Genomic DNA, 72,089 nt, shown 5'->3' with positions numbered 1-72,089 from the left:
GTCTCTTCAGAACATTCAAAAAACACTGAACATTCAAAAAGAACAAAAAAAAGAGAATATTCAAAAAACAAGGCTCTAAAACAACAGTACATGTCTTTATAATTGCTGAATATTTTCAAGTCAATTTTCTCTCTGAAACAAAAGGATTATGTGCCAGAAATAAACTGTGGTGGACTGAAGAATCGAGGCAATAAAGGTCCTCACAGTATATAAATTTTAGGTGATCTCCCACATGACTTAAATTTTTAGCTAGACATAATCTGATAACTTCTAAAAGAGAAATGTCCAGCAAAAAAGAAATATTTGAAGTCTGTGAATCGTTGGCCTTCCAGGCAGCCTCCACTTCCACTCAAAGTGACTTTGGGGCCTAATTTGCTTGTCCCAGTGATGATGTGGATTAGCAGGGATGAGCTCTTTGTTTATTCATTGAAAGCCTCAGTGAGTTCTTGACTTCAAATGCTGCTCTGAGATACTGTCATTAAATCAATGATTAACAAACAAATGGGTCAGCATTACTGGAATCACATTGAGCAGAAAGATGTAGTAATATAGAGAATTTGCTTTTTCTTAACGGCATGTACTTTATAATAAGAAATTATTTTGCTTTATAGTTAGGAAATAAAAGCCAGGCTCTAGAAAACAGTTAGCAACAAAGATGTTCAAAGGTATAGCACAACAAAGCATAGAAGCCATTTTGCCTGGGGGAAATTAAGCTCACAGTGGAATATGAGGAACAGGCCTACCATAGCATGCCTCCAGAGCTGTCATGCTGTGCCTATCATTATCTGAGCACTGCCATGAGACATATGCAGCTGCCTGGATATCTGTCCATCCTCTTCCCAAGATGGCTCACATATCACACATATTTGGATCAGTGTAATTGCCTTTCTCCCATTTGGTTGACCTACTTTGTTCAGTATTTGTTTTCCAAGGTGACATTTTAAAAGACTTGAAGAGATTGTTTATTGTTAAATTTTTCTTTGCCATTATTGCAATCTTTTTCATGCTAAAGAAATAGTACCTTATTATAAGAAGGCCGCTAAAGATTCCCTGAATGAGAAATGATTGGAAGTGAGGATCCAGTGTTACTGCTGCACTACAATTCCACTCTCATGCAGACAAAGGCAGACTTCAGACTCCCAGAGGAATCCCTCAACAAAGAAAGGAAGTCCAACTAAACAAGCACCTTCCCTGAATTAAGGATAACTCTGCCACATCTTCCACAGTTTTTTGTTTGGCACTTTAACCACCCAATTAGATGAATCCTTTCAAGTAGCAAGGTCTAATTCCACTGCCTCTGGGTTGCCTTTTATAACTTTCTTCTTCTTTTCCATCTTCCTGTTTCTTATACCATGTGCCTTTTGAAATATTTTAAGCATTTCAGGATAGAAACGGATGCTGCTGTGAGACCCAGGGTCTACTTGGCTGACCTACTTAGTACAATCACTGTTAGCAACTAAATGTTGTTCCCATTAAAAATTCAGCACTGAAGATTATCAAAGCAGATTTACTTCTTCTCCTATAGTAAATCCACATTTTCCTATAACATGCCTGGTATCTCACAGATGGTACACGTGCCGTTTCTAATGTATTTTAAAAGGGTTTTTTTTCTGTGAAAGCCTTAGGGTGCAATTAAATAAAACCAATACCACCAAGACTACTGTATGAAAGCAATGCATTAAGCACTTTGTATCCCAGAGCTGTTACGACATATGGATACTTCTTTTCCCATATTTGCCATAAATATAAGTGGTTTTGACAAGAGGTAAATGCTTGAGTCTGTCCTTTTTTTGACCTGAGCATCTCTTGTTGTACAGAATATTCTTGCTGTGCAGAAATAAAGATAACTAATAATGCACAGGAGAAAAGAGAAGTTCTAGAAACTGTTCTGTATACAACTCAGAGAGTAAAAATCTCTTGCAAAATTAAGGCTGAACTACCTATCCCAAAGTTATGAGCACTTCTTCTTGAACAAACTTATTTTTGCTCTTTTCTTCTGCTTTCTTCTTCTTGGGCTTGGGAGATTCTCAAGTCATCAACTCAATAAGTGTCCTGTAACTGTCAGTAATTTTATTTACCCAAAGGTGTTTTAAAGAGCAATTAGTTCTGCAAGAGGAAAAAAAAGTCCTTTCCATGTTCTTTTCAGCATCCCACTGATTTGACAGGCAAGGTATGAAAGGTACATATACTACCTAAAAGTTGCAGAATGAGAGAATATGATGAGATAGTAGTGAGAAAGGCTGGTGAAAACTAGTAGGGTTTGGAAACAGAAGCATTGTGCTCGGAACTCTTCTCAACAAATTTCTAGTCTAGTCTAATATTATCATCACATAAAAGTGGCATCTTCCTTATATTCTTTGACTGCTGGGACTATGCCACCAGAGTAAAAAATATAACGACCAGTTAAAATCCAAGACTTGGATTGACGTGGAACTGCTCAAGCTCTAGAAGTTACACTGTACCTGGACATCATTCCTCTGGCCCTATTCTCCATCAGTTAACATCGGTCTGCTCTGCACTGCCCATGGGAGACGCCTGAATATATGACTGTGACCTTCCTCACTCCACTTACCTGTAAACTCCAGGTAGAACAGGAATAGGAAAAAACTGGGATGGCCAAGGTTTTCTTTCAGATAGCTACAGAAAGCACAATAAACATAATTTACCCCTTCAGAGGGTAGGGTGAGAAAGACACTAAAAGACTACAGGGACTGAGTGTGTGTCCTACTATCCTCTCCCTGGTGGAGGCCTGATTTGAAGAGTGTTTGCCTTAGCGACTAGGATTAAGGATTTCTGAAATCCTTCACAATTTTTCTCCTGTGTAAAAGACAGACGAAGAACAGTATTGGGCAAAGCCTAACTAAAAATTAGAGTTGAATGCACAATGCCTATACAAGTGCTAAATTGATTCACTTCAGTTAGGAACAAAATGGTTCCAGCTCAATAGGCTGATTCACATTTAAAGCTGAAAGCCCGTGACTAGTCTAATTAAGCCCCAAATAAATACTTCTCCAGCTGACTTGGTTCACTTTAATGAAGTAGAGAAATGTCAGGTGTGAAAATTCTCCTGTCCTGCTTGTATGACTTTGGTGAAAAAAATAGTCTGGCCAGTTCCATCTGAGCCAATTGCATGAGCTAACATATTACCACTTCATAAGGACACAAAACAAGGGCTGACCTGAGTTTTTCTGAAGTTTTCTAGTAACTAATTTTTTGTTTTGAAAGTATGAAATGCACTATATAAATTCATCTTCACACAAAATTTTGTGAAAGAAAAGGAATCCTCTCTAATGCATTCAGCAAAAGAGCAAGTAATTTCACCCTTGAAATGTCTTCACTGGAAGGTAAGGCAGAGATCCTGCCTAGTATAAATCAGGGACTATGCCTTGTAGCTACTATAAGATCAGATGAGTTATTAGGGCCACATGGTAGAAACAGTGATTATGAAAGAGATGACTATGGTTTTACTAAGGAAATATGTCACTTCACATTATAACCTTCAAAGAAGCAAAGCTGCTCCCAGCCCCTCTTCCTCTGAATTCACCTGCTGTTTTTGTGGAGTAGTTCTGTGCTTTACACTTTGGATTTTCTGCTAGAGAAATAAATCTCCTGTATCGATTCCTCACATAAACCTATTTTCTTTGTGGGAAATTACTCTATTTGCAGAGGAAAAATGAGGATGATTTTTCCTTTCTTGCTTGCTTCTTTTTCTGTTCAATAGTTCATTAATTTTCAGGAAAGATCAAAAGCTTGCTCAGTGTTCTGAAAAAAAAACTGATGGGCACTGTCAAAACATCCATGAAATTACTTTTTTTTCACATGGGTATAAAAAGAGCTCATCATGCTAAATTATGAAGAAATATGAATCTGCCACTTACTCTAAGGTAAGTATCTTGCAATTGCCTGCTTTTAAAAGCTGAAGGACACAAGATGCTGCTCTATAGTTGAAATATTATGAACAACAGAACTGGCAGCAGAGCGTTCAAGACTTCTGACACAAAATAAATCAGTTCAGGTATGACTTCAGGAATTTTTGAATAACTGCATGAATAAACTTTTAAAGGAATGAGAAATGAAAGTTACCACATTCATTTTCTGGTTTAGTTATACATGGTTGAACTTCTTTAACTCTTTTTGATTGCCGTAATTCTAGAGAACACATCACATGAACTAGCCTTTGCTCTCAGGGACACTTTGTCCCTTTTTAGGTTGTCATGAAAGAAAGTCAAGAGGTGACTTAATCACACTATCTGGGTGTTATTCACCTCATCCAGTTTTAAATATTGCTAATGTATATGCTTAAAGAAAGCTGCTAAGGTGCTATTCATTTGTGTTGCTCTTCTGTGCCCTTCAGCTATGTGCTGGTGCCAGTAGACAGCTCTCCCTTTCCAGAGGACTAGCCACTACACAGACAGCCCCACAAAAAGCAGTAAAAGTAGGGTGTGGGCAGCTATCAAACCTCCCAGAGAGTCTTTGAGAGTAGGCAGGTAAATACTAATTTTCATCATCTGCTTCACAGCCACGGGTAACCCTGTGATCACTAAGATTCAGCTACCTGCTAACACTTTAAATAAAACTCTGTGGAGATGCTCTTAAACAGTGTATGTGTTGAAGGGGAAAATATTGTCTTTCATTACACTGAGTTATAAAGCAGCAGATAAACAGACTAGTTTTCAGATAAGTAAGAATTTTCTTCAGGCTTCATACACAAAAAGTCCATGCAAAACGTAAGAGAAAAAACTATAATTTGAATTTAATTATGTCCAGTTTGCATTCATATTTTAGCATAAGCATTTGACAGCTTCTGGGGTGGTAGGTGAGTGCTGAGGAGGCTGAGAAACAGGTATTGCCTTTACACATGTTAGCAGGAGAGCTGAGAAAATTCAGTCAAAGCAGTCTCAATGGTCCTAAAACATGGGTGTATGATGTAAAGTAGCCTCTGGTTACCACACTGTAGCTTGCTTTACATGTCAAACCCTGGTAGACACAGCTGCCAAGCTCAGCTCACATCACAGGTTCTGAACTCTTAGGGCACATTTCACACTGAGTTTGGGTTTTGAACTGTCAATAGCAAGTGCATGAAGGCTCCAGACCTCCAGACTAGGCTTCTCAACATCGAGTCACCAAACGCTGCACTTGCCTCCCAGCAAAGGCTGTGTACACACACAGAGAGTAAGAATGATAGGGGTTGCACCTTTAAGAACAGCAGTGTATTTAAAGAAATCAGATCACTCAGAATTGTGATCCATTTTCATTTGGCATTTCAATCAGACACGGATAATTTACTCCCCCAAATAAATAAGTACTTTCATGTATCTTACTCCAGAGCGTTTGAAGCATACAGTTCTATCAGTGAAATGTAGTAGTTATTTATTCTTAACTGGTATAACATAAATAGATAATGACTAGTGACCCACTTAAACATATGGGTGAAAACTAATCAAGAAATAATATTCAGCTCTAAAAAAGCAACACACATGAAACCATACTCCTGCTCTGATAAATCACTGGTAATTTAAAGTAAAATGTTCTATGACCCGTAAAGATGCTTGCGTACATATTTGTGTTTCATACACTATGAAAGATTTCCTTTCCACAACAATTTATATGGCAGGCAATTCAGTCTTCTCTGCTGACAACAATAGAAAATCATTCTGGAAATGCATCTAGCTGCATGGTGGTCTTTTGTTTATTTGGGAAAAAATGAATTTTACAAAGTTCACATATCACAAATTTAACCTTTGAAAATTAAAAGTGTCAAGATGAGAGCTACAATGGGGCACAGTGTCTGTGCTTCAATATATTACCATGTTTGCTTTCAAGGAGTCAAGGGAGTCCAGATAATTCTTAGAATTTAATCACTCAAGTTTTTAATCATAAATACACAACTCGACAGCAGAAAGCATTAAAAAGACAAACCATCTTCTGGGTAAGTGTTATGAAATAGTGGAAGAAAGCCACAATGTCCCTAATTGATACCGGAATGGAAAAGCTTTTAAGAAATGTAATTACCTCTGTACTGATACAAATCTGTCTTGTCATGACAGAATTTCTAAAACATGTTTTTCAAGGCTGTTTTTCTTTATAGAAAGACAGTTATGATCATTTGAAATGGTTTGCACAGAAAGCTAATAGCTTAGATTTAATACACTAAATCAAAGAAAAGTACTATAACCTTGGGATGTTTAATGAATATTTGCCATAACTGAGGTTATTGGTAAGCTAAAAATAGATATCATATATTTATGGCATATGTAGAGCTAATATTCCTGAGAAATAAACCACACCTATGCTTTTATGATTGATTTCTTTTCAAAGCTTTCAGATGAAGAAAAGGATTTTGACTTATGCTGTCCAGGAAGGGGATTGTAGCATCTTTTCAAAAGCCTTCATAGTCATGGACAGAATTTCATTAATGGAGTAAGGATCTTTTTATGGTTTGTTTGAATTTAGGAATTCCTGGAGGAAGCAATGTAAGGGAGTCAATAGGGCATACATAAGGCAAAGCAAACGTAGTATAAGAATGAAGAAAGCACTCAAGAAAATAGAATTTCAATGAAACTAAGGTCAAGATAACTGTCTCACTGTGTTACATGGTTTGGACAAGAAGAATTCATCACACCTGCCTAGAGACATATGGAATGCAGGTCCTCTGAGCTGAACTACTTAGTTATATGGAGAGCTAATTTAGCTATGTGGAGTAGCTGAACTACTTTTCTATGTGGAGACATGGGCACCTCTGAGGAATGTGTCTCATCCTAAGGTAAAAATGTAACTAGATCTGAGAAATCATGTCCTGAAAACTCCTGCTTTTTCTCCTCTGGCAATAAGAATGCCTGGTTTGGATGCAGCATCTCCACTTAGGCAAGACAAAACACACAGAAGCTGCTCAGCCTCAGAGCACTGATATGCAGGAGAGCTCTCCCCAGGCCAGGAGGGCAAGCTGCAGCACTTCTGATGGAGCATCTGCTATCAGGCTTTTGCAGTGCAGTGTTGAGATCCCACTTTGGTCCAGAAATAAATTATGCTCTTCACATATATCTGTCAGGTAAGAGAAAGGTCTACAAGTCCCAAAGATTTTGTCCAATTCTCTGTCTTTAAACAGTTAAAGCATAGCTGTAGGCTGTTAGCACAAGTGATGAGACTATCCTCTAGACTTCCACATGTGAGTTATCAACAATCCCTCTGATAGACAATGGAGAGAAATAAGCTTTTTAATTGCATACCTTATTTCTTTCTAAGATGACCTTCTGAAACAGGTCAGATTTGGCTCAGGAAATGGTTGTTATTCTCCTTTGACAACACTTGGAGTTTAGGGTAGTAGCTCAGATGTTTGTCTCTAGTCTGTAGACTTGATTGGATGAGATGGATGCCAAACCAAGCTTGAGAGAAAAAAATCACTAAAGTCAAAAAAGGAGAGGGCTCAGCTTTTATAAGGAGGATTTATAAGGGCTCAGATGCAGATATGTTAAAGAGACAATTTGAACCCTCTATTGTGAGAATCTCCTTGTTCTAATACATACATATTCCTCGAGATAAAATGTACAGAATGATGTGACTAGTTACTTCCACTGACCATTATGTGAATGTATACAAGGTTAAGAAAAATAAAAGTGAGTGTATCAACAAGAGCCTGAAATGGGCAATTACTGAAAAGGAGAATTTCTATGTAGCTGATTTATAGTACTGGTTGGAAAAAAAAGGAAGCTGTATCTCTAGTAATCCCCATAGCCAGTCCTCCAAAATAAGGTTTGGCTCAATATATCAGTTTTACAGCCTCTGCCATTACGAAGACACTGAACTTTATTAAAAACTCAATAAATGTACGCAGTAAATGCATGACTGGGAATTACTAGAAACTATTTAAAAAAACAGAAAAAAACCAACTTCAGATCTTGCTATCATGGCAGGCATTATACTATTTTAATATAACTTCCTTGTCTGAATGACCAGGGATGTGACTTCTTAAATCCAAAAATGTGGTTTAAGCCAATACAATTTTTCTAAAATCCTGTTTTAATTTTAGACTACACAAAATTCCAGCAAATATTTTCAGGGTGACAGAGAATCACAGAAGATATGGACAGACCTCACAAAGTGGCCTCCATTCCAGCCTCTTGGTTTTACAGAGGAAAATAAAAATCAAATACAGATGTAGCAAATCCAGTAAAAGTTGCAGAGTTCCTATTCCAGCACCTAGCTGAAGCCTGATGAAATGTGAAAGGTGAAGATACTTTGAGATGGACCACAGAGGAAAGAGACTAGCAATGTGAAGACAGAAATTTACAGCTTTTTTAAAATTATGCTGTATGTCAACAGAAGGCTATCTTATTAAGAACAAAAATTCTAACTTTGCCTTTCTCACATGAAGAAAGATAAATCTGATTTGGGAGGCATTTCTGCAGGTATGGTCTTAGTGACATTTAAAATCAATTACAAAGGTATGAATAAGACTAACACTACTACTGAAAAGGCCGAGAGAAACAAAATGGATTTTACTAAAACCTCACTTTTCTACCAATGTTTTGGTGGGTTAGCAGTAATACAATTCTCTGACATCACTGACATTATCTAGACCATGTTTGAGGATGTGACATTTCAGACCACGGATGTTTCTTCAAAGCAGAAAAAACACATCAGTTTGTTTAATGAATGCACTCAGGGGAATATGTCAAAACTTGTTTTGCTTTGGGGCCATGAACATAGCAATAATGAAGTGCAAAGTAGTCAGCTTGTTTACATTCTTGTTATGCATCTGAATAAGAACTGCTATTAAGAATGAAAAATTTTTCTTTTTCCACAGAGACAGAAAATTCAAGAACTTTTTTAGTCACTTAAGTATTTGTCACCTAAATTTTATTCAGCACACTTTACTTCTATTTAATTACAAATAGTCAGTTAAACTTCAATGCTGGATTTCTTTTTCAGCATGTAAATGGATAATATTATTTCAATATTTTTTATATAACCATAAGAATATTACAAGGTTTTCAGGGAATTACATTAACTAGACTTCTACACTTCTATATTTAGTAGCATAACCCTACTTGAAATTACTTTGGAATAATCATTGAGTGAATGGGAATCCTTCATATGGATTGTAAAGAAGTGTTTATAAAGTTGCAAAACTGTCATGCAGCAACTCACGAACATTAAATAAGTAATTATTTACTTAATTACTGATAATTGCACTTTTTTCCCCAAAAGCTAGTGAGATGCTTTGCACACTAGCCAAACCTTTTTGTGGCTGCAGTAATTTGGAATTGTTTTAGCAACAGCAAGAGGAAAGTGACTCTTCCTTTAATGCAAGAAAGGTACAAAGTCATTGCAGTGAAAATATTCCAAGGAGGCATACACAGTTTCTGGCATACCATTGAGAAAGAGCTTTGAAAACAGCCAGTCCATGCTCTGCTGTATCTCACACTTCAGCTGCCCCAGCTTCAGGCTGTTGTGCACAGGGAAAGTGAGGAAATAAGGGATTAAAACCACAACTCCTGATAGTTCTTACTTCACTTTTTTAAAGTAGCAAACATCTTGAGACAGCTAGTGAATGAGCTGGTGCCTCAACATAAAAATCAAATGGAGTCTTCTGCCAGTAGAAACAAATTCAGTAACTCTTCACCTCAGAAGTGCAAGTGGGAACATGGCAGTGGTTGAAACAGCAGTTCTTTCAGAAGAAAAAAATTAACTATTGCTTGAATTCTGTATCACAGCTCAAGGGAGAAGTTTTAGCAGAAAATGGCAAGATTCAGTCATCACCAGCATAAAATTATAAATCTTCTGCCACCAGTGCTGCTAACTGCCCTTCAGCTGTCAATGGGATGTGCTTGGGTAAGTAGGCAGGAGTCTCCAGATCACTAATGCCAGCAGATCAGCAGCTGCACAGTGCACAGACTATTCACTGTCACTGTATGCAGGACTTGCAGGATGCCTGAGCTCATTATTGTTCTTAATTGCTTGTTTTTCCCTCTGTCATCTCCTGTCTTCTACACTGTCTGGAAATTTTGTTTCCTAAAATGACAGGGAATTTTGCTTCCGAAAATATGGGAACTTTAAATGTTTTATTTTTTGTACAGAAACATAGGGGAAATTCCAAAAGCAAACTTGAAAAGTCCTTTCCTTCAAGGCCTCAAATACAGAGACACCCCTGTAGCCTTCTGAGAAATTTAGTTGAAAAAGGATTAATTTCAGTGATAATCAGTTCTAGAGCTGATCAGTCTCAGATCCAGGATCAAGTTCAACAATTCACGATGACATTCTCCTGGGTTAAGAATACTAAATATTTCAAACAAAATGCTAATTAGCCCTGTTACTTATCATAATGACCCTGAATTTAGAATTTGGTCACCAAAGACATGTTGCATTGTTTTTTTCTTCCTACTTATCCCTTGTACGTTTCTCTAATTGACATGTAACATAGATAGAATATAGATGTCCCCGGCTGATGTTGTCCTTCCATTAACCATGAGAAAATAATAATTCTGAGAAATAAAATTAAAAATGCAAATTTCAGGGAATTTCAGGGAACATTTCCTAGCAGATTGAAAATAATGTTTTTGCTATGGACTTGAGAACATTGCTATATACTGCTAGATCATATTTCATATTTGTTGAAAGAGACAAAGATCCACTGCAGAGCAATTGCAAAATTAAATTCCTTCTACAGTGTTTTTAGTCTGATAAAAAAGCCATTTTCTTTCTTGATAGGATTTGTCTGGGCCTACAGTTTATTACTGACTGCATAGATTGGTGCCTGTTTTCGGAAACTTTTGCAAAAATGTTTCTTTTGCTCAAAGTCTGTTACAAGCATAAAGTTTCTTGGATTTACTGTCCACTCAGTATCTAACTGAGGTGCAAAAAATACCATAGTAGCAACTTTTTGGTGGTAGGTCAGCCAATTTTATTTCTTTTACTGTAATGTTAGGAAATTTAGAGTATCTGGTGATCTCTAGCACCAGTAGAAACCACTCTTTAGCTTAACACTGTTAGATATAAAATATCTTGACTAGTTTCTGCTTGAATGGCAAATTGGATCACACCTTTTTCTTGGTTTTGCTAAGAAAGTTCTCTAGCACAGAAACTGCACCAAAACTCACAAATTAAATTACTGTATGAAGAGTTTTGAATAACCAAACGCTCACTTTAAAAAATTATTTATCTACTTTAAGGAAACACATTGATACGGAGGCTCATCTTTCATAAAATGTAAGCATGAATAAATAATATTGAATCATGAATAAATAATTTATTCTAAGTTAATTCCTGCATAGTTCCAAGGGATTCCATTACGTGAACCAGTTTTTAATTTCATTTCATGATACAACTAACTGTGACTTGCTTAGGTTAGATTTTATTTTGATAACCTATTTTGCAATAGCAGTTGACTCCATAATTCACCAAGTGATAGAGCAGCACTTGCTGCGCTGTATTTAAATTGCCATTTACATTACACTCTGGACTAGGAATGTATTCCTTCTTCACTGAGTATGCACATGCATTTGACATTTACCAAGTGTACATTAAGTGAATTATACTAATTAAAATACAGACTGATTCTTACGTGCCACCTTGTGGAAAAACAATGAAATTTTCTTACCCAGCAGCTGATGCTAAGGATTCTGAACTCTCAAAGAGCTGTTGGAAATGATAAAAATAGCTATTAGAAAGAAGAATAGAATATTGCTGCAGCAAGATATATGTACTGATAATTCATTTGTATAGCATATCTCAGCTACGACAAATAACTGAATCAAAAAAATAAGGCGGATTTCTGTGTGAGGCTTCCTACCATCATATTTTCACCATGGGTTTCTCTAAACATGGACAAAACACACTTCAGAGCTGACAGAGACAAAAGGTGTCATTCTTAACCAATTACCATGAAGCAAAATGGGTTAATTTTGTTAATGAGAGGTCGAATTCAAGCAAAAAGAGAGCTTTGAATATTTTAAAGCTATAATTGTGGTACCAGTGTTCTAGTGTCTTTCTGATATCTTCTACTATATTTCTATAGCACCTCTGCAATGGCTCAAACATAATTTGCTGGTAAAACATTGAACATCCATAGTTTAATATCCATGTTAAACAAAGCAAGCTCTCAGTACTAAATTTAGAAAATCCAGTTTCCACAAGAGAAATCAGAATTATTTCAGCAGACGTAAAATCTAACCTATTACATGTAAAATTTAAAGTGTTTCCAATTTTACTTTCTCCACAAATTTGCAGCACCTTTTCCAAGTCAAATGCATGACCTTCAAGCAGGTATCTGGAAAGGAGTATTCTGCAAAATAAAGAAAAATTGTCCTTAGATTAGTGCACAGAAATGGGAATAGATATACTTAACGTAATTTCTTAAAGGGTCTGTGGGATAATGATGACATATTAAGAAGTCTAGCAAAAATGCAAGGAAGATTATTACCCTCTTTTCAGAGATTTTGATCGGAGACTTTGGAACTCCATCTTTCAAAAACTGTTCAAAAACCTGCTGAGCACAATATGGTATTGTTTGTCACACAGTTATTCCCCATCACGTTTGGTGCCATCCCTGACACTAGCTAAGAAGATGGTAGCTGAGGTAATTAAATGGGCATCTTGTAGGTCCTTTAAAAAACTTTTGGTAAATGTTGTAAAGCATCACAGCAGTGACTCAGGCTGAACCTGGAAAACAATGTGCTACCATATAAACAAGAAAGACCAGAAAGTTTTGGTTTTACACTAGAGGCTACCTTAAATGAAACTAATGGAATAGTTCTGTGGTAATCAGAAGAATTTAGCAGTTCAAACAGTGGATTTTTTAAACTACTTTCTAAACTAAAATTACATTATTTCTCTCAGCCTGTAAGTATTTTTTTCCCTAATTACATATATTTAAAAGTCTTTGTGTATGCCTTATGTACTGACTACTAACTAAGCAGACAAATCATGGCAAATTATGGGGAATTTTTTTTATTCTTCACAAAAACCATGCAAATATAGAATGAAACATATCTGATGCTCATGCAATTTCACACTCTTCATGGTATGGTATAAGAAAAGATTCAAATTTCTCTTTGACCACTGCAGTTTCTGGGAAGGGGGAAGTTATGTGGGTTTTTAACTTGTATTTTTCATAACTGTACATTGCCAAAAATATTCCAGTCTCCCTAGGGCTCTAATGAAAGGCTATGAGTAGGTTAATGGATTATAATGAAAATCCAGCATGTTCAAACGTGAAAGAAGAGGGGGGGTGGTTTTTCTCTTTTATTTCTTCACATCTTTTATTTTCTTTGAAGCAAATGGCTCACTAATGCATTTAGAGCTCTCTCCTGTTGGAAAAAGCTGTTGCTCTAGCTGTGAAACAGCCCAACCCACTCAACAGCAGGTCTGCCCCTCTCCCACCTCCTACACCTACCACTCTTTCCTTCCCAGAGAGCCTGTTCCACCCAGCTGGCTGAGCACAGAAGAATGGAAGAGTTTCGGTCTCTTTTTTATTGGTCTTCCTGGAAACAGAGATTTATCATAACCTACAGACTGCCCTCCCCTGAAAACGCAGAGGAAAAAAATCTTCCTTGTTTCATTTTGCTCATGTGTCTTAGCACAGATAAAAAAGAAAGTCAAACAAGACAGGAGGATTTGTGAGGAAACCTAGAAGGGAACAGACAGTATTTAAAAGCCAGGAAAATACAGAGAAAGACACAGAAAACCTCCTCTGGAAGACTAACACACCAGTCCAAATGCATACAGCCTGCCCACATCCTATTGGAGGTGGTCCAACACATCCTGTTGGACCTATTGCAAAGGGAAATAATTTCTTCCAAAGCAGCTACACATTATTGTGCAAGTGGTTCTAGGTAGGTTCAGCCCCAGTGCTACTGAAGGGTCTTTCCTGAGGTGGCAGCTGAAGATGTGAACGACAGAGTACATAGTTTCAAAAGGCAGCCAAAGACATTTGGAAATCGTTTTTCAAGATTTTATCCTTACTATACTTTGAGGTGCCAGTAAGATTTGTTTGGAGGAAAGCAGAAAAATTAACATTTGACAGACACATTCACTTTTCATACATACCAATGACAGAAGATGTAACTCTAGGGTAAAATAATCTTTATGTATCTTCAGTAAAATGTCCATTAAATAAAATTATTATTTTCTAGGTGATGTGGAAAGTTCAACTCTATAATTTGAAATATAATGTACCTATTTATTTCTCATTTTCTGTGGCTTTGTGTCCATGATTTACAGTGTTTACTTTTGAAAACAGAAACCCAATTCCCACAAATGCATTAAACTTCTCACTGGGAAGCTCTTTAAATAGATTGACAAACGCTGTCTTTGTCTTCCAAAACACAGCTGAAACTGATCATCACCAAAATGCTTCTCAGTGAGTAATTGCCTTCTTCAGTAACTTACCCTTCTCAGAGAACCCCCAGTGATGAAACAGCCTGACCATGCCCTGGACAAGCTCCTTTATAAATTCAGGCTTTTACAGAGAGCTGTTATGTACAGGGAACTTGTGATCACATCTGAAAAAGGGCAAAACAGCTTCAACAGAAAAGCATCTAAAATATAATTCTAACCAGATACTGACCTCCTTCCCAAGCTTTGCCACTTAATTTGCCCTGATGTATTTCCCCTTGCAGAATCACAGAGCTGGAAGAACCACACTGTATTGATAAAAAAGATACATTTCATTGTGAAAGGTCTGTAAACAACAGGACATTAGAGCGCTTTCAATAAATTCCCTGACAATCCCAGAATCTGGGAGGTGGAAATTTTCAAAAGACAGTCAGCAGCATCTTTATGAGGTTCAGGAAAGAAAACCCTGGACTGAAATGAAATGGTAGATGATATTTTATTCAGCTGCCCTCTCCCCTCCACAATCACATGCAAAGAAATAAAATGTGGTTGAAAGTTTTGAACCTGGGTGTATGTATATAGGGTAGATACTGAACTGACCACTAAAAATAGCTTACTAAATCACACTCTACTTACACAATTTAAATGCTGCTATTTGAAATTTCACTATTAACAGCAGCAGGAAATCTGAACAATAAATGACTTATGTAAAGACACTGTCACTTATTCCATACACGTCTGTAAAAAAAAGGAGGAAAAATGAATTAGCAAAATCATTTTCAAGGCTTGACCACAGGAAGAATTCTGTATTCTCTGACAAAATTCTGTAACTTTGCTTAGTGTGCCATGATGACCTAAATATGTGTGTGTATGTGTATATATATATAGATGTCACCTTTCTGATTATGATTTGTAGTACTACAGGCAACCTAGCAGAATTTTTCAATATGCTGAGTTGTTTCAGAGAAGGCTGCTCAAATTCCAGCTTTCATTTGAACATTAGGGCTACTTTCCCCTTACTGATTATGATTAATCATTCCCCTGCTCTTTCTTTTCACTTGAAATACCTTTGATGTAATGATCTTCAAGAAAACAAAACAAAACCATTTTCCTTATATAAAATGATTACATTTATATGCAATCTTTATTGCATTACAAACAGAAATTTTATAACCATCATTCTAGGTGTTCTTATTCATAAACTGAACTACCTCACAAATTTTCATTTGCACTGGGATAAACTAATGTCTGTTACTTAAGCAATATTCCCTATAAAATATATTCAGAGTGACTAAGTGCCTTCCCAGGTGTTAGCAGCACATAGCAAGGCTAACAGCAAGTGAGGAAATTTGTTGTCCCTTGAAATAGGACTTTGGATGTGTTCCTTCAGTTGTTAATAGGTTTGCACATTGTACTTTCAGCAGCTTATGTAGGAAGACATCGTTTTAACAAAACACTCTTCTTTTTCAATGAGTCAGTCATTCACAAACTTTCCCACCATAGTCTGGCTTTTTAAACAAGTGATTTAAATCTTGTGTCAAAAAAATAGTCCTTTAAATACTCAAAAGTCACTGCACCTTTGACCCAGCTTAATGTTTTTTTTCTTTAAAAATCATTGTTGCTAAATATCTCTGTCTGAAACATACACACTCAAGCTGCTTTTCCTCTTATCTGGATTCTTTACTGGAATTCCTGGTTTCCAGGAAGCCAGACAGAATCTGAAGAACTCATTTTGCTGCCCAGACAATTTTAATTTCTTCCTTATTTACTCAAACTCCCAAATCTTTTATTCCCCTATGCCTCTCAGATGTACTTCCAGTCTGCAAAATATGTGCTATGGTATTTTGATTTAGTATGTGACATTATGAATTTATCACAGTGAATCTCACATTTTGCTATGATCTGCTAGATTTACTTATTTTTAGGAAGGGTTATCTACAGCTCAGTAACATATATTGTGATATTCACATAGAAAATACTCTTATTCTATTGTGTTGTTATTACCAGTGGCAAATGCAGGCTCTGTGGGTCTCTGTTGCTATTTCTTTATGTTGACTGGTTCAATTGCAATAAACAAAACCATTCCAGTCCTGCCTGGAAGTTTTGACCCCATGCAAACTTCTTTAAGGAGTTCAGTTCGTTAGATCAAAGGTTTTTTCTAAAATTAAAGAAATAGTTCTTGGTTCCTTTGAACAAGAGAAAATTTTAATTTTTTCAGTTGTACTTTATGTGGGATAAATCCAGTGGATCAGGTCAGAGAGCTGGAACACATTAATTCTTGACAGAGATGATGATATAAACAGGATAATACCTTGGAGATGTTAACAATGGAGAAAAGAAGCTTGAATTTAAGGCTCAAAAAAAGCCCAAGAGTTATGCATAAATTTAAGGTCTCTTCTTTTGACTAGACTGTAAAAGCAAAAAAGAACAAGACAAAAAGATAGGGCAGATAACCAGGTAAGTAAAAGCTTATGGGTTTAGCTTAGCCTTGGTTCCACAGAATCACAGCAACTGAAGTTGGACAGGATCCTGCAGATCATCTGCTGCAAAGCCTGCTCAGATCAGCATCAGCAAGCACAGGGCCTTGCCTCATTGTGTTCTGAGCATCTCCAACAGCGAAGATTTCTCAGCTTCTCTGGATAATCTGTGCCAAAGTCCCATCAGCCCCACAGAATTCTTTTTTTTTTCTAATACCTGGTCAAAGTTTCCTCTGTTGCAACTTGTGGCTATTGCCTTCTGTTGTGTAGCCACATTCTTCTGAGAAGTCTGGAGCACCTCCCCTATATACAACCACAGGAAGAAAAAAGCTCTGCAGAGAATGATGTACCACTCAGCCAGAGTGTTCCTTCCAACTACCTACGCTTAAAGCATCTAGGTTAAGATAAGGCAGCAGGGCAAATGTTGGGAAAGTCTGTTCTTTGAATACATTAGTATTTATTAGTATTAGTAATTCTCCTTTTGTCTTCACATCACAGATTCCCAGTCAAGGGCAGGGTAGCTGGTATCTGGTCTCATACTTTCCTTGTCAAACTGGACTAACAAATTGAATTCAAAGGTGTTTCAAATTTTTCTGCCATTACAAAACAAATATTTCTTAAAAGACCATACAAAACTGCCACTTTCAGGATTGCCAGTCTCTGACCTTTTAAACAAATCTGTCTCGGCTCAGAATAATATTCTGATTCATAATGAGCATTTATTGTGTTTGTGTCAATTTAATTTCTTAGGTAACTTTGCTTAGCATGACTGCAGATATAAAATAACAAAAGAATTTCAGTAAAACTAAGGCCTTCCTGTGGATTTGTTATGCTCCACTGACACATCTCAGTTTCTCTCCTCCATCTTCATTCGGTATTAGTATTCTTCATCTCTGGGAAATATCACAAAAAGAATTATTGAATTTTTTTGAACTAAAATGCCCTATCTTGCTCCCTATGGGCTATTACTGGATTTCTCAAAGGCTGATGTGTGGGACATGAAGGAAGCCCATAATGGTGGGGAGACTTAGTGAGAGAAAATGGGACAGACAAGGCAGACATACCACAGAATTGTAAATAAAGAAAAAAAACAAGGTTGAGGAAAATGTTCTTATCTTCTAAGGGCTTTCTATGGATACACAAAATGTTTTTCCCTCTTATAATACAAAACACAGAGAAAAAGGAGGCAGGTCTGGTCATACAACCATAACAAGTAAGATTTGATGCTTTCTTTCTTCTTACCTGGGTCATCTATACACAAATTTCTAAAAACTCGTGACACATGCAAAACCAGCTGCTTATTATCTACAGTATGTGCACTATAGAGTTATCTGGCAATTCTAGGAAACACAAAGAAGTGATGCCTGTTACTATCTGTAGTACAAACATCCACTTGGGTTTTTTACCGGTAGCATTATCAAGCAAAAGTCACAACCAGAGAACATGCTTTCCCCATCTGTGTTCAGCCTGCCCTTACTGGTGCAACAAAATGGAATTCTCATCTCTGGTGCTTCCAGTTGTGTTACCATTACAGCAACCAGTTTCTCTGTGAAGACCACTTCATCACTTTTGACAGGATAAATTAAGGTTGCTGATTTTCAGACAGAAAACATCAAAGCATTTTGCATGTATGCCTTTCAATCTTTCATCATAAATCAGAATTTTAGGTTTGATCTTTAGTGTTTTAGTTACTTTAGATGTCAACAGTAAAATAAACCATGTCTGTGTGACTCCAACAAAGTGATATCCCATTCTTTTGCAGTTACAGAAATACTGCATCTCATTCTCCCCAAGGTCAGCGAGTCCTTGGAAAGCAGCCTGTAAAACAGGGCCTTTGGACAGGGAGAGATTTTTCCAACTCCATCTAAAGAATAAAAAGGTAACAGCAGAGCTCCTTCATTGCATGTTCACCACTGTAGCTTACAACAAAAAGCCTGATTACAATTTTAAAATACTTGTTGTGGGGTTTTGCTTATTTTCTTAAAGAATAATTGCACTGCATCATTTTCCACTCCCATATGAAATTCTGCATGAGATTTCTCTAAGCAGATTTATGGCATTCTACGTGATAAGCCAGGGATTTTTCTTATTTTATCTAAACAAAGTAGTGCTTGCATTCAAAATTTAAATGAAAAAAGAACATGCAGTTCTTAAGCAGAATTATGCCAAAAACTTCCTATGCTAACTGATTTAAATAGTCTGAGTATCTAAAAATGCATTGGTTAATCAATCCCTAACACTGAGATAAACAGGGAAGAACTGGTTTTAGAAATGGGAAAGGGAAATGAAGTAGGCCAAAACACAAGTCTGTATTTTCAGTCTTCACTTCTACTTATTTACCATTTCTAATGGTGTAGGATGTGTTTCTTCACACAGTGTTTTCTTCTTCAGCTTTCTGTTGGTGTTCTGATCCTTTGACTACTGACAAAGCTGCTAAATCAAAATCTGTGAATAAACTTCAGATCATAAGTTATATACCTATTTTAATTACTTTTAGACATGCTGAGAATATCTGCAAGGTGATTAATATAACTTGTTTTAATATAAAATCATGCTAATGGCAAATAATATCTTTCTTGGGCTTTCTACACAGAGAATATAAATCCTTACTAATGAAAGAAAAAGCTTTTACATCAGAGTAGGATTACTATGCTGAACAAAAACTACAGCCTATATATATAAATCATTTGAACATTAAAGAACTTACAAATCCTGAATGTAGTTACATCTAAATACTCTATATATATAATAAAGAAGAACAAAAGTGAGGAAAGATTATTACAGTGGGTTTAATTTTTGAATTCAGGTATATTACATTCAGTTCTCCTGAGCTAGAAATTTATTAAGACTTTTATGTTTGATGTTTGAGCAATGACTTTTCTATTTCTCTTCATTTCTTTTCCAGTCCTTTTAGCTAGAGGGAAGGGCCAATTTACTGAAACATCCATATTTACTTAATCTCTATGCTGCACAGTATCAATATTACCCAGAAGAATAATACATGCTAAATGTGAGAGAAATTGGAAAAGCAGTGTAAGTAACCATAATTAAGGTGTGATAAGTAATAACAGCAAAGCATCACAAAAATAATTTGAATGCATTTTAATCTACAAAATATGCAGGTAGGTTATGACAGACTCTCTTTTACTCATTATTTGGAAGACAAATTATTTGATGCATCATGTGTCTTGTTGACCACAAGATCCAATACTTTCTGTGTCAAAATCAATCCGCATTGTTAAGCTGCGCAGCTGAGCCACCAAACATAAATGGGGCAGAATATACAAAAATCAGACACATATATGTGGTATCCCGCAAAAACAACAGGAAGCTTAAGGATGAAAAATATCTGAAGGCAAAAATATCAAATAGTGCAGGTGAATCTCAATTGAGAAGAGTCGTCTTTAATGGGAGTCAAGACAACCAGAGTTGGATTCATTCAGAGATTATGACCACCAAAATCTAGCTGGTTAAACTGCTTTACTCAGCACAGATGCAGATGGTAATCTTGAGACTAAAGAGTGATTCAGGTGTCCAACTGCTTGATATAGGAGTTAGATGTGCAATGACAGAAGTTTGGGCCTTTTTACCTGCCACTGGTATCCTGGGTTTCATACTAAGGAGCAAGAAGAGTAAAAGTCTCTCTGGAGTGTATCAACTTTTCCAGCCCCTTGTAGTGGGTTTAGATAAACAGAGTGTTTCAAATGGCATGAGCAAAATTACTTTTAGGTAACTGAATCTACCAAAATGCCACCACCCTGCAATGATCTAATGACATGAACAGATGAGACCACAGCAAAATGAGATGTTTCAGTGGTTTTCACACTCTTTTCTTACAGTGGGAAAGAAATGTGTCTGCTAGACCATTCTGAAGAATTCTTTGAGACTCTGGAAAGGTCTGGAGGCACTCCCATAAGACACACCATTACTAAGAAATTTGCCTTTCCAAGCAGGATCTTCAGCCCAGGCTTTAGACTGACTGACTGGACATACTCAAGATCCACAAGAAGGAAGCCCATGTGATAGGCAGGGCATGAGGATGGCATGTGCCACGCTAGTCCATGATAAAAGGCGCTCTGTCTCACTCTCCTTGCCAAGTTCCACCATGCCAGCTAACAAAACAAGACCTGTTACTTCCTAAGGAAAAGTTGATAAGGAAGTCACACCATCACTGTTAGTTTTTATATTGAGGTACACGGGGAAAAACATTCTCCAAGTTGATCAGACAAGACTTCATACAAGGTAAAATAAGCATTATTTGAACAAGCAAAGCAAATGTTAACACATTGGTTCTAAATATGAGTTGCAGAACTGAAGTTTAAAAAAAACCACAACTAAACTGTTGTCAACAGCAAAAATAACTCTCCCCAGCTAAGCAATTTGTAAATATTAAAAGTAGGATGTGTTCTTTTTCAGTTTTTATTTAACAGACTGGATTAAGAGCCCAGTTACCCAAGCATAATCATTTCTACGTCTTTTCAGCTGAATTTACTATTTAATGTGGATCAAAACTAATCCTTTCCTTTTCTAAGGATTTGTAGATGCATGTCTTACAGTTCAGTAAATGTGACTGGTGGAGTATATATTCAGGAAACATTTTCTTTTTTTTGTGTGTGCTTAACTGTATCTACCTAGAGTATTAACGAAAGTTACATGAACAGAGTCAAGTGAATGGGTCAAAATTAACCCATCATGAAGATTTGCTGTCAATCAAAAAATTGAAATGAATTTTTATTGAGGTCACACCCCATTTTTTTAACAGAATTAGACAAGAGTTTACAGAAAAAAAAAATAAAACCAACTGTGAGTGCTCCGGTTTTTTGCTTTTTAGTTTTTCCCAGTTCCAATTATTTTTTCTCTCTGAAACTTTAGAAAAAGATTCAAAGAAATTTCTACACTTGATTCAAAAGCAGCTTAAGCTCCAAATTTTACAATCATAAATACGTGTGAGTGAAATTTTTGATCGATTGAAGTAAATTGCAAAAGTCCCATGGACTTCAAAAAGTTCAGAAATATAAGCTCTGTTCTAAAATTTCAGAAATATAAGCTCTCTTCTAAAATTTTCTTGAAGATCCATGTTTTTCTGTCACTGGCTTGGAATTTCTCTACATTAACCTGCACGTTTCTCTCTTTCTTGATACGTATTTTTACAGGGAGGAAGAGAGAAGCAGAATCACATATGCCAAAGCACAGCATCTAAGATGAAGGGGGTTTTTTTAGTAAACAAAATAGTGCTGAGGGAACTGGCCAGTGTCACTGCAAAGCTGCATTACAGGGCCTTAGAAAGGTTGTGACAAGCATGGGAGGTTCTTGGTGACTGGGCCAGACCCAGGAAGGGAAAGAAGACCTGAACAACTACAAAACAGACATTCTAATGTCAGTGAGGCATTTACAGAGCAAAAAGAATCCTCCTGGATTCCTTATCTGATGCATATGATGGACTCAAGGTGACTGGCTACCAATTAAATCAATACCAATTTTAAAAGGGCAAACTCTGAGCCACTTAATAGCTTTCTAAGATGAGATGGTCAGCTATGCTGATGGGAAAGCACTGGATGTGATTTACTCTGTCTTTGCTACAGTTTTCAGGGAAACTCAGAAAGTTCAAGAAGGGAAAATGCAAGTCCTGTGTCTGGGGCGGAGTATCATCAGGTAACACAACTGGTTGAGGAAGATCAGTTGTGGAGAAAAAAGAGCACTGAAGGTCAAGTGCATTACTGGGCTGCATTAGAAAGTGAGGTCAGCAAAATGCAGGAAGTGATTCTTCTGTACACAGCACCTGAGACTGCATATGGAGTATTGTCTTCAGCCAGAAAAATATTCTGAGTATTTTGTTCCTCTAGATGTCACACAATTAAATGTTTAATCCAATTTTCTTCATATTGTTCCAGGTTGTAAACACTGATACTAATTCCTGCACCAGTAAGAACCAGCCTGGTCTGGCTGGCTTGAAAGCAGTTTTGCAGAAAATTACTCACAGAGCTGGTGGACACTGTATGAGCATGAGCCACCAGCTGAGCATGAGCCACCAATGAGCCCACAGTGACAAAGAACACCAGCTGCCTCCTGGGCTGCATTAAGAGCATCACCAGCACATCAAAGGAGATGATCCTTTTACTCCAAGAGAAGTCAAACACTGGCATAGGTTGTCCAGATAGGTTGTGTAGTTTTTGTCTTTGGAAATATTCCAAATTTAACTGGAAAAGGATCTGAGTGGCCAGCTTTAGGTGATACTGCCTTGAGGAGGAGAAGTGAAATAAACCATCTCAGAGGCACCTTACATCCTCAAATACTCTGCAATTCTGAAAAGAATAATGTAGATAACAACAGAAAAATCTTCAGCATGCCAAATATAGCAAGATTACATCTTTCCACTAACATTCATGTTCTGAAAACCATACAAGCAGCTTGAACAGAATAATTGACTCAAGAAGTCAATAGGGTTTCTTAGAAAATCTGTTTCCACCGTACCGATAAAGCCTTTGATAAAACATGCCTTCATGGGCTTTGAAGCAGAGTTAATATGATTCTCTTTGAAGTGAAAAAGACTAGTTTAGTCTGACAAAATATAAATAGCAAGCACAACCATTTCACATGTGGTGCCAAGTCATTCAACAAATCATTCTACTTTAGAAGATCATTAGTTTCCACAATCATCTTCCTGTCTAGGAAGTCAATAGGAGCTTTACCTGGAACAGATGTGTTCTACTTCATGAAGCATGGACTGTGCAAGAAAACAACAGACAAAACAGAGCAAATGCACTCTTATATCTTCTTGGGGTATTTGGCTAATCTAAATATGTAGAATAGACCATGGACTTCACTTACTACCTACAAACACTCCTCAAAAACCTAAACTTAACTGATACTTCTCTGACATTCTCCCTTTCAAAATAAATGCTTCTAATTAGAAATCAAACTAAACTAAACTAAAAATTTTCCAAGTTCTCTAAACAATCTAAATAACTTAATATAAAAATGACAACTTGGACGAACTTTTGAGTAGACAGGATTTCCTTCAGCTGTTTTCCACAGACACTTTATTGAAGGTGATCAGTTTATTTGTGATATAGGTAGGAAGAATGGGGATTAAAAACTATGGTACAAATCTATTAGATTTGTATTCTATGGTACAAATCTATTAGATTTGTTAGACTTTCTAATAGAAGCAGGAAGTCTAACAAACTAGTCTAAATTATTTCTGAGGATATTTGTCTTTAGGTCCTAATTTACATATTATGATTTTGGAGCCTACTAAATTCTGAATGCTCAGTTCTGTAAGAATATGATTCCTGCTTCAGCTTGATATTAAGACCAATTACCACACCATAATGAATGTCACATTACCATTTTAGTTTCTGAAATTCCTGACAAAGCCACATGCTTCATTGTGAATCCCAAAAAAAACAATGAAAATTGTTAATATGACATTTTACATTTTATGATAGATGTTACTATGATACACTTTACTAAATAATGTATATAGCATTTTCATGTGGTATTTTTTAATTTTTAGAATAGGTCTTCTGTGTTTGGAAATCTGCTATTTTTACAGTAGGTAAAATGTGATGTATTGCCAAGGAAAGACATTAATCCTCTTTTTAGGCAACATCTACATTGGCTTCTCTGTACAGGTGATTCGCTTGGAATACATTGTCTGAATCTGCATCACTGATTACTCTGTATAGGAAAACAAATGAGATCCAGGAGTTTATTATGCACATAGGACAACACATTTCAATGTAACAGATAATACTATGAATTTAATGCTAGATAATCTTGCAGCAGCCATCTCTTGGCTTACATATCAAGGAAAAACAGATGGAAGGTGAGAAATGGTGAAGAACTGGTAATTTTTGCAATACAAACAGGACTGAGGCTGTACACCATGGGGAAGTCAGAGTGGTAAATGGAAAAATATGCTTGGACTGAAAATAATGTAGGGATCAACAAAAAAAAGCAGAAAACAAAGAGAAAATATAAGTAATGCTGGAGTTATTCAGGAAAAAAAATAATTTGAAATAGAAGAAGAAGAAATATATACAATAGCATATTGGCAGAAGTTTTTTGCTACACTACAAATAAAAGTGTCCAAATAGAGACAATACAAACATAATCAATAATTAAACTATGGGGGAAAAAAAATCAGAGAATTCTTTTTCCTCTATCAATTTTGGGCAGGTTTTGCAAGTTAACGATGTGTTTGATGTTATTTCATACTTGCTTATTTCATTTTCCCATTTTATGTAGTTTCAGTCATCTTACTACTTCATTAACAATCCTTCTGATTTTACCACTTTGGTTCCACTCTTCTGAGCAGTAGTAAGGTGATACCATCAAATTTTCTCCATTCTTTTTCAATCTAATTTGTATTTTTTTCTTCTTCCATCACTTTCCTGTACAGCTCGTTTCCTTTGAATTGGTATATTGAACCAGAGAAAATGAGCACAAATTGAAACACAGGAGGTTCTTCCTAAACAGTAGAAAACACTTTTTCACTGTGAAGGTGACCGAGCACTGGCACGGGTAGTCCAGGGAGATAAGGAATCTTCATCCTTGAAGACACTCAAAAGACAAGTACACATGGTCTTCTGCCACCTGCTCTAGGTGACCCTGCTTGAGCACCAATTAGACCAAATGACACCCAGAAGTCCCCTCCCCCCTCAATCATTCTGAGATTCTGTGATATCTTCTCTCAAATTAGTTTATTCGATCTTCCTTTTGCATTTTTTTGCCCTTTAATTTCTTTTATTAGGTTCTATGCCACCATTTACTACTCTGTACGCTACTCAGCCCTTCTAACAACCACAATCCTGATTTCTATTTAGGAGTGTTCCCAAAGCAATTGCTGAAGGAAAAAGGTGCAATGAAGCTTTTGGATAAAGAGAATTATCTGCTAGAAATGTAATAGCCTAAACCGACTCCATGCGGCAGAACAACTGATCCCAGTAAAAGCAAAGTCTTCAGGACAGAGGGCATGAAGGTAAGACATCTAGGTGAACATTTAAATCAACATTAAAACACTGTTTTCTCTCTTTTCATAGGAGGAAGACTTAAAGAGTTTAATTCTACAGAAGAAAGGCATCACATAAGCCTCAACTGAAGTTGCCCCTGAAATGTGAAATGTGGTTACTCCTTTGCTTTTGCATGGAAATGGTAACCATTACTTTACTTATCCACTGAAATCCTATTTGCCTTTTCTTCTTCTTCCAGATCTTAATGTGATTTTACTTTCATGCCAAGGAATGATTCTTAACTGGTATTTTGCTGGGTTTTCTAAAAGATTGATATTGTCTTTTATGCTTTGTCTCCCCATATTCTAATGAAAGAACCATACAAATTCAACCAGGTGTCTGAAGTCATACAAGTCATACAAGTCATACAAGAGGGGCCTGAATAATGAAGCTCCAGAACAACTTAGGGGCATGAACAAGGTGTGGGATTCATGTCACCAAACCCTGCTGTTTGCACAAAGTAGATGTCAATATGAGAGCTAGCCAGTCTAGGCTCTCCCTGTTGTCAGTTTGGGAAGAAATTGGCACTTTGAGGAAACAGCTCATCTTTTCAGATGTCTACTTCAAAATAATACAAATTGTGCACTAGAAGTACCTTCTTTTCACTTTGAATATAAAGGGAACACAATAGAATTAGCTTAGGTATAGATATTTACAAAGTGGGCATCAAGATTTGTTCAGCTGAACCCTTCAAATTCTGTTATAGTGTTGGATTTGCAGTTGAAATTTATTACAATCAGAGGATTTAAAGGTGTTTAATATATTTTCCTAAGCCTTGCTAAACAGTAGCATTTGGGAGATGACATGAAGATATTTTAACAAGATAATTTTCTGCATAAAACCCCTGCAATAGAAAGCACAAAGTTACTGGAATGAATTAATACATTCTTCAGAAACTCATTTGGCACAAGAAGTTGTGAGTCTGGTCTTCATTTGATAGTTAAGGGTCATTTTCTGTTCTCTGCATGTTTCTAGACTATTTCTAAACAGTGTTATGCTTCAGAGCTTAAAAATCCCTTATACCAATATAATTTTGCACTTACTAGAATTGATTTTGTTTTATGGGTAATGGTCCAGAAAAAAGAAGTTTCTTTCCACATCTATCACAAAAGCATCTTAAATGTTCAGAAAAACCTTCAGCATTGTGCTACAGCAAGCACTGCACAAGGAGACATATTTCCTAGGTCAGAACATTCCAGCTACATCTCCAATCAATTAATAAGTCCACAGGAAGGCGACATGCAGAGAAATACTTGGCTTTGTACCCAAAGAAATTAGAATGCAAATCCTGATAAACAGAGCCACAATTTGAAGGCTGGTGTCCTGAACCACAGCAGGTTAGAAAGGCCTGTTCTAGATGAAGAAAATTAAAGGTCGTGTTTATCTTTTTGCAAAAAAAAAAGCTTTAAAAGTCCAGCCTTTGCAAACACAACATAAGTTTTCACTTCTCTTTCATTTTCACAGAGATGTACCACCTTCTGTAAACCTCTCTTCTAATCCCTTCAAGCACTAAACTAGTGATCTGTGCAACCTCAGATGCATGACAGTGAGAACTGTCCTCTTGAAATAATACTTGCAGATTATATAAACTCTCTTCTGGGCTTGCCATCACAGAGAACAAAATGGAGAGGAAAAATACAAGAGGTATCTTCATAACACATGAGTGAATAAAGAGAATATATACAAGGTCACTTTGTTTAAAGAACTCTGAGGGATATCACAGTTGAAATCTTGTACTGGGCCTCTTCAAATCACAACTTCCCGGATCTGAAAATAATTTCTTCTTTAGTCTCCTTTTCTTCACCAGTCTTTACATTCAAAAAAGGAAACATAATTTGGCCTAATTTCTTGCTTCACTTCAGCAAGGATCTTGTAGCTCTATTTAGTTAAATGTTAACTGTGAAGTCACTGGAATAACCTGATTTATTTAAAGTTTATAAAAAAAAGTATTCCTTGTTAAAAAATCTAATAGCCTAGGCATGTTATTAATAATTAAATTGCAGTAGGAGCTGAATCAGGACTCTTGCTGCACATAAAGTATGAAATTTTGGATGAAAAACTCTCACTGAATTTTTCACACTGCTAGTAACAATTTAAATCTGCATGTAAAGCCAAACCCGCTTAAGAAATCAAACAGCACAATAAGAAAACCAACCTGATAGTACTGGAAAAATGCCTTGGTTAGATTGGTATTTATTCTCTACAGAAAATAAAAGGGATACTACAATAAAAATATTTTTAACCTGAATTTATGCTTCAGCACACTCTTACGTTTTACTCTTGGAGTCTGCAAAATGTTTGTGCGTATTGTCCAGTTCTCTGTATCATATTGTAAATAAGATGGTCTTATCTCCAGTAGCAAGCCAACCCACTGCAACACATAATAGTAGTAAAACTAAGTGACAGAACTGCACAGCCTGATGATGGGCACAAGAAAATCAACACACAGAGCAGTTTACTAGAGAAAAGAATCTGCAAAACTATATGAAATAAATACCAAGCCATTTCAGACCAGCATACCCAGATCACAAAATTTACTGCTTGCAGCAGACATTTGATAAAGGTATATGTATTTTCTGAGACTGCTGACTAGCTGACAAAATACAATCTCCTCACAATTCTCAAAGCAGAGTAATAAAATATTCTATCATAACTGCCCTCCTTGCATAATCAAACAAAAATAATTTTGATAAAGTTAACAATTGCAGTGAAAAGGTTAATATCTAGACCTGGATATGTTTTCTTTATATCCATACCTTCCATAAAAATGTCTTTCTTTCCTCACCAGAAGAATGGGTGACCTCCCTCTAGACTTGAATAATTACAGTTTATTAAACAGGCTCAAAAGAAAAGATGGAATTTCATTTCTTAGTGCCCAATTAAAACAAGGATATGACTCTTATGGAAAACATTTTAAAACCATTTCCTGCATATAAAAGCAAAGTATCACAAAAGCATTGCCATCACTAAAAGCATCCACAATTGTCATCATGACAAAAGAGAGATAAATCAAAATACTTTTAATATGACTGGGATACCCAAAAACCTATTCACCTGGAAAATTATTCAGAAGGAAAATGATTTCATACAAATTCTTGAAAATAGGACACACTATATATATGTAACGGTGTCATGCCCCTACCACATGAATCAAATTCCATGACAAAAAATGTCAGATTCAAGAAAGAATACACAATTTTGGTTCCTCCTGACACTTTCACCCTGATAAATGCTTATTATAGTAGAATCATGGAATTGTTTAGGTTGGAAAAGACTTTTAAGATCATCAAGTCCAACCATAAACCTAAACCTGGCAAGTCCACCACTAAACAATGTCCTTCATTGCCATATCTACTTGTCTTTTAAATACCTCTAGGCATGGTGAGTGAACCACTTCCCTGAGCAGCCTGTTCCAGTGTTTGACAACCCTTTTGGAGAGGAAATTTTTCCAAATGTCCAATCTAAACCTCCCTGGCACAACCTGGAGCTATTTCCTATTGTCATATTGCTTGGTTCTTGAATTATCATTTTGATAATTATAAAGATTTCTTAATAATTACTTTTTCAAAGCAATTGAAAAAAAATAAAATCCAGTGCTGGTTCTTCAGAAGATTAATCTTTGTTTTGGTATGTGGTTATCTGTACTATTTAACAACATACACGCATAAAATAAAATTTCTGGAGTCTAGAGACCTAGCATTATGATTTCTATATGACTAATACGACATTTGTATGTGATCATCCTATTTTGATGAATTATTTTTGTAAAATGTTTGTGACACAAGAGAACTGTAATAGGTTTTAATTATTGTTTTGTTAGAGAAAGATTATGAAGACGTGTCAAACTGTCTGATGATTAACTTTGCATGGCATTTCTAAAGTGTTATAATCTTCCTCTATCTTTGGCTTAGCAACACTTTTTAAAACCCCTATGTATGCCTATATTTTACAGAGAAAAGCCATCACACAACAAGGACCAAAAGTCTCATATGGGCTGCAGGCTCATGAAAGAAGAAACTCCCTGTTTAAAGGTTAAAGTTTTCTTACTGGAGTGTAACAACAGGCTAGTTTCAACAGGCTAAATTTATGTGGTATGCTACACCAATAATTCTGTTAAGAAAAAAAAAAAAGGAAAAAATAAAAGAAAGAAAACATAGAATCTGCTTGATTATTGAGGAGTAACAAGCAGCAACAAAAACAACTTAAGAGACGATGCAGTGCTACTGCTTCCTTTCTGGAGGGCTGAACTTCCTACAGAATGATCCTACCAGACTGCTTGAGAAAGGCAGATGACTTCTCCTGACAGAAGGATTCTGCAGCCAAGCAGTTACCTCTGTGCACTGGGATGGGTCACAGAGGCTCACATTGATGAGCGTGGGAAAATCAGGCCAAGAGATGCCATCATGCTGAGCCAAAGGAGAGTTAAGGGGATGTACCAGCCAAAGTAAGACTCCAGCATCCCGACTATAGGAAATGATATCAAGAGGAAACCTTATGCCCAAGACCTTTAAGACCATCAAGTCCAAACATGTTAACACTTGATTCAATGATCCAACCCAAAGAATTCTATGATCCTGTGATTCCCTGCTGACAAAAGGGGAAGATCTCCTTGCCTCCTCTGCTGCGTCTGCTCAGAGCGTTCCCTGAGGTCATTCAATCCTTTGAGTCAGCAGGGAAACATCCATGTCTTCTGCTGATTCAAACTGACTCACTGCCGGGTCCCCCAAGTAGGAAGACCAGTCAAGAAGTAGCCAGAAGGCCAGGAACAGATTGCAATGCGAAAGTGGGGGTAAAAAACAGAACGTGTCCTTTTTCAAGGGAGTTACTCAATCCCCCAGTGAAATCCCAGCCTCACTAAGAGCTGAAGCGATCAGACTGTTCCATGTGCTTCGTATGGAAGCGGTTGGTTAAAAAAATGCTGCATTTCTTCTGCCTCTTCCTCCTGTAACACATTGCTTGGCAATGCTCATTTAATTCACGGCAAGCATATAAGTATGCTGGTGCCAAGACCTAACTTTATGGTACCTGCTTGTTGGAACTCCGGATGCTGAGAATTTTAAACTTTCTGTGCTTAAAGGCACAGACCCACAAGAGAACACCGCATTTGACCTGAGGCTGTGAAGAAGGCTGCCAAAATTGATTGATAGTACTGGGATTATGGGTGTGTAGTAGGTCAGAAGTGCGTAATATCACAGGGTGAAAAACTTAGAGTTTGGGATTTAGAATATAGAAATAAATATGAAGTAAGATTGATGTTTTAGGGTGGAGGTAGGTTGCTCTTCTTTACCTTCTTATTCTTCCTTCTTCTTCGTGGGTTTGGGTGATGTTTTGTAATTGGACAGAAAAGTCCGCATTGTGGGCTTCCAGGGACCAGTTATTGGGTTAAAAGGGAAAATAATCTACGTGTCCTTTCTTAAGTGGATAGTTTAGTCTTAAGAGAGAGATAGTAACAAGAGATTGTTAGCCATTTTGTGCTTGGTAATGAAAAGCTACTGAACTCAGTTCAGCTACTGACACTGTTTTACTGATAAGAAATAATAAACACCTGAGTCCGAACATGAACTACCATCTCAGGTGCCTTCAATCCAGACCCAGAGAAACCAATACCTGCTAAAAGGCTAAACTTGGTACTTTTTCACCCAAGATTTCTGGAAGTCAAACATTCATTATTCAGTCCAAAACTGACAAGCTAAAAGGAAGTTTTGCAGGTGGAAGACGTTTTACTGCATTTCTTAAAATTCCATATTTTAATGGAATTTTTTTCCACAGAGTACTTAGCATCGATGCTTATGTAATAAGCTCTTCCTCCACATAGGCAAAAAACCTGGCATGGCACATGACTCGTGAACGTAGAAATGCAACAAAAGTTAGAAGATTGAAGTCACAGTGTGTGCTTCCAAAGCAAAGGAAAAATCTTTCAAAAATACAATGCTTAGTTAATGCTTAGTTTTATGGCCAGACTCCAAACAGGTCATGTTGACTTGTTGTTGAAGGAGCAGGAAAATCTGAGTCCCAGTTCTGTATCATGGGGCAGCTCTATTTGAATGTTCAGCAATATATTGTAGGTAACAGACTACAGCAAAGGAGGAGAGGAAACAAACTGGAAAGAATAAAAGCAGGCTAAATCACAATAAGCACAGTTTTCCAGTACTTTCTACTCTGTGGCTATTGATCTGCTTATTTTTCTCAAGTCAATTACACCAGACCCAGCCAGGTGGAATATAGGCACTTGGGACGAACAGCTTCTATTTACTGCAGTTATTTCTCTTGCAATGCTATTAACAACTGGAAGGTCTTGCCCAAAGAGTTGTCAGAGGTTTTCTAGCTCATCTCAGTGACATCCACAGCATCCAGGGGGCTATATTGTTATTTTCTGGTTTGTATTTTTTTTTCCTTCATTTTTTTAACCTAAAAGCCTTCAGTTGAACAACTGTGTTTACATATTGCCAGATCCCAACTGTTTTAATTAATTGCTGAAATTGTCATTCCTTTTGTCATTTACACAGCTAGGAAAGTCAAAGTTAGGTCTCATTGCTGTAACACAACATATTTGAGTCTGGGTAATTAAGAGCTGTAGAAAAAACAAATTTTATGAGGAATTAAATTTTTTTCTCTGGCTTCACTCACAGGGAAAAAAAAGGGCAGACTTTTTTAAAAAATGAACCAGTTTTTCTGGTGTTGAAGAGAATGTTGTAATTCTCTAAACCTCCCTGGCTTGTTTGCAGACAGGACAAGTCCCATTACTTTCCCAAATAAAAGAGAAAAATCATGCACGGTCTCCTTCCTCTATTCACTGTAAATTCTCGTAAAGGAAAAAAAAAATCAACCTTGCCAGCTCTTTGAACAGGTTGAGACAGCATAGGAAAATTCTGAATTCGCAGCATTGAAAAGGCCTTCTTTTCATGAAATCACTTGGATGCCTGACTCTACATCAGAAGATCCTGACGCTGTGTGCTGGGTTTGTACGGCAAGGTTTTGGTAGTGGCAGGGGCTACAGAGATGTCTGTGAGATGCTGTCAAAAGCTTCCCCATGTCTGACAGAGCCAATGCCAGATGGCTCCAAGATGAACCTGCTGCTGACCAAAGCTGAACCCATCAGCAAAAGCCCATCAGCATCTCTAGGACAACAGACTTAAGGAGGAAAAAAAAAACCAAAACCACAGAACAGCAGAGCAGCAGAGAAAGGACTGAGAATACGTGAAAGAAACCACTCTGCAAGCACCAAGGTCAGTGGAGGAGTGGAAGTGCTCCAGGTGCCACAGTAGGTTTGCTGGCATGACTTGTGATCCCTGGGAAGAACCCACACTGGAGTAATTTGTGAAAGGGACCTTACAGGGGGAAGAGGCAGAGAACTTTGAGGCAAAGTTCAATCCAGAAGCAAGGGGGTGGGCAGGGGGGTATTTTTAAGATTTCCTTTTACTTCTCATCACCGTACTCTATGTTTGATAAATAATTTCCCCAAGTCGAGTCTGTTTTGTCCATGGCAGTAACTGGTACTGAACTCTCCCTGTCCCTACCTCAACCAATGAGCCTTTCTTCAGGTTTTCACTCCCCTGCCCAGCTGAGGAGAGGAGTAACAGAGCAGCTTCCCTGGGAAGCTGGCATCCAGCCAGGGTCAGCCCACCAACCCCTGGCAGTACCATGAAACTCTCGATGCCTGCCCAGAATACAGCTCCACAGCATCTCAAGCTGACCTAAGTTGCAGTACAGTATCACTACCAACCAGATGCGCTTCCTCATGTCCTTCTTTGTTAGTGGTTTCTGAAGATAACCACATTAAATCACCTAAAAGGAAATTTTTGGGAATTTTGCCAAATCAGTTCCCTAGACAGATCCTTTACCTGGTCACAAGTGTTGGTTTCTTTGCTTGACAGTGGACAAGACCACATGGCCAGAACACAGGACTAGCCAGGCCTGGATTTAGACTGTTCTCAGCACTGTAGTACACATATGCTCAAACTGGATTTCACCAAATCTGGGTACTAAACACAGTCCAATTCCAAAAACAGGAAGATTTGGATCTCTTATTTCCTCAGAGGGGAAGCACTTGTAGTGAGAGGCCAGAAATGAAGTGCCGAAAAGATCAGTCCTTTATTTCACATCTGCATTCAACACCTTGGAAAACAGGAGACAGCAATGCATTAATGAAAGCTGCACGTAAGAGAGGTACATAAACCAAAGCCATAACATCATACATACATAAAAAAACAGCTGATTTTGAAAAGGGCAATGATAAATATAGGATGACATTCAGCTAAATGCAAGGTTAAATACTAAGAGATGACTATTAATTAGCTCCAATTTCAGATGTGATCTCTTAAGAGCAGAGGGATGAAAAAGCCATGAGATCATTAATGGATTACAAGATGTGTACAACCCACAAATTCAATACAGCTATGAAAAAAGACACAGTAACATAAATGCAGGAGATATTGCAAAATATGAAGGCCATTAGACAAGCTGATAGTGAAATTCCTGGGTTTTTAAATTTTTTTTTTTTTTCAGTTTGGTCTATGTTCATGTAAGAACAGCACAAGGGTGAAAAGCTGAATTTCATACCTGGGCAAGAAGTCAGTTCTTAGGAAAAAAATTAATGACTCCAATGTATCACCTGCCTTTTGTACAGCATCTACCTGAACCTTAATGACCCCAGTGAAAGTGAACCCAATAAATGCTTTGCCATGGCCAGTTTGGCAAGCAGTGTGTGACACCAAGCACTTCATATGCAGTGAATGCTGTCCTTCCTGCAGACACCAGAAACTGGAAAAATCTGACAAAATATCTTCTCTAAGGAAAATACTGACATATTAGTGTTGAAAACTCAGTCATCATCTGCATTAGCAGATAAATGACTATTAAAGACAAAAACTACTTTGCAGTTCCATGGCACCTAATTAAAGAGAAATTGATTTGTCAAAAGTCACAGGCTAACAAAACTGGAACCCGCTGTTTTTCTACCATAAAAGTATCCACCACTATCCAAACAAAACTCCTGTTCTAGTTCCCACATCACAAGAAAGATGCAAACAATTTTAAATATTAAGGGGATAGGAATCAGTGTTTGCATCCACTTTTGCCTGCATAACTTTTAACAAGCATCTGCAGACCATTTTGGTTTGAGAGCAAAACATGATCACAAAATTGTTAGGGTTGGAAAGGACCTCTGGAGTTCATCTACTCCAAACCCCTGCCAAGGCAGGGTCCCCTAGAACAGATTACACAGGAATGTGGGTTTTGAATTCTCCAGAATGGGAGACTCCACGGTCTCCCTGGGCAGCCTGTTCCAGAGCTCTGTCATCCTCAATGTAAAGAAGTTGTTCCTCAGGTCGAGATGGAGCTTCCTGTGTTTCAGTTCCTGGCCATCGCTCCTCACCACTGAAAAGCCTGGCATCATTCTCTAGGCACTCGTCTTTGGGGTATTTATATGCATTAATGCGATCCCCTCTCAGTCATTTCTCCAGGCTCTCCTCTCCTCTCCTCTCTCCTAAGACGCTCCAGACCCCTCACCATCTTTGCGCTCTTGCGCTGGACCCTCTCCAGGAGCCTCTTGCACTGAGGGGCCCACAACTGAACACAGCACACCAGACGTGGCCTCCGGTTACCAAACTCCCAGCTCCTACATACTACCGGTGTGACCTCAGCCCGCCAATCCCCCGGTCCCGGTCCCGGTCCCGGTCCCGGTCCCGGTCCCGGTCCCGGTCCCGGTCCCTCCTCGTCCGCCTGCGTCTCCCGGCAGCGCTTAGGGAAAAGCCGGATCCCGGGGCCGGGGTCTTACCACGGCCGCGGAACACCCAGCGCGACTGCCTCATTAGAAATCTTCCCCGCCGTTCTCCGCTGCACTTCGCCCACCCCTCAGACTCTCTCTTTCCCAGCTGCAGTGAGGCACGGAGGAAGAACACAGCCGCTCCCCGCCTCATAGCGGGTCGGCGGGGCATGTTATCTTCCCTTTGTGGCCAGGCGCGCCTCGGGCAGCTCAGGGCCGGCGAAGGCCCCCGTGCTGCGGGCGGCGCTGACGTGTCGGTGGGAGCGGCGGCGGCCCCGGTAGCACCATGTGAGTGACTGAGGGAGGGACGGACCGACTGCCTGGGGTCCTGCAGCCCCCGCGCTCCCTCACCCAGCCTTCACCCTCTGCTCTCTCCACAGGTCCAAGGTCACCTTTAAAGTGACGCTCACCTCGGACCCCCGGTTGCCTTACAAAGTGTGAGTGCCGGCGCTGCGTGGGGCGGCGGGAAGTGAAGACGGGGCAGGTCGCGGATGGCCTCCAAATGGCCATCCCGGCGGGGCATTCCGCCAGCGGGAAAGGCTTTGGCTGCCTCCTTCCCTCCCTCCCTCCCTCCCTCCCTCCCTCCCTCCGTGTGGAGTGACAGGCCATGTCCGTGGTTAGCCCTGCTCTCGGGGCTTTCCCCCACTGCCGTGTGCGTCTTCCCCAGAGTTATTCTGGTTGGAAAAGACCTCTGATATTGTTGAGTCCAGCTTTTGCCCGATCACTGCCTTGTCAGGCAGACCATGGCACTACGGGCCGCCTCCAGGCCTCCCTTGAACACCTCCAGGGACGGTGACTCCACCCTGGGCAGCCCGTTCCGATGTTTGACAGCCCTTTCAGTGAAAAATGGCTCCTGATGTTCACCTGAACCATCCCTGCCACAGCTTGAGGCCAAGTCCTCTCCTTCTGGAGAGAACATTGCTATGGAGCTTAGTCTCACACCTCCTGAGACTTGCCACATCTGCTCACATTTAAAGGTGTTCATGTCCTCTACAAAAAATGCTTCTCTTGAAGCATCTCACACCCCCCCAGGGACCTATTCTCCCCTGAACAGAGCTTTGGCAACAGTATTTCCATTGGTAAAAGTGAAGTTAAACTACTGACTAGTAGTTTAATAGCAGATAAAGTTCCTTTTTGGTTTGTTTTGGCAGCCACGTACTTATTTGTGTTGTGATTTCAGGTTAAGCGTGCCTGAGAGCACACCTTTCACAGCTGTCCTCAAGTTTGCTGCAGAAGAAGTAAGTAGAGAGTGATGATGTTGGTTTTTAACATTTTGTATGTTCTTGAAAGCTAAAGCTTTTTTTGATGTTAAAAATGCAGTGGTTAATTCAGTTCAAGGAACTGCTGTTGGTCACAGATGGTCACAAGCTTTACTGGTCTCAGTGGGGCCTGGCAGAACTTGCAGAATCCTAACCTTAATGATCCTTACTCAATTTATGCATCAGCAGATGGCATTGAGGTGATTTCTGGTTTTGTAATTAACTATTTTATAGCAGTGATTTAAAAATTTCTGACTGAAGAAAATTAAAATGTACTGCTATTCGGTACTTAATACTGAAATTTCTTATGTGAAATATCAGGAAAGTTTTTCAGAATTATCAGGAAACCCTTTTCACATTCAGTTCTAATAATCTTTGACTTAGGAAGACACAGAGTTTCTGATTGTGGAAGGTATTGAGAGCAGCCATATGGGATAGATTCAAAAAACTGTCTTAAGGGAAGATGTGGATAGTGTGTTCTTTAGTTTCTGTGTTGATCTTTCAAATGGAATCCTATATCATTAGGTGTTTAAATTGCCCACATAATGTGTTTGAAGGGATGTATCATGTTGTTTCAGATTAAGCACGCAAAGATTAAGAGACATTCACTGGATGTGAACAGTGAAATTAAGTGCTCAGAAGCTTGATGAGTCCCTTCATCTAACTGGCAAAAAATCAGCTGAGAGTCTGTTCTTGCAATTCTCCCTCTGTCCTTTTAGGAAAACTTGAGAAGTTTTGGGTTATTGAAAATTTCTTTGTTGTAATGAAATAGTTAGGAAGGATAATAGACTCCAGGTCTTGAGTCTCCTTATGTTGTTACTCTTACACCACAGTGTGACAGAAATTATTAGGGAAAGGCAGTTTGTGGGGAGAGGTTGTGGATTGTTTTTGTTGTAAATTTACTTGGAGAGAGCATTATACAGAATATTGCTTGCTGTTAAAGATATTTGATGATTTAATTGGGGGGTTTACTATGTTTTTCCCTGTTATTTTTATCCTGTATTAATACAGTTATGCCAACGCAACCCCTACATAGAGACCTAGACTGAAAAGTCATAACAAGCAAGTATGAGGTACCAGAAATGAGTGTGACTGAGTAGTTGGGGATGTTGAAGGGAGGTGCCATTTCTGGTGAGCCATTAAACCTGTTAACTTCACCGACTCATGGAACCACAATGTTAGTTAGTGATAGGATCACCTGAGTAATGGATTTAGAGAATCATTACTGACTTAAATATTCACATTTAGGATGTCATTCTTTCAATTGGTGTGAGTGTTTTGAGTATCTATGGGAGTTTGACCTCAGGCTGTTCTGGATTGGCACTGAAGCTTTTTGCATCTCTGAGACCAGGCAGAATGAAGTGCTTTGTTAGCAAAGAGCAAAAAAAGACTGTTGAACTCTTCCCCAGGAATGAAGCTCCTTGTGAACTGGCATTGAAAAGAATGACAGATAACTTTTGTGTTATATGAAAGTTTTTTCATTCCTTGAACTGCATAGCTTAACATTAACTTATGTAGTGTGTTGTGATTCAAGAACCGGTGTCACAGTACCTTAAGTTATACATATATGGGAAAGATCAAAATTTGGGCAAAGTTGTTAGTTGTTCTTCAGGGGAAGTGCATTGTCCTCTCTGTGATTAAAACTCTCAGGGCAGAGAAGTGTTTAAGTTCTGGCTATTTGGGCTTAGGAAGTTTCTACTGAGACATCTCTCAAAAACTTTAAATTTGCCAACTTATAACCAGACTTGCCTTAGTTAGAAAAAAACCTCATATATAGTGTGTGGTATCTGTTGGGTTTTTTCCTTCATATTTTAGAGCTACCTGGTACATGTCTCAGGGGTACGTTTGCGCTATAGTTAAAAAAATTTCCATTACATTTGTGGAATTACTACTAAAATAGTCATCCATTTCCATTAAAGTTCTTTATAAATCTCAAGGACCTCTTTTCTCTTTTTTTTTGTATGTGAACCAGCTGAAATTAAAATTTTAATATTACCCATATATTTTCTGCTTTAACTATGTCTCTTACGCTGTTTTGTCTTACTCTTATTTCCTTTAGTTCAAAGTTCCTGCAGCAACAAGTGCCATTATAACAAATGGTAAGAATATAGTTCATATATATTTTTAATAGTGTTTGTATTGAGGGTTTCAGTGAAAGTTTATTGATAAAATCAATACTGTCTCATGTTTCACAAGCTACTTACTGCAAATTGAATTTACTAATTTAGCAGCATTATTTAAATTTCTTATGCATGGGGTGAAGATACTAAACCACTAATTTTATCCAAATATATAGCTTGGACTTCTCTATGCTGAAGCTTTCTTGTCAGTTCCTGTTTTTTGGCTATAGGAAATAGCACATGATGACCTGATGTAAAAGTTGTATCTTGCTGGTATGTTTTTTGAGCTGCAAGTTTAATGTAATTAATTGTAATATGTCTGTTTCATCTTCTTTTTTCTCTTTTTTTCCTTCTTCCTAGATGGTATAGGAATAAACCCTGCACAGACAGCAGGTAAGTTACTGTTTATGGATCCCAGTATTCAAAACTTGTTGTTTTTCTCTCAGTTTAATGTACAGCACATGAGGTTGTATTGCATTTTATGTTTTGTCATCTTAAATGGGAGGAGCATTACCCAGTAGTTGAAAACTACAGTCATTGAAGTGTGTAAAAGGTTAAATCCAAAAAACAGTGGGGTTTTTTTTGTTCAGTGTTTATTATTTAATTCTGTGAAAAAGTGGTTTGCTTCTTATCTTCAGATCTTTGCATTTAAAGCAATACAGAGCTTTGCAGTCTAAAAGCAATACAGTATTACATGCTACTGCAGTAATAAGTAACAGCTATATTCCCCCCCTGCTCTATCTAATTCAGTAATACTTGCTGTTCTAGCAGCACTTCTCATGAGATACATGAAAAAGTAAGAATTTTAAAGCAGGAACCCCAGGAGCTTTGGGGAGTGTGTTTTCAGAAGGGTTGGACTAGAACTAGGTGGTCATAAAGGTCTCTTTGAAGTCAAACCATTTTTTGATTCTTGCTGATAGCTCTGTTGTTCTCACAAAGGGGTTCCATGTCAGAAATCCCTGATTTCAGGTATCAAGGCTGATATCTGAAGAGAGAAGAGCTTATCTCTGTCACAGGAAAGTGTAAGGCCCTTTCCCATCACTTCCTGAAATACATGCAAACAGAGTACAGAAGTTGAATTGTTCCAATAATGGTCTGCTGTCTGGAGGCAGAGTGTATGGACTTGTTCTTGAAAATTATACTGTTAAACTAATTGGGAAATAATTACAGTACTCTAATCTTAAACCATTAGAGAAGACAGTGGAACAGAGTACCTTGATAGAAAGTTATGAACATTTCTTACCTAGTGAGTACTAGTAAAAATGGCTGTGCTGCTTATGGATTCCAGTCATCCAGTGAAAACAGAATAATTTTACTCTTGCTTGTAAACATGATGAATGGTTGATGGAGACTTGCTGCTATTTTGGTTTTTGCATGAAATCCATCATCCATCCGTCTGTCTCATTTATGCCCTTCGACTGACAGTCATTACTGAAGGTACCACAGGAAAAATAAAACAAGGTATTATCAGCACACCTTGCTGTGTAAACTGTAGAGTATTAAGTGAATCCTTGCAGAGCACAGAACAGTATCTGATGGTGAAAAAAACAGTTGCTTGACATTAGTTTGGGGATTTTCTTGGAGTTGTAAAAGAAACAATTTTAGTGTAGAGACCTGTTTCTGAGGTCTGTGATTGCATCAGCAATATTTGAAAATGAAGATCAAATAAGTGTTTGGCTTTCTGCTCCAGAGACTTCTGTCCTGCCTTAGTACACCTGGATTATGATTTCACAGGTGTACTGCCTCAGGCAGACTTCTCAGATGATGCTGTCCTTATCATGATCCCATGACCAAGTGTATTAAAAACAGATGATAAATCTAATAATTTACTTTTGTTACTAGATCATCACCCACTTGTAAAGCCGCATTTTCTCGTGACCACTGATGAATACTTAGGCAAAATGATAAAATGTGTTGAGGTATACTTAGGCTGTCTCTCTTCCTCAGCAGTATGCTTTCATTTTGTATTATGTAGCTTAAATTAGTTATAGCTTAATCCTTTAAAGTAAGTGTATTTAGAACCACTTGACTGCTGAGTGAAGGCATCCATACAGTAGTTCATTGTACTTGCAGCTGTGCGTATTGAATTCCCATCTCCAGTTGATTTGCTTTACCTCTCCTAAGCTCTTATAAATTCCTCTTATATTGAGGAATTATTCAGTAGTATAAGACAGCAGCACATGATCAAGAAACAGGTAAATTAAAAGCATCTAGATGCAAAATGTCATCGCTGCCTTATTCTGCAGATGTAAAATTAGGCACGTGGATTATGTTTTTTTTAGCATAGGTGTTCTGGCAGTGCTGTGTGATGTTGCCCTTAACTGGAACAAAACGAACCAGTCCACAACAAAACAAACCTCCAAAATCAACCCAAACAAAACGAGCAAAATGCAGCCTACAGCAAACCTAGTGCTCAGACCAAAATCTTTCCTCAGTTTACAAGTAAACATACATAATTTTGGTTAAGTCTTCTGTTCAGCCTCATTCATTGGTATCTCAAAATCTACTTTTTCCCCTTCCTTCTATTTTTTTTTTCATATATCAGAGTTCCTACACATTTTAGAGTTACTTTAGTCTTCAAAAACTTCTCTAAAATAAGATACATGGGAATAAAATTTAGTGATCCCTGGGGATTTCAGAGGTTTTGTACTGTTGCACAATTTTCCTTCCTTTCTGAAAAAAAGCACTCAAGTATGACACTCGTTTTCCTCACATGATTTCATGGAGCAGGGGAAATGAAAGCTGAAAGAGCTAGGCTTAGCACTTAATCCCTGTATTGATTTCAATTTTAAATCCTTGATATTTCAGGGAGTAGTATGCTTCAACTTTAATAAAACCAGTGTAATATTAATGATGAAAACAGACCAAGGTGAGGTGAGCTACTGTCTCCATGGGATGCAGCTGAGGCCTGTTTTAAAATGTTCAGAATTTTATGATGGCCAATTCAAAAGGATGTTTCCAGTCTAGAATAGTAAGGTTAGTAGGCAGTTCTCTCTTTTGCTGGTGAGACAGATTTGCATTCAGTGGATTTTATAGATCTCTTCAGTACCAGGTCTTGGCAGATCTGTAAGATCAGAATGTCTTCTGAGAATATGTTATTTTGAATTGATTTTCTGAGGGTCATTATGTTGAATATTTACAATTATTTTCATCCTGATCCACTTGCTGGAGTTCAAAAAAGGGTAGCTTTGTTCTAATGCACAGACAATTTAAATGGATGTCAAGTATCTTATTTGTGAGAGCACTCTACACCCCTGGAATGGGATGCTTGGGCGAGAAATTGAATTACTCTGTTTTACAAGTTAATTCAAGGTTGAATAAGGAATCAAATATAATTGATCCTGTGCAGTAGTAATATGAAGTAAAAAAGTAAATATTTCATATATTGTTAAGGAAATACATCACTTAGTGATTTGGTTTCATTTTCAAATGTTACATTTAATTTAAAAAATAGCAACCTGAATACATTTAAAAAAATCAACACATCTAAATATTAGACTATAATAATTAAGACAATACCAGAATATATAAGAAGTTGAAAGGTATTTTTATGCTAAAATGAGACTAACTTATGCTTGGACATTTGGAGAACCTTTCTAAAAGAAAAGTACAATTGAGATTCTGAAATTAGAAGTCAATAAGTACTGAACCAGGGAGAGAACTAAAAATGAATGAAAGCATGAATGACCTCAAGAAAACAAAAGAATTGTGGAAAAGTAAAACTTCATTTTCTCTTCTTGGAATTGTTATGGCTTCTAAGTGAAATGAGGCATTCAAGTGTGGAACTGCAGAGTTTGAAAGGCTGCACTTCACAAGGCCTAGCATTTTCATTTCAAATAAAGAGCTCTTTGGAAAAAGAGAGGCAAGGTAAAATTATGTGGAAGCATGAAAACTATTTCTGGTATGTCAGAGGAATTGCTATGAAGCTGTTAAACACTGACTTAACCCTGTTATCTTTTAAATGTGTTTGTTGAGGGAACATTGTATTTTCTTGGTTAGTAATACATCCTGTTTTCTTCCTTTGTTTAGGAAATGTGTTTCTAAAGCATGGTTCAGATCTTCGTCTCATTCCCAGAGATCGTGTTGGGAGCTCCTAACATCTCCTGAAAGCTGGGGAATAGGTGACATTGATGTGCAGCAGAGGTCTATTTATTTTGGAACTCCAAAATGCAACTGATAAATTGGACTTTTTTAAAGCAAGCAGAAATTACTTCCCAGGATTTGATTTTTTCCTTTGGAAACAGAGATAAGGGTTCATTTTCCTCTTAAAGTACAATAACTCGTGCACTGTTTCTTCCCTGACTAGAAGAACAGGCTGATTGCCTTTCTTAGAGCAACATAACATGCAGACTTCTCTGCAGGTGTTATTGACTCCACAAGAGTAAATACAGTCACCATCAATAGATACTGAAAATACTGGATATTGTTGAGCCTACTTCATGAAAGGGAAAACAGTGTTAGGATGTTGCTACAAAGAAATTATTCCTAGTGTGTGCTAAAAGTTGGGGGTTTTCCTGTAATTTTTTTTTCCTAAAGTTATTTCTGTGTTTAGGGGAACAGCTTTCACCTGGCTCAAGTATTGATCTCATGTAGAGGGGAATTTTCAGGAGTTTGTTACTCAAATAAGTAAACAGTTGCCAAATGTTCCAAAGTAATCCTAAGGTTTGATTGCTGCAAGTATTTGAGATAAAGGAGAATTCAGAGATTTCTGTGTTTTAAGGCTTCATTTTGACATACTGTGAAGTTAAATTAAACTCAATTTCAGAGAATTTGTGAGACCTAGTCTCCTCACATGAAGTGCCATCAGCTGGGAAGTATTGAAGTGTAATTTGGGAATGTGTCGATTGTTCAAATATGTCATTCCTTTTTCAGTAAACTAATGCTGGTTCTTTCTAGAAGTCTTGGTTTTGTTGCTGCCTGTTACATAGAAAGCAGCATAGAATTCACTGAAATATTTTTGTTCAGATTAGAAATTGCCATGTGTACACTATCAGTTGTGTATTTTAAGTAAAGAAATTGCTGCTTTTCTTGAACTGGTTGTCTATGCTGTGATTTAATGTATTTGACAAAATCTTACCATATTGAATTTTTTTCTGTTCTACCAAGTTGAACAGAAAGAGCAGTGGGTATTGCAGTGCTTAGTTAAATGAGTATTCTCACAAATACAACTGTCCTGTGCAATCATCGTGCTTTAGAAAGATGTTCAGATAACCTGTCAGATAATGCAGAAGTACAAAATGCCCTTCTGAGTGGGTGTAAGCTGAGGAAATAAAATCTCTCCAGAAATCAATATTTGCCTATAAACAGCTTTCAGCTTTAAGGTAAACTGTAAAATTCTGTATTTTTCTTTACTTTAATAAACAATTAAATGAAAAAGTGCAAATGTTGTTCCTCTCCTATTCTTAGAGTTTGATAATAATTAAAAACTGTTCCCGTTAATTATTCAGCATGCTTTGGGATTAATTTTGAGCCAAAAGATAGTTATTAATGTAGAATTCTACAGAACACTGCCTCAAAGGGCAGAGTGCCTTGTTTTTTGTTAGTCTAATGCCACAATATAATTAGTATGAGCAAAATTAATTGCTTGCAATTTTTAGCTGCAAATCTCTTGACTGAATGCTTGAGAAAGCACCTCATATTGGAATATAACAAACAGGAATCTTTTTTTTTTCCTGTCTAAAGGTGCCGTGTTTTTGAAAGGGAATCATGGCTAACTGCATTCTGAAACTAGGATGTTCTGATGTTTACATAATTGAGGGTTATGTAAAAATTATTTCATGTGGTGGCTAATGTTTCTCACACTGTTACTCCGGTTATTACAGAGCATAAAGTGTTTGACATACTGCATTGCAGGTAGTTTATGTAACATGCTAAGAATTTGTTCATTTGGAAAAATAACTGGTATTTTTAGTACTCTGTTCATTACACCTTTGTCTGAATATGGTCTCTAAAATCTGACCTGGCTTTTCTTTTTGGTAAATAGAGCATTTCAGTGTTAAAACATATTTATCAGTCTTTGCAAGTTGACTCAACCTTTGCAAGTTCATTTTGTTAAGTCTTGTTTGACATGGTTTTATAGGGAACTTCAGCTTTCTAGAGCTTGGGAGTTGTTAGAAGATTGTTGAAAAGCTGTGCTCCCAGATTTGTACTGGGCTGTCTGTCCATACTTTATGGTGTACTTTGGAAATCTACCTGGCAATTGTGTTGTTTTCAGCTCTGATTATAACCTGAATTGTATTAAAGAAAATATTTTTTTGGTGTTTATGATTCACTTTGTTGCACCTTTGCTGAAGTTAGTTTGAAGAGTTTTTTTCTGTATTCTACATTTATAAAAGGAAGGGTGATTTCTGCTACAAAGATAGTCTCTGAAAAAAAAATTTGGTGGAAGCATAAATTGTGAAAGGTCCCACCAAAACTTTCAAGTATCTCTAACTGCTCTTTTGCTTTATACGAGTTCATAGAAGTCTTATTTTGAAAGATATGGACATTTTTCAGGGAAAGCACAATGAACAGGAGAAGTTAGAAAATGGGCCTGATAATAAGTTCTGTCAGAAGTATGGTTTTTGTTTCCTGTGTTCTTGTCACAAAATCCAGTTTTATTATGTGTTTGAGATGAAAAGGCCTTTTTCCTTTCTTGTTGTTACTATATGAGAATCATAAAAAGAGTTGACAATAGCTCTCAAAAGTTGAGAATCCTCATTCTTTGTGTTTAGCTTGATCACAAAAGCCCAGCTCCCACCACTGCTCCAGTGATACAAGGAGCAGTTGGAGTGAGAGGAGCTGTGCCAGCACGGCTGCACAGCGAGTGGATTCTGAAGGTGCTGGGGCACAGCAGTCCTTTGTATGGCAGCATCCAGGTGGCCTTCAAACAGGGCACTTCAATGGGGCACTTGGAAAAATTCAATCCTGCAGTCATCCTAGCAGTGCTGTGGATACTGTTCCAGTGATTCCAGCAGGAGTGCTAAGCTCCAGCTGGGTGAACTTCAGTCCATGTGCAATGCACAGTGTTACAGTGTTCAGAGTTTAATACCGTATACCCAGCAGTGCATCTCTGCAGTGAATTTCAGCTGCTGATGGAAGGTAAATAAATACCAGGGAGTGTTCACAAAAGCAAGTGTGATCTTTTTGAGGCTAATCTGCAGGCTGCTTCTGAAGTTAACAAGCTGAAGTCCTCCAGAGAGATTCAGTGTAGCTAAACAAATCTAGCTCTGAATGACTCTCTGAGAAGCCTTTATCTCTTCACTGGCTAGAGAAAGCAATTGAGGCATTAACGTGCAGGGGCTAATGTTGAATGCCTTCCCCAATTGATACTTTCCCCCTCCCTTCATTATTATATGTTATATACCTGTCCACTCAGTCTTGTTTGAGCTTGATTAACACATGATGCAGAGTTCCTAGGGACTTGTTCAAAATCACAAGAACTTTTTGCATGGAATCAAAACTACTTTCTAATGTAATATAATTACTTAAATATAATCTTTTTTTCCTTTTACAGCAGGTTCAGTACCCTTGGTGGTAGTGTGAGGAAGGCTTGTCATTTTTTACAGAAACCTTTGCCAGGTTAAAGTTCGTTCTGTTTGCAAATAAGAAAATGTGTGTAGTGAAGAAGAAAACAGAAGATTCTGTTAATACATCTTTTCAGAGTATGGATTTGGTCTCCTTTATCTCTCTGAAGTGGTTAAATGTTCCTGGCAAGCAGATTTTGAAGGGTTTTGAATGTATACAAATAGCCACTAATAAAAGGACCAGGTGCAGGTGCTCCTGTTTACTACTATAAAGACAATCCTGAGGCTGTGAGTGGGAACTGTCAGTGTCTCATTGCTGAGAAATACCAGATGTGGTAACAGCTATAACAACTCTAGAGGCTTTTGATCATTCTAATGGGGAGAATTGCTCTTTGATTTTGCACAAGAGATAAATTTGTTTACAGACTTTGAAAGTAGTCTTCATCTGGTGGGAGTGAGATCACTGTCCATAGTCCCTTTCCCTGCTCGTGATATTTGACAAGAAGTAAGTCTGGGACAATCTGGCCATTAAATAACTGGACTTCCCCCTGTGTAATTCTGTCTCAAAGTAAAGTGTGAACTGAGAAGTGCAGCATCTGTATCTTCAGAAGACTTGGCTGTGATAAAAATCCGTTGCTGTCTGATGAAAAGTTTAAAATGAAAAGGGAGCAGGGAATATTCTTTGTCTTACCTATTGAATCATGAGGTCATTTTGCAATTTGAGGATCACACCGTGTGACTTCTCATAAGAGAAGCAACCAGATTTTAGTAAAAGTTTTTTATTAAACATCTTAGAAATTCGACTAAAGAGCTGTGGGCTATTTGTAAGACAGTAAATGTGAAACAAATAGACATATGAAGCATATCCACATCTAGGGAGCCCTTGCTCTGGATGATCAGAAATAGCTTGGTTTTAATAATGATGCATGCTTCTAATGCTCTAAAAGCATCAGGCAGCTTTTCAGGTCTGATTTTTGTGAAGCAGTTTTTTAATACTTTTGATTGCTTGCTGGCTTTGCCAAAGTGCTGTTAGTTTTCACTATGGGCCAGACCTCGTGCTATGATTTTCGTAGAGTTTAGAGATAGAAATGCTGCTTATGCCTCAAGCTGGGTTTATGCAGACCTTAATATATCTCCATGTGAAAGTGACTGACATAACCAGCACTCATAACTCCCCTGAGGAAGGGACCTTAAAGATCATCTAGCTTCAATCCCTCTGCCATGGGCAGGGTTGCTTTCCATTAGGCCAGGCTGCTCTCAGCCATTCTGTAAATTAAATTTTTTATGTGTAAATTGCAAACAAAAAGGCCATGCTGGATGTAGCTAATCGGCTGATGTTTATTGCAGCAGCTTTTTTAACTGTGGGAGGGGAAAGGAGTCAATAGCATTGCTGTAATAAAGTGCTGTCAGGCCATTCATGTTGCTTGAAAAATTAACATCTTTAAATTCATTTTTGCATTGACATTTCCAGTTAGTAGAGACCCATTAATTTGTGACAGGGTTCTGTTCTATTGCTATGGGCTCTTGAATAGTATACAAATAATAGTGGCTAACAATAAGAGCAGCCAGGCATCCTTACCAGCAGCATGAAGGGTGAAGGTTTCTACAAGCACTCAATGTCAGTAAAGCACCACCCATGCAGAGCTGCTTATTAGTACATGAACAAGAGCACAGTACATCTTGCCAGCTGTTCTGTAGGTGACAGTGATAATCAAATGGTCTTATTATTTATGTCAGGTTCATTTAATTCCCCACTTCTTGGCTAAATGCTGTTCCAGATTAATATGTGTGTGTAGCACAGAGTGTCCACAGTGACCTTAGGTACTCATCATTCTTATTTCATTACTCTGTTTTACTTTCTGGACAGCTCCAACTCTGTCCAAGAGAGGTCTGTTCCACAGTGTGATTGCAGGACAGTCAGTTCTGTGCGGCCTCACATCTGAGAATCTGTCGTTTAAAACCTGAAGTTTATACATTTCATTTTTATTTCTTATCCTGTGGCCATGAAAATTTAAGGTGGAGAGCTTCCACTGATTTTCAGCCCTTATGGTCAGGGGTTGCTGAAGTTTAAAATGCCATATCTAAATGTCTATAAATTACAGGAAAGCAATTTTAGCCATGTGATTTTGTAAATTAGGCTTAAATTTCTTCTGCCCTACTGAGATGTCAGAGGAATTTAATAACGTCAGAAAAATTTGCAGCCGTGAAAAATATTAAGGGAAAGTAAAAATAAAATAAAGAGGATCTAAAAATGAGAACAAAAGGGCCTGATGAAACCTGACATCCCATTTCAGTTTTGCAGTTCTCAAAATTTTTGTTGTTGACTAGTGCCCTGTCATCATTCCATTACCCTGATTCCAGACACTTCCAGTTACAAACTGAAGAGGTGACTTGTCTCTAAACATCTCTAAAGAAACATCCTTTCAATTTCTGTAAAGAAACATGCTTTCAATTCTGATCATTCAGGGCTGTCATCTGTCTGATATCAATTATACTTTACTTGCAGATATCATGTCTTTTGTCATTGCAGTATTGTAAACTAATTTATCTCTAAATGATTCAAGTAATGAAGTTTACACTGGGAAAGTCCTTGCACTGACGGAAGCATAGCAAATACATAAATTGCCCTCTATTCTAAGTTAAAGTTATCAGATATTTTTAGTTCTCTAAAATGAAATTGAAAGAAAACCTGTAACTTTACCATGTCATCCTGAAAGTGGCAGCTATCAAAGTTAAAATATGCATTCTTCTTCATATTGTGCCTTAACTGCAAATTTTACTTTTAGTTTGAACAGTAAGATCACCTGGAAAATGAAGCCTGTTAAATTACTGCTGTGATATACTTGCATTGATTGATGACCTCAAATTAGCATGTCAGGGAAAGGCTGTAGCAGCCTTTAGTGTTCATCACAAAATTAAGATGGATGATTGTAAAGATGTTTTAACTCAGGGTTTGGCTGGTTATTGGCAAAATTATTTTAATAAAATCCTGTACAGGTTTTTTTTGAACATTTGACAATTGATGATGCTTAATGCAAAACAAGTTCCTGCTTATTAGTGCTCAAATATTAGTTTTAGTAATGCCTCTCTGGTATAAGTGAGGCATGTCACTGCACTCCAAATCTTGTGCACTGTACTGCAGTTCATGTTCCAGTGTAAAAGCTAAAGGAAGACAAATAACTAGTTCCGATAATTAGTGATGATGGACTGGAATATCAGTTCTGTCCAAAAAAGAAAAAGAAGGAACCCTGAACTGTGAGGTAGCAAATAAACAGTTATGATATCAATAAAATGTATGATCATCTACTTGAACTCATGCAAAATTTTTAGTATTAAAAAATGTAATAGTCTTATGGGTGGGGAAGATCTGCAATGAAAATGCACTGATGGTGCTTCATTTTGGTTTACCAGAAGAATCCTCAGCACCATTCCATTTGATTTAATGCAGAATACTATGTACAAGGAAGTTTAATTTCTTTAATACAGTAATTCTTCAAGTTTTCTTGTTGTTGACTTGTGTGAATTATATAGATTCTACATATGTAGCATTTCCAAAGGGAATTTCCCTAACAAAGGGAAATTTGTTAGGGGTCCAAAGTTGAAAAAGGCAGAATAAATTTGATCTGGTATAACTACTGGTCTTGCACTATTTAAAGAATAAGGCAAGAATAAGTCTAACTGTACTAGAAAGTGTTTCTGCAAACATGGTTCTTTAAAATATACTGCCAGGCTCTGGAAATATTGTAGACCAGGGTTCTACTACATTTATATTTAGAAAGTTTTAAACAAGCTCCATTTTAATTTGTGAAAATTAAGCCTACTTCTTCTTTCTCCTTTCCCAGCATATATCTAGGACAACCAATGGGACCAATGCCTGCAGGAGCCTATTTCTGCAGACCATGGGAGAAGCCTGGTCAGTGAGTTCACGCTAAGTGAACTGCTAGCTCAGGTAAGATGGATGCCCATCAGGAATGCCAGAAAACAAGCATGAACCAGCACAGGAACAGGTGATGCTTCCTGTTCCCTGCAGATCATTGGTTTTATGAGCTTCTTTAGCTAACCACAGTACTGCTGGTCATAAACACAGGCAGCTTAAGAATCTGTTTGAAACCAATCTAAAAAAAAATCTCTGTAGATTATGCTTGAATTAAACTCTTGTCAGAGATATTCTGGCAATAAATTAATTTAGATATTCAGGCAATAAATTAATTTGAGATCTTATAAATAACTCTGTCGATTCAATTAATTTCTTGTGTCATACTTTTAAAGATGTTAATTTTTCTTCTCCAAGGTGATTTTTTCACTTAGGTTATGCTGCCATTTTCACACTTTATCACAGGATATGCTGAGTTGGTAGGGATCCACAAGGATCATCAAGTCCCAATTCTCAGCCCTTCACAGGGCAACCCCAAGAGCCACACCATGTGCTTGAAATCATTGTCCAAACATTTCTTGAACTCTGTCAGTCTTGGTGCTGTGACCAGTTCCTTGGAGAACCTGAGTGCCCAATGTTGGTTTTTTTCCCCCCATAGATTTCTCTTACCATCTACTTTTTAATAATTTTCTTCTTCCTTTCTTTTAATCTAAGTCAGATTGTCTGACATTACCTTGTTCCATCACAGCTCTTTGAATTCCATTTTTCCCTTCTTTTCCTGAGACCTTTCCGCAGTCCTGATTTCTGCTAATTAATGTAGGGAAATTAAAGAAGTCTGTGTGGCTTGCTTGTTATGGATTGCTGAACAGCCCTCCTGCCAGTTTTGCTTTCTTAATCCCCAGTCTAGCTGATACTCTGACTATATTTTTGCTCTTCCTGGCCCCAGGGCTAATTTGGTGTGTGAGGATGTGCTAAAATATTAATATAGGTAGCTGAAAAAAAAATCCCCTCTACACCAAATGTAGTTTTACAAAAACAAAACAAAAAAAAATCTGGCATGCAGAACACAGGCTCCAGTATTCTGGAAACCTAAAACATATTATATCAGTATGGACAACTCAAACATGAAATTAGTTTTGTCTGCTTTTTAATATTTTCCACATTGCTTCAGTAGAACTAAGTCTGTGTTACTCAAAAGACTGAGAGCTGGAAGGCTGTTGTGTGAGCTAGGAAACCTAATGCTCTTGTGCCTCATTTTTCTCTGTAGTTTTCCCTTTGTTTTTAACTTTTTTTGTCTGATTATTTTATCCTTTCCCTTTTTTTTAGCTTTTTTTTTATTCTATTTTTTATTTCTGGAATAGTTCTTAAAGCATATTTTAGTCCCATTGTCCTACAAATCCACCATACATTATTTCCTTGCTAACTACAGCAGCTGATAATGAGTACAGCCAGCTCATGCAGAGCAGTGAGAAAGACAATAAACAGAGCATAAGAAACTGTTTCAGCATTTAAAAATAATCCTAACTGCAGCAAGAGACTGTGAAAATTGTAGTTTACTCAATTAAGGAACATAGGATTTTTGTGTTAATGGAGGAAGGAAAAAGCCCTTCTCAAGCAGTAAGGGGCTGCTCTTGGGCAGATATACAGAACTGTCCTGTTCTGAGGAGGGAGGGAACCTCTCATGAATGTTTTTGATTGTAAGTGGGAGATGAGCTGGGTGAAATGACCTGATCTAAGGAAAAAAAAGGGAGTGAAGTTGCAGTGAGGGCCTCAGCATCCAAGAGTCTGTGTATCTTGAAATAGGATATCTCTAAATGTGTGTGTGAGTTCCTGACGTATTTGGTGCTGTGCCCTCACCTCCATGCACTGCCTTTTCTCCTGCTAAATAGCATCTCCATCTACTCATTGCTGAGCAGAGGTCAGCTTGTCTTGAGTAAAGGGAGCAGAATCTGACAGATTGGCACCATCCCACCCCAAACTCAGTGCAAATCTGCCTTCCCTTCAGGAATGTGGGATTTAATGTAGGGTTTGTGGTGTTGGAGGGTACAGCTCATGTGTTTCATCCAGTGTGTGCCTTGCAGGGGTGCACAAATTGGTGGATTCTTTTTGTGTTTGATCTTGCCACTTTGCAGCATATTTATGCTATTGTTAAAGAAAATACTTTTCAAAGCTCTGTGGTTGGCTGAATAGCAGCCTTCCTGTTATTAGTGGATTGTGGAAAGCAACCTGTATTAACTTGCAGCTTTGTGGCTTACTTGCTCAAACTGTGGGTGACTGATTTGTTGCAGAAAACTCAATAGCAATTCAACTGTCTGCCACTAAGAAATGCTAACTTAACATTTTAATCCAATTTACAGGCAAGAGAATTGATACACAAGCCTTCTCTTTAGTTGTGGCTGCTTTCCATCTGCTGCACTTGGAATACCTGCCCTTGTCTCATGCATAAACCAATACAGATGTGGAGAGAAGGAAGACATCAGACCTGGTCCTCTTCATACTCTGTTCCTTTCATTTCTAGTATTCCCAAGGTAGGTCCCTTCTGCTCATCACAGACTACATCACAAACTACAAAACTTCCTCCCCACCCCTAAGAGAACATGTGTTTCCCCAGAAAAGAAGGTAAATGGAACATAAGGGCTCCCTGATACCAGAGGTATGATAACACTGGAAGAGCTTTGCTTTTCTTTCCTGACATGTTTCCTTCAAGGGCTGAGCTACAGACAGACTTGTTCTACCAGTGAAAGCTAGATTATCTTGGAAAAATTTTTATTGCTAGTAGTGGAAGCCCCAGGAAGTTTTGTCTCAGGAGATACAGTTCCAGTAAGTAGGTAATAATATCAAGCAGGAGAGTCAGCAACGCTGGGACCATCCATGTAGGTTATATACAGGTGAGAAACCAAGCAGAACCCAATATAAACTGCATTTCTGGTGCAGGATGTACATCAGCCAACAGGACAACAGGAATTTTCAGTTTCCAATTCCTCAGTGAGCACTTCCTGTTGGCTCATATGTTTTTGGGGTAAGATTTGAGACCAGTCTTGGTTTTGATCACAGGGCTTTTTTCATCAGGAAAAATACAAAATTGATGGAATGGGAAAACTTTTTTCTTAAAATCTCAGGTGTGTGTGAGAGGGGATAAAATCACCCCAGAGAATGAAAAGCCTCAAGTGACAAAAACTGGTGTGGCTGCACTCCTGTGTGTATGGAAGGCACAAAATCATTGCAAGATGGAAAGTAGTTGAGTAAGAACTTATTTTATTCCTCTGAAAAATATTAGGATTTATTTATACGGATCTATGACTCCAGAAGGGGATAAAAGTGTATTTGCTGTGTTCTTAAGAGAAAGCAAGGCAAAAGAATTTAATTAATCAAACTTTATTGCTTTATTAAGGCTGCTTTCTGAGTTCAGTTTTTTGTGTAGCAGAGGGCAGGTGAGAGTTTAAATGAATGCTTCATGGTGTAGCTTTCTGTGAAGAAAAATACCTTAAATGGCTACAAACTCAGTACACATCTGCTTCATCTCTTAAAAACATAAATTGTACATTTTGACACTATGTAAAATAACACTTCTAAGCAAGACTGCCATAGCAAGAAGACAAAAAGTGTCTATTTAAGGATGAGGAAAAACTTTCTGATACAGTATTATTATGTAGAGCTGCCTGGGAAATTTGATTTCTATCTAAAAATCCAGAATAAATTTCTGTTTACAAAAATGAATACCTGAAGTTGTTAAAAGTGCAGGGTTTGGTACAGACTCTTGCAAGCAGCAACATTAAACATTGAAGTTTCTTAAAACTGTGGAGGGAACTCTGCACCCATGGCAATGAGGTGGCATCATTGTTTGACCAAGGCCTTATCCTGTGTGTCTGCTTTGTGAGATTTGGGGAAATGTGAAATGCACCCTTTTTGACTAAATTACATATTATTTTTTTTTTAATATTTAAAACTCAGGGGCACTAAGTGAACTAATGAAAAAGGAAAGAGGCTTTGTCCATTATTGTCTTGCTCATCTGCTGTACCTAGAGGAGCAGGTTTTTCTTTTCTTTGCTCAATGGAGTTCTATATTGCAGACTTCTCTGCTCCATCCCTCTGCTTTCAGGGTAGCTTTTTACCTCTTTAGGCATCTTCCTCTTCCTCACTCCAGTTTCCCAGCTGTTGCTTTTTGCACCCTGGAACTCCTCCTTCAACCCAAGCATTAGGTCTCCTGGGAAGGTGCAAGCTTCCCATCCTAGGTTACAGTTTTCCAGACAGTGTTTAAAAGAAGAAAATATTCATCTGGAAAGACACACTGTGAAGATATCATCAACTATGCCACTGAAAGAAGTGACAACAAAGTGCCTTTTGTTTTGTTCAGAACCAGATCATGTATGGAAAATTTAAAGATGGCTGTCTGTGAAAGTGGGCATGCTGGTGCTGGAGGTCTCTGTCCACTGCAGTTCAGAATCTGGCAGCAAGAAGGGAAGCTGATTCTTTCCCACATTTCCTGAATAGGTGCTCAAACCAACACAATTGTTGAAGATGCAGAAGGGACCTACTGACACCTTTCTCAGACCTGACCCTTATACTCAGTTGCTGTAGATGTTTGGCTTGTTAATTACATGTTTTGCTGTAACTGGGCCAGAGTGAGTATGTTTCTGTCTGAGTTCCCATTCATTTTAAAGATGACTCAATGATCTGAATCCCTTGCACATGCAGTAAATGAAATAGACATATGTGAGAGAGATGATTTCTATATTCAAAACTATCTCCTGCAAGCAGAGATGGGTTACATAAGCAGTCCTAGTTCTGGCATTCCCCACTTTGACTTTGCTACGTTATTCTCAACTATATATGTGCCTATATATATTTTGACTAACTTCCTGTGGATGAAATGTCCTGTATGAATGCAGCTTCAATCTGCTCCACAGACTGACACTTCTGTAAAATATCATTGATAAAAAATTAATACTTAAGTTAGTGTACACTGTACAGATTTCTATTGACTTGACATAATTCTTAGGTCTGTCTGCAGATTTGTAATTTAACTTATTAACAGTAAGGGATTTAAATTAACACACCTTTCTAACTCTACTGTAGCACTACACTAATTCCAAATGTTACACAGTGTTTATTTCTTTTTAAATATTAGTTTAATTAATTTCATTATGGATTTTCAGTCCAAGCAGAAAATACCACAATTAATTATGAATCCACATTCAAGTAAATTTTTTATGCTAGGCCTAGTTTTTTTAATTAGTGTTTAAATAATTTACAAATCTTTATTTCAAAATGATCAGCGTTTGACATGTGCTCTTTTTAGCTATTTTTAGTTTTTCAGTTTTTCTAATGTTTTTTAAATGTGTCCAAAAGAGTAAGGGGGGTGGGGGGCAAAGAAAACTTACCTTTAAATTTAGGGTTTGTTAAGTCCTGATAACATTCCAAAAGGCAGTGACTGGCTTAGTAGATGAGGAAAGACCAGTGGGTGCTGTCTAACTCTATTTCAGTAAGGCTTTCTCTGTTGCTGTGTGTGAGACCCTAATAGAGGAGCTGGTGATGTGTGGGCTGGATGAGCCCATGGGTTGAAAACCAGCTGAATGGCACCTTCATTAATGATTTGTATGACAGGATGAGCCTCAGTGCGTTGCAGACAGCACAAAATTGGGAGGAGTGGCTGATACACCAGAGGGTCATGCTGCCGTCCAGAAAGTCCTCAGCAGGCAGGAGACATGGGTTGGTAGGAACCTCATGAAATTCAGCAATGAGAAGTGCAAAGGTTTTTTTGAAACAAAAAGTACAGACAGTTTCACCCAGCAGCAGACCTGTCCCAAACCAGCTACTCTACTTTTGCACATGGCTGACAACACAAGGGCTGCAATATCTAGAACACAGAGCTCGTTCTGCACAGCACTACGTACTTCCTGTAGTGACCTAACTGTATTTTTAGGAGGAAAACAAATCATTCTCATGTTTTGGTTTTTCTGTTCTTCGTGTTATGGCCTGGAGCAGGGAAATCACTACAAGTTTGTGCCTGTGTAGTAGTCACACAAGTGGGAGCAGAACCTCCTGCTTTCTGCAGTCCCTTTTGATGCACTGCTTCTAAGATGGAGGATGCATCTTGAGCATCATAGTTAGATATGATTCATCACACAATTGAGTTTTATACTGCACATAGACTGCTTGGCAATAAACTAGAAAAATAACATCATATTGGTTTAATTTTCTTGGGATAGAAAACCTATTTAATCACAACACAGTTCAGCCACATGCCTGCATTTCTTTTTGTACTGTAATATTTGTAGAAGCAGCACTCTGGCCACCTGATATATTTCTACACTCAAGAAAGAAAAGGAATGCAAATCTCATTAGAGGGAAATGTTGGTCAGAGGTCAAAACATATTCAGAGAAAGTTTCTCTGCTTTCTTTTAGTAGCTCTAAAGCTTCAAATCAACAACTGTAATTCCCAGCCATATGCTCCTCAAGCAATTTCTTGCCCTCTGCTACAGTCCAAGGTCTTGGGAAATGCCATGGGTTTACTTCTATGTCACTCATGTAAGTTTTTATTCTTTTAGGCTACATATGTGTCTCCACATCCTGCTTTTATCCATTCTTGCACCTGAACTGGACAATCTTCAATGTAACGACCAAGACATGCACTATATTAAAATATTTACCTAAAATTTTACTATCTAATTAGGTTTTAGTCCCTCAAATGACTCATGTCAGTGGTGTCCATTTTCTTTTCTCTTTTTTGTTATGAATTCTTTTCCTAGAATTAATATAGTATTTCAGAACAGGAATATCATCACACCTTCCTATTTATGGTTACTTTTTCTTCCCTCCTTGCAAGTGATCTCAAAAGGGAAAAAAATCAAATTTATTATTTTCCATGCAATATACCAAACACCAGTGCTGATCCTATGGTGCCATGATATCTAGTACTCTATGTTTGGAGTTTATCAATCTGTACAACGGCATACATGAAAGCTATTCAGGTAAGGATTCGTTTATGCTAGAGTCAAAAATTCCACATAGTCTTTGCTAGTCCTTGCTGCTCTTTGGACAGTGCCATTCTCGGCTGCCGCAGAAAAGAAAGAAAAGCCACAGGTTTTTGGCAGAAGATGGAGAATTTATCACAACTGTTCTGTGACACTTTCTTCCTGCTTTCCTTACTCTTGCTTCCTGTTCTCTTCTTGCTTGCAGTAATTGTTTTCAGTTGTTCTCCCTTCTCTTCCTAGTCTCAACTCTCCTTATTTTTTACACAGGCTTCACCCAGACTCTCTCCATCCCTTCTTTGAGGTGACAGGAATCTCGAGGGTTGGGACCCTGTTCAGAAGCATATCCTGATGCTTGCTTCTTATTTATTTTTCCTCCTCCCTGGCATGTGTTCAGCCTCTTTGGGGATGTCCCCACCTTTGTGTGGATTGCCTAAGAGCTGCAGATCCTCAGTGATGTACTCCAAGTTGCTGAAACCTGTCCTCTTTTACCAGCTCACCTTTTTAGTAAAACACTTGGAAAGTGCCAACCAGCTGTTTGAAGATATTTCTGTGAAGTTGCTTGCATATGGGATTTAAAGGTTATGTGAAATATTATGGTCTTCCTGGATTCTGCTTTTTTGAGGGACTCTACTTATATTTGGGGGTGATTTTTTTTATATATTGAGAGAGAAGTGATAGGTGAGTGAACAAAAGAGAACCATTTTGCACTATTATTGAAAGAATATGATCAAAAGAATATAAATTCTGTGTTATTGAAAAAGAGCTTTTGGGAGGATTGACACAGGCAGTTTATGTTCACATATAATATTAGAAAATCACTAAAATAATAAAAATGTTACTGCTAGGCTTTGCCACAGAAATTAAAAACAAGATAAATCAGCTGAATCTCCCAGAAGGAGGCTAAAAGAATAAGAAAAAGTTCCTTGAAAATAACAATTCATATTGCAGTTATTGAAGAACAGATGAAGAGGGGAGTTAGTTACTTGGTTGGCTGATCCTGTAAAATCATTCACAGCTGTTCATAGCTCCTCTATCATCAGCTCTTCCTCCTTCTTTCTCTGTTGGTCCTGATCCTGCATCCCATGCCCTCCCTAAACCAACCTGGCCATTCTGCCCCCATTGCTGTGCCAGGTAGAGGGATGGAGAAACTGTGAGAGCTGCATGTGTAGCAGTCTGAGGTTGAGGTCCTTTTCCTGCATCTTCTGTGAATTGAACTATAAAACCCGTAAAGTGTTGCTAGCTGAGTAGGCTCTGTGATGTAAGTGTGCTCTGGACAGGAAAAGTGATGTTCTAGAGACATCTGGGGAAATTGCTACGTCCTCTGCAATGGCCTCCTTGGAGCATCTTTGCAGTGATGTATCTTAATATGAGTATTTCAAAAGTGTCTGGAAGTTGAAACATATCTGTGCCCATAAAAAAAAAAAGAAAATCTTCCTTAGCTATGAATCAGAGGAAATCTGTAGATCAGAAATGGAAAAATACTTGCTTAAAGAAGAAAAATTATGTTAAATGTAACAGAAAAAATTAGTGGGTATTTTAAAACATGGTAGGCAAAGTGCTTTGAGATCAATAGGTAATAACTGGGTACATAACCACTATCTTATATTCAGCCATAAAACACACCTTTTGGAACAAGCTGTCAGAGCTGCTGTCATGTTACCAATAATTGTTCTTGCATTACTTACTCCTGACAGGATAAAACAGTCAGAGTTTAATTCCCTGTAATATATTTGTCATAAACCTTAAAATAAAAAGTCACAGTCTGTTTATGACACCACTTAGGATTCAGAATGAAGGCTGAGGTTCAAGCAGTTACAAATGAGAACTGCAAAATGCTTTAGATATTGGAGGAAAACATTATTATCAACACAGGCTGCTTTAAAACAATCACCCATAAGTAAAACAAAAGTAATATATAAGTGAATGGAATAAAATCCAAGTACTAAAATAAGTACTCAACTCTGAAGGTCATTGAAGGATCAGACCTAGGATCAAATTTTCTTGTTCAGGGGACTTGTCTTGCATAGACTTGATAAATACCAGTTTCATTCTTCTGAAAGCTTTGGATTGGTTTTTACAGAACTTTGTGTTTTCACCTAACCTGATATTAGCTATCCCAAGAGAGAGGACTTAATTGATCCATTTCAGGAGTTTTCCATAGACATATAATTTTTTTATAAAGAGATATTATTTTGACTTCTTTTCTACAGTCACTTCTAGTGGTTCAGAATTACTTGGCTTCCGCATTAGTTTACATAATTTGAGACTCCCTGTTTTATACTTTTGGTTTAGTAGAAACACCATGAATATGATAAACACAGAAGAAGTCTGATTGCAGCTGGCCCATCAGTGATATGTCTGAAGTGTGATAAGAGTACCACACACAGCACGTGGGATAGAGACTTGTAGTTTAAAATGAGCAACGTATACAGACATGCTCAGCTGGGCTCAGATGTGGCTTTTTTCAAAGCTTGTCTCGGATCAAGCAGCTGAGAAGCATTTTCATATTAAGGCTAAGAAGGAACAATGTGTCCCTGATTTTGTGCCAAATTAGTTTCTGTTTCTTCTGGACACTCTGGGGCTTGGCAGTACTAAGGTGAGTAAGTGCTTATTTGTATTTGTTAGAATATCAGAAATTAGATTGCAAGACTCCTGTATTTAGACCAAAAGGCCCATAATCACTGTGATCTTGGTTACTGTCATGACACCACTATATCCCTAAATGAGAACCTTATGTAAATTCTGTAAGACTTATCATCATCACTACTTTTCTTCAACTATTTTGTCTTTTTTTTTCTTGTCACACTGATCTCTAAGGCTCAGATCTCAGACATAGCTAGACCTCCCTTAACTAGAGAATGATTTTACTGTATAATGCAAGAATTACGACCAAACTGATTTCATTTTTTATTATTTTGCCTCATTCTCCAAAGCATTTCCACACCCACATTCTACCACCTACCTTTTGTTCAATGTGAACACATGAAGAGTGTGTTCATTCACTAATCTTCTTTATTTATATTATGCAATAAAACAGCAGTTACTTGGGAAAAAAAAAGGAATTCTTTATAGCTATTGGTTCAAAAATGCAAAGAAGTCAGTAAAGCTTTTCTCTTCATACATTCATCCTGATATATCAAATGCAGTTATCTTACAAGATTTTTTCCTTGTAGCTAATAAAATATTCCTGTCAATGCTTTAGCTTGCTTCATCTTGTGATTTGTTTTATCATTTTATTGATAAGCAGAGGACTGTGGGTTTTTCTGAGTGATCTGCAAGCTGATAACCTTTCCTCCATTCAAAGATCCTAACTCTGACAGCAGGAATGGTGTGGATAGCAGTGTCTGGCTGCCAAAGCAGGAGCTTGGACTCATTCATCTGTCCTGACTCAAATCACAAGACACTACACTACACATTACACCAGCCCTAAGTGTACCATGTGCTGAGTTCACTTAGATATCTAGGAGAAATTGCTAGTATGAGGGCCTGGAATTTAGCTTTACAAAGCCTGGAATGAGGCTTCAAAGCGGAGTGTGTGTGGCAGTGAGTCATACCAGTGAAGGATGGTGTGCCTCACCCCCCTCTTACCCGTTACCCAGATCTGCCTTTGCTTCCTGACAAGGTTTGGGCTTGTAGCAGCCTATGGATTGTGTCAACTGAGTGACTATAAGCCACTTTAGGATGAGTTTTGCCATTTTCTGAGTTGTGTGGACTATACAAGTTCTGTATCTAGGAGAGAACTGTCGCAGCTGGAAGCTGGATGAAATACCTGATGGCACTCCAAATGATGCCAGATGCCTTTGCTTTAGCAATGCAATTCTGCCCCAGATCTCCACTGATGGAGGTAGGTGCTCACACAGAGACACCACTCTGTGGGTATCCACCCTTAGTTACCCCAATGCACCAAAAAAAGGCACTAAGGAAGATGGTACATGAAAAGCCAGTCTATCTGCAGTCAGAGCTCAGGGCTGTACAAAGATCTTATTTTTAAAAAATTCTGTCAATATTCAGTACGTTCAAATCCAAACGACCAGCAATCAGAGATATTTTGAGAAAAGAAAGACAGACATTGCGGATTTCTAGGCTGTATTTGTGTCAAAATACTGTCCAGGTAGATGCCATTTGCAAGATTATGTACCTGTAGGCAGCATCAATATAATGAAATGCTCTTGTCTTTTTTATTTATAATAAAAAAGTCAGATTATCATTTATTGTCTAAAAGCACGTTTTACAAGTTCATGTTTGGGATACTCGATAAATTCCACCATTTTATTTTCTGTATATATGTGTAGGAAAACAACTGAAAGATGTACACTCATTAAATCTACAGATGCCTTTTAATGGTGTCTTTCCTCACCTCAGATAACCTTACTAACTGAATAAATTATTTCCTGTGCGTTTCAGGTAATTGGAATAAAAATATTTTTTCAGACATGAATGACTTATTTACAGTATCTCATCACTGAGGGCAGTATTCCTCTTCCCTAACTTTAGACATCTGCAACACAGAACATCTGATTTATTTTCCCTACTTTACTTTTGTCAGAGGAGAAAAGATCAACATTTATGATGGTGCATTTTCATTTTCCTTAATTATAGAAGGATTTTGTAGTGACTAATTCAGACAGGGTCTTCTACATGATAAACATCTAGGATCTTTGTTGCCAGCAAAGCACATTCTCACCAGACTAGGGTGAGATGCGTTTAGGGAAATCTCATCAAGTTGGAAGAAAATATGGTCTGTCAGCAATTCAGTCAACCTACACACAATTTCCTGTTGTTGTTTCAGGACCAAGGTGCTTTTCTGTCAATCCAAAAGGTCATTTCTTCTATTAGCTGTGATATATAGCAGGTGCTCTTGAATTACCATCAGTCTGTAGACGAAACTTGCCCACTGGGAAGTTGTGCGTCACTGGCTGGTGAAGGAGCTGTGGGAACATGGCAGGGAAGAGACTGAGCTTTACTATATTTATTGACATGGTGGTAAATTAGATTTACTTTTGCCTCAAGTGCAGTTTTCCATCTTGATGGCTAACCCAAATTAGCTGTTTCAAAAGCAGTGTGGTTTTTTTTGTCTACCAGTGACATATATTAAACATAAGGTAACAGCTATTATGTACTCAGGCAAGTTGTATGCATTAATAATGTGCTTACCATTACCAGATAGCAGATGCAGTCTCTCAGGCCTGCATGAGTGATCTGACTACACTAATAGCTGTTTTGTTGTGACAAAAAAAAATTCGTGATTTTTAAATTATTGAAAATTTTTCAGTAAAATGACTTTTACAGTTAATGTGCTCCAGATGTTGGCATCCATTATTTTCTGGAAACACAAAATGAAACCATGGAGGAGGATCCCAGCTCTCCTTTGACTTTTATATATGTCAACATGAAAGAGCTGCAACAGTGTAAAATGGGAACAACATAAGGAGGCCAGAAGTGTCCAGCTCAATACAAACTTGCTTTCTATATCTCTTATGTGTACTATGCCATGAAGAAATTAGTAAATGCAATGTAGTCAGTCATTAGTAACTTGAAAGAAAAACAACTTTTTTCCTTCGTGTAACAAAGACCTTGTTTTAAAGGTTACTTTCAATATTACGAGTTTAATGGGAAAAGATTCACCCCTCTTTTAAGAAAAAAAACCCAGTAAATTAAGACAATATTTACTGTTGGGTACAGGTTTCTCTCTGTATGTCTGTCATATATATAATGTGTTGCACAAGCTCATGAGCTCTGAAAAATGAGCTTCTAACTATTTCCAAATTATCATTCAAAATTAGTGAAAACACTGCATCTCATCCTAGTTCCAGAGCCATAAAAGTGAGGTTAACATCACCTCCTACTGCTCTGAAGTTTCAAAATGTATTGTATTAGGGCATGGAGCTATCTATACAACAATAAAGAGAAAATAAGTGTAACTACTCATCAATTTGAAAATAGTAACTATTCAGTGTTGTGCAGGAAACAAAGGATGGTGACCTTTCAATTATATGCAGTCATATACTTACAGACAAAATTGCTAAAAAGACAATTCTGGCTGTCTTCATTCTGCCACTTCCCTGCCTTTGAATACTCAGCTTTGTGATTCTAATCTTGTTCTTTTGAAGTGGGGGTTGGGTTTTTTTTGTTCTGCAGTTTCAGCTGCTAAGACAATAGGCTGTACTTTGTATGAAGCTTCTGTTTTCCTGTGATGACATGATGGAATTTTAGGTCCTCTTAGGACACAGTTTTAGTATGAGACAAAGAGAGAAGAAGGGGTCCTTAATTTAACAGCCACACAGACTGGTTCACCTCTTCTTTATTGTCCAAATAAGTGGCCAGTTCTTTGGGGGAATATGGTTCTGACCCCACCAGTCTCACCTCATGGAATATCAAGAACGCTGCTGGTTGTATTGGTTTTGTTTGTTTGATTGGTTTCTATTTGCTTTCTTCTCTTAGTTCAAGCACATGTACAAACTTGTGAGCATGGAACTTATCACTCATTCTCTGCTTTTAATAATGTGGTTGTGCTATAATTTATAATGTATAATGTGATAATTAAAACAAAATTCAATGTATTTCTCTCCCAGGTGAGTGCTCAAACCATTAGGATGCAACTCAATCTACCTTTCATTTATTTTGAAGTTCAAAAGAACCGTTTTGAATTTATTAACTGAATTATGATTCCAATTCATGTCTCCCAGTGCTTGGGTCAGGACTGTCATATAAATTATGAGGTTTATATCTTCTGTCAGCCTTAACAGAAATGAGAATCCATTGTCATTTTCTCTGCAGACCTTGATTCTGCCCATTCATGCAGCCTTTGGAAAGCATCTGGTGGATACATGATTACAAAACCAAAGGTTTACTTTGAAAGTGAGTTAGGGCTGAGTTGCTAAGATAAGACAGTTCAGAACAGGCTTGCAGCCTCACAGGGACATTGAAGCAGAGCACAGATGCCTCTGGCATTCAGCTGTGACACATTTAAGATACAGATAAGGTATTAGCTGGGCCTGAGTATTTAAATTCATCTCCAAGTGTTCTTTGTCTGTCTGTTTTGTATTTATTGTCCTCTCTTCTGTGCCAAGAATTTGCAGTGTTGCAGGTGGATAAAATTTCCCAGACTTGCCACCTGTACATCAAGTTGGCTGGAGACAAACCATGAGATCTTCAAGCAACATTGCTGACTCTGTTGGTTCCACTAATGAAGGCAAGTTGAAGAGTGCACTGTGAACAATGAGTGTTTGCAGAGTGGACTGTAAATCCCAGAGCCAGGGGTGCTTGTCCCAGCCTGAATTCAAAGCATGATATCTGTGTGTTAACACAAAGAAATAATTCTTGTTGGTTGGCCTTATCTATTCTAAGTCACTACAGTTTACAAAGGAAGGTACAGCTCTCTAAGTCCAGCAGTGCAGTAATTTGGATACCTACTTTAAAAAATACTTCACTGCTTTACAGTGATCTTTAGCAAACAGCACACATAAACAAGATAGGTGCATCCTTAAATCTTACTGGCACTGTTAGAACTGCTTGCAGCTCTGAACAAACCCATTATTTTGCATGTGCTGGTAATGGTTTTGGCCCACCCTTTGTACATGTACATGTACTACACTTGCAGGCTGGATTTAGAGGAGTCCAGTGTAGCTACCTGGAATCAGTGTGTATACCCACACAAATTATTAACTGAATTTTGTTCAGGAGAGCAAGTACTTTCAATCAGAAAGTATTCTGAAGTACAATTCAGGATGTACTGGTATCCTAGATACAAAAGGGGCTTAATGATGCCAATCACAGTTCGTATTGAATCCTTCCATATAAAACCCACACAAATAAGAAATAAAAATCCTATATTTTTCAGGCCCATTTCTGACAGAAAATAGTGATATAATCACACTCTGATAACATGTTCCAGAAAAAACAGCCAAAGGCATAATTTTTCAAATTAGTGGCATTCAACTTTGTTCCTTGCGGGGAGCTTTAGATTTTACTCTTAGATAAGTCATTGTACTAAAATTTCAGGTCATTGAGAAACCATTGCTTTTAGATCTGTTAGCTGCAGTCCCACACATGAACCCCATCAGTCTTAGTTTTTTGTTAGGTATAATTAATTTTGAAAATGTACTGCGCTGAATAAATCATATGACACATTACACACTTCACAGTTATTTGTATCCATCTTCCATTTACTCCTTTTTTTTAATAGCAACATGTTAATCCATCCTGAGGAAAGAGGAAAAGGTCAAAAAACCCCATGAGTGACTGCAAAATGAAATTACTTTGTTAAAATATAAGTGAGCCACAAGCTTCTGGCAGTAATCTGAGATATTTGACAGTGGAGCCAGAAAGGCAGAGGTCCAGGCATTTGGGAAGAGGCCAGGGAACAGAGAAGGAGTGAAAAAAGGGATTCTTGAAGTAAGGTATTACTTCTTATATGCTGAGAGAGGTTCCCCTTAAGAATTCAGTATCCTGTATTAGAGATAGGATGAACTTGCGGAACAGTCCCTCTTTAATTTTAAAAGCACTATTTTAATTATTTTCAAGCTTACGACCTTAAAAGCCTTTGACAAATTTGTGTCATGCCATTAACCCAAATGGCATCAAATCCAGATCCTCACAAAAATCGAAAGGTGCACACAGTTAACATTCCAGCTCACATTCAGATCAAATTTGCCTTCAACCAATAAAAATAGCTTTTGGGCATTTTTCTCAAATGAACACTATATGAAAAGCTGCACTTCCATATGATTCTGGGTCAAAAAACAAATTATTTGCAACAACCCACACTGGTTTGCCAGGTCGGCAAGCTATGAAAAACATGTGACAGATCCATAATGATCCAGCTGCTCTGCCATTACATGACCAGACCCTGCAGCAAGTGGTGTTAACAGGGGTGAGGGAAATAAAACCCTTGTATATCCCAAAGTTAATTGAACCTGACCCTACAAGCATAATGGTAGTGATACTTCTACCTGTCCTTGACACCTCTCCCGCTCCATATAGTCACACAAAACTATCCCATCTTCTAAAAAGAGCTTCAAAAACTTTGTGACTCAAAGAAATTATCTATTTCACAGTCTTCTCACAAAGCTGCAATTTAAACAAGCCTCAAGATTCCAGGTTTATGTGTATCTCTATGCACCACTGTGCATTTCACTGAAGCTGAGATTAAATGCTGTGCCCATAGTTAAGCACATGTACAAAATCTTTGCTATGTCAATATCTTATTTTTCAGAATACTCTCTTTTTAAAGAAGTATGAAGTGGAGATTTAAACAGGGGTTTTAAATGGGTTTGAAAGAATCGTACATGATGCTGAGTTTTACTTTGAAATTTTGAAGGTTGTGAGATTCCTTGTATATATGTCCACAGAGTTGAAAATATAAAGTAGTTTTCTTCTAAATCTATCCTGTACATAGAAGCTGCAGAGCTTTTTGGACTTTGGATGAGGTCCCTATTCTCTATTTTAAGTAGAATAAAGCTGATCCTTTCACTATTTGTGTATAGAAGGATTCAAGAAGGGGTATCTATTTAGATGGGGACATGGGCTGAGAGACACTACAGGAGACGCCTGTAAGAGAGCTCTTCAAACCTCTCAGAATCATATGGGGCTTACAAAGTGTTCTGGAGACACAGACTGGATGAGGAGTAAAGGCATTTTGGAGAGAAAATCCCAGGCCTTGGACAAGGAGGACTGCTATAATTTCTAGAGTACATAAAGACAGGCTGTCTAAATCTTCTGTCAGACTTCACATTCTATCTTAAAATGTCATATCCTCATAGGCAAAGGTCTCTAGCTGGCCTAAAAATCAATTACAGTGTTTGATTTCCAGCTTCTAGGCAGCAATCACAGCAGCAGAATTCTGTAGGATTGGTAGAATTAGTAGAATTAGTTCTCTGCAGAGTTGCTTGTAGCCTGACTGTTCACCATTGGGCTGGTCGAGACTGGAGTTGGTTTTCCCACTCCCTTTATCCCACATTTCTCATGCAGAGCTTCAGGCATACCCAAGCAGCCAGCGCCTACCAGTTACACTCCTCTCCCCAGGTCCTCCTGAGCTTTCTGCCATGCTGGTTTCCCTCTGCTTGTGCTGGATGAGAATTCCTGCGAATAGCAGTGCTTTGCAGTGGGGAACCACTGCTCTACCAGAACATTACAGACTCTTTACTGTCTAGGCTTTTTCCCCTTCTGTGAATTTGTTTTCTTACAGTGTTTGGCATGTATGTGCACGAAGTTAACTCCTATTTGTTTCCTCACAGTGGGCAATATTTTTTTTTTTTTTCATATCTAAACCCTCTGCTTCTGCAGGGCAGAGAACTGTTAATACTAAAAAACCTTCCTGTACTTGGAAAGCGGCTTATTCACAGTAAAAATGTCTGGATGCAAATAGAAAAATTTGAAGCATAATTGATTAATGTGGAAGTGGTGTGGATAGACCTATATAGGACATGACCACTAGCTAAGCAGAATCAGGAAGAAGCAGGAATGAGGGTCAAAGACTGCCCTGGGACATTTGGCAGCTGACGTTTAATAGGATGTGACTTAGAAGCTACATTGACCCCCCTCCACATGGCACTTTGCTACAAGTTGAAATGCGGCTCATATTCCAAGGCCTATACTCTGACATATTCCAATATCTGTGTGGTTTTTTCCATTTGTTTCCTTCTTTTAAATCTCAAAGTTATTTGATTTCATTTCTAGAGGAAGAGATGAATGGCTGAGAAAAACAGGCAAGAACACTGAACTGAAATAACTTTCCTTTATGATAATATTTTAAAACGTCCAAAAAGTTCTACTCCAGAAAAGGGACTACTTTCCTCATTCAAATATTGGAATCATTTAATACATTTTCAGGATCATGATGCACTTTGTTAATGTTAATGCACTGAACGTGAGAATATCTGCAAATCAAGCCATACATAAGGACTGACCATAAGGTATCTAAAATACATTGGAAAATAATAAAATTATTTAAGTTGCTGCTACTAGAATTATAGCTGCTGGTTTGCACAGTGGTTTGGGGGGTGATTATATTCTCAGGAAAAACAATTTAAATTTTCTCAAGAAATTTTTATGTTCCCACATAAGAATATGACTTTAAAGACAGAGAAAGAATGGGCAGCACCTTCAATGTATATTCTGGATGCAGGAGTAACAGAGAAGAAAATAAATGTTTTGGAGAGATTTCTGTTGTCAGTAAAATGCTGCACAGATAATAAAATTCAAAAATTTGACAGCTGTGTTGAGGCATAGAAGTTTTCTCAAGGAAAAAAAGAAAAGCATTTGCTCATCTTGTTAATCTGAATCAAATTCTTGTGTTTAGAGGGAAATATGCAGTCTCTTCAGCCACAGTGGTGTGAGTCAGTCACTGTCTCTAGAGATTCCTTCTGCCGCATAATCCCACTGCAGCCCTGCTCAGGAAGAGAGATCTTTTCAGAAGAGCTGCAGCACAGTTATTCTTGCATACTTTTTGATGACTTCTGGAAAGGAAATGACATATGGCCTTTATAGTTCCTATATGATCCATTCTATTTTACAACAACACAAAATCATATCAGGTTTCCTTATATTTAAGGGGACTTTTTATCAGAAGTAGGTTTGGATACCTGACCTGAGATAGAAGTCTGGACTGATCAGTTACTTTACTTCTGGTTTTCTTAGCAAGAGGCCAAATGCATTTATATGAAATAAGTGGATAGATTTTAAGGAAAAAAAAATTCTCTTAAAGGGAAAAGTATTGCTTCCTGTTCTTGACAGCATAGAAAAATCATGGAAATTACACAGATCTGAGCTTAAAGACAGTTTTTTCCTTTTTATTATAAAGATGATTTCTTTGCAACTGATCCTCAAAATATGACTTCTCTGTAAGGAGCCCATGTCCCCTATTTTTTTTTTTTTGTTTGTTTTTGTTATTCATACCAGGAGCTCTTAGGCATTTTCTCCCTCCATTCAGCGCTGTATTCAGCTATAGCCTATGCTGGCCAATTGACTGGTCTGCCCCTGTCATATCATCTACCTAAGAGGAAATCAGATTTCCATAAGTGTTACCAGCCCTAATTCTTTGGACACCACACAAAGTCCTCCATTAGCTCTCCCAGCCTCATCCCCCAAAGTATGATCCATCCATCTGATTGCATCATTTGTCCCTCAACTTTGAAGATGTTCATCTGTCTTTCTTCATTTGTCACGAGTGTCTAGGTCCCAGACTCATACTTCATCAGATTCAGGACAAGGATTCATCATGCAGACGCTGAATTCGGAAGTGCAGTGGGCGTCTGCAGAACAAAAGGCAATTCAGCATTGCTGAGGGCACTCACGATCTCCAAGCACGTTTGTTGCTTTATAGGTCTCAGTAAAAGCACACAGTAGCCATGTGCAGTGCTGAATCAGAGCCACAGATAGTGAGTCAACTAAATGAAAACTTAAATGATTTATAACAAAGTAGTTAATTTCGATATTGCCTAAGGGATGTACACCTTCATCAGACCACTCTTTCTTCTCACTATTTGCCTGCTGTCCTATTTAAAGTTCACTATCTTATCAGCTGGAGCTAGGCAAAGTATCAGGGAAACCTAACTCAAAGCAGTACTCATAACTTGTCCTCTTTCTCAATAGCTGTTTGTAATATGCAATATGAAATTGTAATCCTAATTGTGGTATTGATTTCTGAGCTAATTCAAGTTTCTCTTGCTCTTTTCCTGGAAAGAAAAATGGTATGGAGAGACTGAATGAGCTCTATGTCCTTAAAAGCTTCAGATTAAGAGTACTTCTGAGGTTTGAAAAAAGGAAATTATTCTGAACATTTGATTCTTTTTCCCCTGAAAAATAAATGTTTTGAGCATTTGATTGGTCGAAAAGACTTTTTATCTAGAACAGAAAATTCACAAGTCCTCATCCATATTCATAAATCATAACAATTTCATCAGCTAAAGATTAAGAGAGACCATTCATCTTCTCAGCCTTTCTCAGAACTTGTACTTCCTTCAAACAACCCATACTCTGTTGTTCTGTGACTGTGCTATTGGGCATGATCCTTCTTTCATTCACCTTTAGCTCTGACATGTCTGCTTGGTTCTGCATCTTTGGTTCTTGAGGAGTGTTGGAGGGGACGAGGGGCCCATGACAGCACCAAGGGCTGGAGTTCCCATGGACCTTGCAAAGAGCAAACAGCAAAGCAAGAGGTGATGGAGGTCTGAACAAGGGGCTCCATGAGAATTAACCCCAAAAGAAGCACTTCATTTAAAACAAATCAATTGGAGAACTGATGTTTGAGAAAGGAGTAAGAGCTGTAAGGAATAAATTGGAAAGGGGATAAGAGAGAAGGAAGGATAGGAAGCGGTTGAGCTGGCAGCTGAGCTGGTTGGAGTCACACATCTTTTTATTCAGCTGCAAATCCAAATATTGATCCAAAGTCAAATGTCCATATCCACAGTCTTTATCAATGTGTAAAGGCTTTAGACACTATATCAGCAGGCTTACAGAAATCCTTAGCAGAGAATCATATATAGGCTGGCTCAGTTCTGCTCTCAGTTTTGCACAAGACTGGCCAAGTATCCAGAGAGAAAATGTGATACCTATTTTGACATTATCTCTTCCCATGAAGTATATAACATGCACTTAAGGACCAGGACAAAATACTCCAAAATGTAGAAGCTATAGATACATGAAAAAAAAAAAGCTGGATTGCACTGTAGTTTAATTTTAAATGATCATGTTTTTATTGGATATATATGGAGTACTTAAAAATGAAGTATCCCAAACCAGTGATATATTACTTTATTTCTTCATTGCTATATTCTCCCCACTAATTAAAAAATCATTCAAAGAGAGATTTTTTTCTTTTTATGAAATGTCAAATTTAAATGTGAAGGACAAATTTATGTCTACAGTACATGAAATCTATTTGGGAACTCAGCTGAAATGCTCTTACAGTGCCATCTGCTGAAAAGCAGCTGAGGCTAAAAAGTACTTGGCTATTAATTCTTGCTAGGACACCTGTAAATTCTTGGTCCATCCTGGGGTTTTTTCAGTTGTTTATGCCATACAATGTCATAGCACAAAATCTGTAGCCCCAATGCAGGGGAAACTAAGAAAGCTGCATTTGCCCATATTGGTAGGTGTATGGTGACACTGGCAGGTAAAACCCAACAAGCATGCTTAGGGTTTATGCATATGCACAGCTTAAGGCCTGGATGTCAGCATCAATTTTTTTACCTTCTGTCAGGCTGCCTCTCATAAACTAGCCAAAATTTAATAAGTCTAACATGTTCAATTAAAAAAAATAATAATTTTTTAACTGATTTTGATTCTCATCTGTAAATGCTTCTCAAGCATGTGAATAATTCTTTTAAAATGAAGAAGACAGACTGCATGGATTAAGGTAAGCTTTTGTCACAGCATGAACTTGGGCCATGTGACAGCAGCTCACTCGTCTGAACTTTAAGATTATTATTTTTTCTTTTTTTAATCAGCAACTGATCTGAGTTTCAAATTGGTTCTTAATTAGAGCTGAATATTTTTGTTCTGCTTGCTGTGTTAGGCATACTCATCCTTCATTATTTTCATATCACTTTATAAATTCTTCTGGCTTCTCAGTCCACAGTGAATCAAATTTTCAGCAGATCTCATGTAAGATCTGGTCAACAAGCTCAAAGCTGTGTACATGCATCTCCACAGGAAATGCAGGAGTTTTTGGTGTACATGCAGATGTAAGGCACCGTGTCAGTGAAAATCAGATTATTTCTTCCCTCCCACAGACTAAAGTAAAGTTTTAAAATGCAGTTTGAAATGCAGGTT

At 37.8% G+C, this 72,089-nt stretch overlaps 1 protein-coding gene across 1 annotated transcript; it reads left to right on the top strand.

The window, feature by feature from the left end:
- The first annotated feature begins 35,820 nt into the window (after window positions 1-35,820).
- Window positions 35,821-44,535, top strand: UFM1 (ubiquitin fold modifier 1). Its single transcript, XM_084226717.1, has 6 exons — window positions 35,821-35,873; window positions 35,966-36,022; window positions 36,766-36,823; window positions 38,904-38,943; window positions 39,325-39,357; window positions 42,994-44,535. Coding segments are annotated over exons 1-6 (258 nt in total). The 5' UTR covers window positions 35,821-35,871; the 3' UTR covers window positions 43,062-44,535.
- The last annotated feature ends 27,554 nt before the right edge of the window (window positions 44,536-72,089 follow it).

This window comes from Fringilla coelebs (genome assembly GCF_963513975.1).
Source record: "Fringilla coelebs genome assembly, chromosome: 2".
In the NCBI taxonomy this organism is placed as follows: Eukaryota; Metazoa; Chordata; class Aves; order Passeriformes; family Fringillidae; genus Fringilla; species Fringilla coelebs.
Note: the sequence above shows the minus strand (reverse complement) of the source record. Positions and strands in the feature narration are given on the sequence as shown.

Excerpts from the sequence above, each read along its gene's own strand:
- UFM1 (XM_084226717.1), top strand. Across the intron at positions 36,023-36,765 it reads CCCCGGTTGCCTTACAAAGT|GTTAAGCGTGCCTGAGAGCA; the intron begins GTGAGTGCCGGC and ends TTGTGATTTCAG. Across the intron at positions 38,944-39,324 it reads AAGTGCCATTATAACAAATG|ATGGTATAGGAATAAACCCT; the intron begins GTAAGAATATAG and ends CCTTCTTCCTAG.